Below are 70,594 nucleotides of genomic sequence, written 5' to 3'. Positions count from 1 at the left end.
TCTCTTCAGGTATTGTAGCTTTCAGTGCTAATTATTGTGTGTTTGAATTCATCCATAACTGATACAATCTTCAAAGCTTAAACGTCTTGCTTTAACGCTTCCAGACTTTTATTTCTTTTTTCCTTTGAACTCCTACAAGGGAGCCTCTGGGACCCCACAGCTCTTGCTTTATGTTTACTTTTAATCAGCTTGCTTTTCTCCCCCAAAACAAAGACAAACAATACTGCAATGGTTTCTCCTTGGAAATTTCTCCATATTGAGAAGAAGAGAGAGGGAAAGCATGACTTATTAAAGGCTGAATTTCCTGATGTCTTTCCTCCTTTTTATCTGGTTCACTGCGAGAAAAACAACTCAATTTAGCCAAGAAACTGAAGGGGGCCCATACAATTCGGCAGTGGTCCGGCCAGCCAACTGCCTGGGGAACCGTGGCAAGCGAGTACGGTGAAAATAAGGTGGTGGCGCGTCACATCCCACCTGATGCCGCAGGATCACCAGGTAGGGAGACCGGTTCTTGTGGCAGAACGCCACGCAGCATCGCGGCAAGGGCAGCCCAGGTCCTGGCGTGGTGACACCCCAGTCGCTGGTGCTGTGGAACACCTCTGGTTGATGCTGGGAGCTTGGTTTGTGCTGCTCCAACACAGAGACGGCTGTGTGGGCTGAGGCGCTGGTTAGAGAGAAGGAAAAAGTCTGTAGTGCCTGTGGGTGCCATTCCCAGCTGGCAGCACCTAGGGTAGCACTGAGTGTCCTGGGGTTATTCCAGGAGTTGGATTTGTTGGCCAAAAGCCCAAACCCTGTCCCCGTGGAGGCCCCAGACACGAGGACCTGGCTGTGTAGGTGCCTCATTTTGCTGGGGAGCATAAGGAGTGCCTGGTGCACGCACCCTGGCTGCCTGGAGTGCACTCCCCGTGTCCCCCCCCTGCAGCTCAGGGGTGCAAAACCTCATTACTTTGCAGCCCTGGTGGGCTCCAGAAGGACAGGGCGCTCGTGGGCACGGACAAAAAGCAACGCAAGGAGATGTTGGAGGCATCGTGCTGGCTGTCCGGGCAGGGGTGGTTCACGCCATGGTGTCTGCCGGCAGGGCTCAGGAACCCCGGCACAGCCTGGACTGGCCGGGACATGACCTGCACCAGGAGGGTGATGCAGGGCCTCTTCGCTCTCCTCCTTCCTGAAAAGCCAAGCGGAAAGTTTGGGGTCATTTTTCTGGTTTTCTCATATTTGCTCCCTGCCGGAGCGGATTTATCCCTGTGCCTTGCAGAGCTACGTCCGACAGGGACATGTTTTGCCTTTGTAGTACATGAGATCGCTATAAATTATTAGCTTCTTTGTGTCACCCGGGGCCCGACACAGCCCATAAAACTTTCTGGCCGTGTTATTGCGCTTGAACGTGGCACCACGCTGCTGGCGGTGAGCTGGCCCAGACCCAACAGAAGGGGTTGCCAGCTCCAAGGATGTATTTTTCTCCAATGCAACACCCCCACCCTCGTTCCTAAAATCGCCCACAGACTACAGGAGTTCATGGAGCCTCAGAGGGAGCAGCTCTGTCCTCGCTGTCACTCGTGTCTCAGGACAACCACCGCTTGCTCCAGCTCTGCAGGTACCATGGCCACCCCTCCACTGCGAACTGGGGGGGCAAAGCACCCCACAGCATGTGTTTGCGAGGCTTGCAATATTATTATTACTATTATTTATTTATTTACTTATTATTTAACACTGAGCATAGAACCAGTGAGGTTAAAAACCAGCGGTCTCAAGGTGAGATTGCAGCATGTTCAATATATCATCCGTAAGTGATGTGCATGGGAGGGCAGAGTGGGAAGTGAAGGGGATCTCACGAGAGCCGCAAAAACTGGACTTTTAATTTAAAACTATCCTTCACTGACTCAAGCACCGCTCCTGTGAGTCCATTTTTTATTTCCCCCTGTGCAGCAGTAATCAGGAGGTAACAAGGGAGAAGGGGAAACGGATTGTCTCGCAGCTCTATCTGGCCGATTTCAGTGCTGTAAATTATAGATATATATGGCACAAAGGAGTGCTGGGATATTAATTTCTGTGGTTGAAAATCACAGACCCTCTACTTTAATTTACTGCTAAATAATAAATGACTTTGTAAGATACTCAGCAAAGATAAAGACGCCCCGGTAAATCAAACATCTCATAAGCACTTATGGATAAGTCTATCTTGTATGTGTACTTAAGTGGTTTATATTGTTCTCACAAAGCAGAAATAAGCAGGCGTTTAACTGATGCTATCTGCCAAAATAAAGGATGAACCCGTGAATCAAATGGTTTCCTGAAAAGCCTCATTTGCATTTGCAGAATTAAATGAAAAGTAGTGTTTTAGGGATTCTGAAACATTTAGATATAAGCTCAAAATGCGACTCACAGCAGGCAACAGATGCAGTCAGTGGGGCCGTCACGGACAGCAGCAGGTGGGTTTACATAGGGCTGATAGAGGGTTTATCCACGGCTCAGCGGGAGGAGGAATGGAGTGTACGGATAAGTCTGGAAGAGACCAGGGTTTGGAGTGTCCCTCCTCACCCCTCACCCTGCAGCTGCAAAACCATCCTGAGCACATCCATTCCCACAGCACTCCACTGTACAAACCGAAGTGAGACAAGGGAGGCACTGGGAACCCAGCGCGGATCTGCAATGGAGAGCCAGACCCCTGGCTGTTTCTGCCTCAGTTTCCCTCTTGGCATGCAGAAGAGGCCATCCGCCTCCCCGGGCTGCCATGCAGCTCTGTCTCCTGGCTCAAAACATGTTTTTCTCTCCTCCCTGGGTCTGTTTGTGCCAGGCAGCAGCGGCAGAGCCGCTAATTGCATCTGCAGGAAAGACAGGAGCTCTCGGGTGGCCCTAAGTGAGATGGATGTTGGGCTCTCGGAGCACAGCCCCAGGGATCCAGGAAGGCGACGTCCCCGGCGTGCCAGGCTCCAGCTATTTGCAAAGGCAAGCTAGAGTCAAACTGAGGCAATTAGAGCCTGAAGTGAAAATAAGATATGGATGTGGCTGATTTTGACATTTATACCGCGCATTTGTTATGCAAATCGGCCAAACTCTATAGGAAGGCAGCAGAAGGAGATTGCAAAGGGCACCAACTCATCCGAGGCGCCCGCGTTGGAAGCACGTCTCCCGTGTGGCTGCAGCCGTGTAAAACAGCTCGTCGGGGTGGTGGGGAGGCAGCCGGGGGCACGGGGGGGCTCTGCCAGCTGCGGCGGTGCCTGGCTGGGGATGGGGGATGTTTAGGGCTGTGGGTTTTGCAGAGCAAGAAGGTGTCGGCGCTGGTCCTCAGCAGGCAAGACGGAGGAATTTCCTTGGGGGAATTTCAGTGACGGGAGCTCCGGGGGTGCCTCCAGCTGGCTGTTTGCTGCCGTGACTGGACCTCGCTCACAAGGGTGCAGGGAGCTCCTGCGTGGGCAAACACCAAGTGCTCTGGAGTATTTCAAAGACATTTCAGAGCGTGGCTACCTGAGCAGAGCCTAAAAGAACGGCCACGGCCTTTTCAGGGATGCCATTTACCACTCGCCTCTGCACTGCCCAGCATTCCTCTGCTTAGCCAGGGGGAGCTGCCGTGGTTAGAGGTGGTTATTACCCGCAGTGTTTGCAGGCACGCCAAACGCCTCGCTGCCAGCCTGCAGAGCTGTCCCTGTCACACAGTCTTCATGGGAGGACCAGATGAACAACTGCTGGCGTTGAGTCCTGTCCTGCAGGCACGCGTACAGCCGAGCAACATCATCCCTGGGATCCAGCTGTGCTGGTGGAAGGAGTTAGCATCCTGCAGCAGCGTGTGGCAGGGACACTGCTACCCTTGCAGATGTGCTTGGGCAGGTTGGGGAGGACTCGCCATCCCACTTTGGGGTTTGTTTCAGCTCTGAGGATGCTGCTCTGCAGGCGTTGATTCATGCACGCAATGCTGAGCCAGCAGGCAGCAGAGGGGAGCTCGGGGCTGGGCACAGTCACTCTGTGCCCGAGAAGTTAGTCAAGCTCCACGACAAACTGCTTGGCAGCTTGATGCTGCTCCTGGAGGAGAAATGATACCTGGTACAGCTACCATGAGGGAAGCACAGCCATACGACACTGGATCTGGCAGAAATTTTGTCACAATGAGTTATTCTTCCAAAAAGCCCCCGGTAGGTGGGAGGCAGCAGCGTGGATGTGCTGCGATCAGCAGCACGCCTGGCCACCGCAGCACTCCTCATCGGGTCACCTGCTCTCAGATTTATCTTCTTTGGAGCAGAGGACACCAGCCCAGCTGGCTCTGTCTGAATTGTGCACACAAACTGCCCTGCTGGCAGGTTGATGGGTGAGAAACCTCCAGCTGGGGACAGTGACAACTGCCTGAGAGAGAAAAACCTCTTTCCGCAGCACAGCTGGATTTGGTCGAGGATGTTTCTCGACAAGCAAGTGGGTTTGAATAGCAATTCATCAGATACACGAACCTCTGCAACCTTCTCTGCGGCAGGGGATTGGGAACAGAGGAGATGCTGCTGGGAGTAATTCTAGAAACAACTAAGCTCTGTGGAGTAGAAAATTTTAGCTTTAACTTTCAGGTTAAGCCAGAGGTCCCCAAGCTTTCAGCTCCAAAGCGCTGCAGCCCCATGGCGGGGTGGATGTGCAGGCTTCGAGTGCCTTGGGCTCAGGCGTGCAGGTGACACGACCTGCCACGCGACCTGCCGTGACGCTCTCTGTCCAAGGGGGACACCTGGATTTTGATCCCTGCTGGCTGCACTTTCCAAGTGTGAGACGGAACAGGGTAGCCCCACTCCCAACCTGTGTCCGGGGCAGCAGGAACCGGAATGCATCGATGGTGCTGCTCGTGAGGGTAGATGAAGTCCCTCAGTGTGAGCAGCCCTAGGAGAAGCAGGAGTTTGTGTGTGGTAGGAGCAGGTTGGGAGCACGTACAGAGCGAGGTTTTCACATCAGGGACACCCAAAGTACAACTGATGCATGGGACAAGGGCTCAGCTTTGTGTTTTGCACTGTCTGGTACGTGCTTTTACCCATTTATCTCAATGCCTGGATGTATAAGAGACCAACTTTCTGGCAAAACTACCCACCAGCGCCCGGCAGAGCTGGGTACCAACCTCAGCGTTTCTGACCTTGCCAACAGGAGAACACAGAAGAGGCCAAAAGGGACTTTCCTCTCAGGACTTGCTGCACTGAAATGTTTCTCCCCTTTGCAGGTTGTCTGGAAAAGCTCTGGTGGCAGCAAACCCCCGAGTCTGCGCATTCTCCCCGTGTGTGTGCTGACCTGATGGATGAGCTGCAACCCTCAAGCTGACGGCGCCTCCCACCCGAAAGAGGTGGAAAAGAGGCTCCCAAAGAGATGGAAAGCCTCGACTCCCTGCGCTCGAGTGCCACGTGCCCCTCACCGCGGAGCTGACGTCCACTTGTCTCACGGGACATTCTGCAACGGGGGCGATGGAGCAGCCACGGCGGCCGATGACCCTGTCACCGGGGATCGCAGCACTGTGGTCTGCCCCGCTTCGCACCGCTGCAGCAGCGACTCCGAGAGCAGGAGGACCCAACCCCGGTGTGATCAGGCTCCCGAAGGTGTAGCTGTTCTGTCTTGCTACTGCTGTTGAGAGACAGGGCAGCTCCAATTTGCCCAGAGCTGCTCGGTTGTAACATGGCACCGCGGGGAAGGGCTGTACCGCTGAAACCACATTTGACAGTGGAAGCATTTTGCTGGAGCGCAGCATGAGAAAAACAAATTACTGTGGCATAAACGAGCAAATCCATCACCAGCAAGAAGAGGAGGAGAGAATTGGTTTAAGGATCCACGTACGAAACTGTGACAGTAATCTTATAACGGCCCTTTAAATGTCAAGGGGGATGAGCACGGTTTAATAGCAACAGAAATGCTGCCAAGCTGGGTGACGTGTAACAATGCAGACGGATGGATAGATCTACCCATTATCTGCTCCCTGGAAAAAAAGAAGAGGGAGATAATTCAGGTTTATGCTTGATCTAGTGTGTAAATCTCAGAGAGGTAATGTTTTCTTTTATCAAAAAGGAAAAAAAAAAAAAAAAGAATGTTTGTTTTCAGAGCTGTCCCTGCCGTCAGCCAGGCGGCACAGGTTCAGCTGCTCAAATGAGATACATAACATTTAAAGCTGGCTGCAGCCCCGGCACTGTGACACCAAGGCAAAATGAAAGCCCAGGGTGTGCAGCAGCTGATCGGTTGGTGCTGGGCGGCTGCACGGGCCCGCGGCTCCTTCCAGCAGCGCCGTGACGAAAAGGAGAGAGCCAAGAGGCTGTGTGAGGGGAGGGGGACACGGCAAAGGTGTGCAGCAGGTCACGCCGCTTGCAGCATCGGTCGTGAAATGCTTTTCCTTCCAGGCTCTGCACACACCTGCCCCCGTGCCTCCCTCTGGGCTGCCCAGGAGGGAAGGGGGTGTCTGTCTGGAGCGGGGTGACCAGCTGCTCCCTGCACCTCCCTGCCAGGCTGGTGTTAAACAAGGTTGTGAGGGTCCCGGAGCCCCTCTGAGGCAGCTGGAAAAGCCCATCTCTCGTGAGGGTGCCTGGGGTGCCTGTGCAGCCTGGGTGGCTCCTCCGGCCCTGCGAGGAGCCTCGTGTGGCCACTGCACAAGAGGTCCCAGGGTCCAGCCTCGGGCAGACTGGCTGCAGGGCTCTTCCACCATGCTCTGAGTGCCTTCTCGCACTATTAAAGGATTTCATAAGAAAAAGAAAACCAAGCACTGGGCGTTACCACATCCAACATTAAACTAGCAACACATGAAAATCTGGGCTATGCTGGGAAAGAGGTGAATATCCCTCAGCTTGTGAGCACTGGTTGAGGGGCAGAAGGAAGAGGCTTTGTACCCTGAAAAACACAGGAGCAGGTTTTGCGAAGTGAGCCCCTCAGATCTGTGGGTGTTTATGTTTTCATTCATCCCCTCGTATCACAATTCTGTGTGCAAAATGGGGATCGTGACCTTCTGCTTTCACGGGGACTGGAAAGACATTCCTCGGTATTTGTAAAACACTCCACAGGTATATTCACAAGCACCAGAAGAAAAATCACAAGGAAACGAGCAGTTTAGTATTCAGAGCAGGTTCCGAGCAGCACGAAGGCGGCACGGCACGGGCTGTACACCGACTAATGGAAAACCGGAGCATTGAGTTACCGGCTCGGCCGGCGGCGCTGGTCTGCCCTCGCACGGCACAGGGCCCGGCTGGCGGGACAAGGAGTTGTCACCGTGTCATTCAAGCCCCTTGCTTGAAGGTGCCAGCACCGAGAGGCCACGCTAAGGTCTTACGGGCAACCTGAAAGCGAGCGTTTGCTGACCCCGCGGCGCTGGGCTTTACAAACGGCTCTTCCCAGCCAGGTTTTACGTGTCCGTTTTAGATCTGTTCGTGTATTTTCTAAAAGGTCTGCTAAAATGTGCTGTCACAGAAATAAAACTAAGCACTTATTCATTTTTCATGAGGCACCAGGGAGAAAGCCGTTGCGTTGTGTGTTGTAGTGTTTTTCTCCCGTTGGGCTGTTTACATCAAAATGCCTCAGAGGGAAATTTGTGATTAAATTACACGGGTGCGAGACCTTTATTCGTGCTGAAAAGCCTCTCCTGCTCAGCCAGGAGTGGAGCTGTCAGAGCCACCGAAAGCGAAGCGCCATTCAATGGAAACTGGAGGCCTCGACCACCAAAAATTTAGAAAATTAGATCTAAATCCTGATTGTCTCCCTAGTAACGCCTGTGCAGCTTCAGCTCCGGCCAAGAGCTGCCCCTGAATCCTCCGTGTGCGGGGATTTCGCCTTTTGGGGGACTCTAAAACCAAACCCAGCACCCCGGGACGGCTCCCCGAGCTGGACGGGGTCACGTTTGCTGTCTGCCTCGGGACGTCGCTGGCCCTTTAAGGCACTGCTTGGAGGCCCGCGGGAGGCCGGAAGTGCTCCGCGAGGCGCTCTGGCCTTCGTTTCGTCTCGGTGGGCTTCCGGTCTTTCTGCTTCCGGTTGTGCGGGGCCTCGTGGCGGGCGGTCGAGCCGGGGGGCAGGACTGGGGGAGCTGGGGTGCACTGGGGGGCACTGGGGGGTGCGCTGGGGGCTGAGGGGCAGGGGGTGGGGGTGGGAGAGCGAGGGGGTGTATTGGGGGCTGAAGGGCAGCAGGATATGGGGTGTAGTGGGGGCTTGGGGGGCGGGGTGGGGGCTGGCGGGCGGGGTGCGATGTGGGGGGTCAATATGGGGGGGCAGCGGGGGCTGGGGGACGCTGTGGGATGGGAGGGGCGACGTGGGGGCTGGGGGGCCATGTGGGATGTAGGGGGCAATATGGGGGGGCAGCGGGGGCTGGGGGACGGTGTGGGGTATGAGGGGCAATGTGGGGGCTGGGGGCGGTGTGGGATGTGGGGGGCAGCGGGGGCTGGGGGCGGTGTGGGATGTGGGGGGCAGTGCGGGCTGGGGGACGGGGGGGAAAAGTGGGGGGCAGCGGGGACTGGGGGACGGCAGGGGCAATGTGAGGGTGCAGTGGAGGCTGGGGGAAACAGGGTGGGGGGGGCTGGAGCGCTGGGAGAGGTGCAAGGGGGGCTTGAGGCGCAGTGGGGATGTGGGGAGGGCCTGGGGAGCAGAATATGGGGGAGCCGGTAGGAGAGCTGGGGTGCTGTGCAGGGGACAAACCCGCCTTAGGGTTCCTCCATGGGGGAGGCGTTGGAGCCCGCTCCGGGGGTGCGGGGCTGTGGGGTGGGCAGTGCTGGGGGGCGGTGGGGGGTAGGGGGGAGAGCTGAGTTGGGCGCAAGAGGGGGAGGGGGCTGAGTGGGCAGGGCAGGGCTCTCGGTGCGAACAGCGGCACCGGGGACCGGGACTGTCGGTTTTTCCTTGTGGATTTTCGCAGAGCTCAGTGCGTCGCAGGATTTCCAGCCGGGGCTCAGCCCCAGAGGAGCCCCCCGCCACCAACGGTGACCACGGGTGGTGCCGTTGGCACCCGGCGCCTGCCTTCGTGAGGTGAGTGAGAATCGGGCGAGCCCCGTGTGTCCCCCGTGGGGAGGGGGCAGGAGGGGGCTGTGGGGGCTGCGGCGAGCGCAGGGCTGGCGAAGGGCTGCTGGGCGGCGGGGCCGGCGGGCCCAGCCTCGTACCAGCCAGCCTCACCCGCGCCCCAGAGCAAGTCCCCGGCGAGCCCCTGCAGGGGCTCATCCTGTGCAGTAGCAGGTGTGAGCATCCATGCAGCGTTTTGATGGTCATGTATGATACTGCATACAGCACGTGCCCCCCTCTAAGCCAGGGAAAACCAGCTTCTAGACCAGTTTGTGTCATATATACTGAATCTTCTTTTGAGAATCATCAAGCAAAATTAAAACTGGTACCGCCCTTCCTTTGCAGGAGAGTTTTGCAGAACTTAGATATGTTGCACCTAAATCTTTTCACTTGATTTATCACTGGTACTTTCTGAATTCCGAGAGTTTGTTCCCCATGTAGCAGGGAATACTAATAAGGTGGTTTCTTTACTTGAGTAAATTGTAAGGCTGAGTAGGAAGTTGTGTACTTTGCTCTCTTGTGATTTTTTTTTTTTACTGCTTGGTTTTTCTCCTACAGCTGGGGTCACAGCTCAGCAAGCACATGCTTTCACAAGCGCGGGGAAGGGCTGTGCTGTGAACGTGGCGCCAAAGCAATCCTGGCTTCTGACAAAAAGTCTTTGCCAAAATAAAAAAAAAAAAAGGCGCTTTTCCTGCTGGTTGTTGGTGTCGGTTGGGTGATGTGGGTCACAGCGAGGTCACCCCAGATGGCTGCTCCTGTACAACTGAGGAGCTGTCAGACGGTGGGAGGAAGAAGGTGCTCCTTAAACCAGCCTTGCCGTCAGACTGTGTTTTGCACGTGGCTTGCAGCTGGTCTGCGAGTGATTGGCGTGCTCCCTCAGTGCAGTTTGGGATAAAATGAATTGATATTTCATTGCTGCTGAAATGGGAGACCCTCCCTGCCCCCAGCCCCAGCAAGTGCTCACCTTGATCTGGCACTGGGCTTTGTTGGGCCCATCTGTGAGCAGATTGAACGCAATAAAGCAGCAAAAACAAAGTGAGGAGAGAAAAATAAGTAACTTTCTGGCACGTTAATGAAGTTCTGGGAAAGCTAACCCTATCACAGGTCGGGAGGGAGAGGAAGGTGCTCTGTAGTTTGAGGGAAGGGAAAAACAACTCTTCTGCCTCCCGTTCCTCCCCCCTGCAGTGGCTTTGTTTTGCAGGGGAGCTCTGCTGCGCTGTGGAGCCCGCAGTGTGCACGCTGGCCGTGCAGAGGCTGCCAGGGGCTGTATTTCCGAGCAGATCTTAAAAACAGGGGCGCTGCACGGAGGGAGCTGGGAGGGTGTGATTGATGTGTCTGTCTCGGGAGCTCTCATAACGCCGGTGCTGTGTCGGATATCATGCCGTTGTAACCAGATGCGTGAACTGTCCTGGCTAATTTTAGTGGGGTGTTAATTTGGGAGCCTGGTGGTTTAACAAGCTCGCTGTTAATTCTTTGTTCTGCTTGTTCATCAGGTGGTGAATTTTTTCCCACCGTATCTTTTACCCAGCTGATTCTGCCCAGGGTAGCCGCCACGGTAGGAGTTCTGGTTTTGAAGAAACATCGCTCATGCTGTGCCTCCTCAGCAGAAATGAAGCAGCATCTCTGGCTCTGGGCCTTCTAGTGCCAGACCCGAGTGCTGCGTCCCTGTGGCACAACACTGATCCAGTTGGAGCTCCCTTTGCCGGCTCCGATACGCTCGGAGCAGCCTGGGAGGTTAACGCTGTGCCAGCTGGCTTTCTGCTGCCCGCACGCCTGACCTGCTGCGGTCAGCACTGCCCGACGTGCTCTGGGCTCTGTGCTACGGCTGTTGCGGCCGAAGTGCAGCCGCGTTCCCGTGCCTGGTGGGATCAGGCGAGTGCTTGGGTTGAGCTGGCAGCGTTGTTTCACTGCGACACCACAGGCTTGAGAGTAGCTTCACCCCCGCTGGAAAGGAGGTGGTGCCAAAACTGGTGATAGGCACTGGGGTGCTCTTGGAAGTTTTTATGGTAGAAATGCTGTTGGGAAGGATTTTAAGGAGAGCTCGGTGTGGGATTCTGCTTTTCTTAGATGCTTCAGTTGATGCTGATCCAGAGAAGATGTGGTCCCTAGCTGGAGCTGGATTTCTGGCTAACACCCCGAGCGGGTGGTGTCTCTGGCACCAAGCAAAGCTGCTCGAAGCTGCTCATTCACCAGATGCAAAGTCACATGCGTTGAATTTGCAAGCAATTCTCCCTTTGTGCTTCGTCTCCTGATGTTGAACTGACCTGGGTGGAGCTGTCTTGACAGTCTCAGGCTGTAGTTAGAAGACATTTCACTTGTGTACTGCTGCAGACTGGCATCTTTGGTCAGTTTATTATCTGAACAAGCCTTTCCCTTTCCTTTCACTAACATCACTAACGTTCCCTGGGTTACAAACTGGTATTTTTGGCCACACGGTCTGTCAGAATAAAGCAGATGGAGCCCTAGATAGGGTGATTGCAAATATCCTGATCGTAATAGCACCTGGAAAATGAGCTGTGCTTAACCTCGAAATCCAAAATTTCTAAATTTTGCTGTATTTAAAACTTGTCAGTTTTCTAATAAAGGAAGGAAAAGTTGGATTTAAGTCAGAAAAGTATTTTCTAAGCTTGAAGAATTTCAATTTTAAAACCAGTTATTTGTCTGACCGAGGATTTTGCTGTCAGATGACTTTTAAACAATAAAGCATTTTCTCATTTTAGTTAACATGTACCATAACTGTTTGCAGGAGGGGCCTGGATCACGAGCTGTTTGCGAGACCCTTGTGGGGTCTGATGCCTGGCGCACACGCCTGTGCCCAGCTTTCCCTGCAGCGTGCTTGCCCTGACTGAACGTCCTGGTCGTTTCTTTTCCAGGTGGCTGGACCAGAAGATGGTTCTGCAGGATGGTGAGAGTGCTGCCCTTGCAGTCTGGTTATACCTGTGTGGTCTTTTTAGGTTATAGAAAGTAGTTTTGCCTAACTAGGTGGTAAAAGTGAATAAAAATCTGGTTCTCAAAGTTGACTTTCCTCCTTTTTTCATATTTAATACTTGCTATTGTGCGTGAACAACGTAGAAAGATTTTTAACACACTGCAAGTGTGTGTACAGGCAAGCGGGCATATAAAACTGCTGCACTGACACTTGTGCCCAGGGCAGTCACACACTCTGGAGGTGTGTAGTGTGCTTTGGATGCGCTTTGGGGATCTGTAGGGGTAATTCAGTCCTGGATTCAGCAATGCTGAAGGATTTGAGAGCGTCTCCTCAGTGTGTGCCGAGCTCCCATCTCCACTAGAGGGTGTGGGGCTCCACAGAATGGTTTGCTTTCCCTGAAACTGGAAAACCGGGAGACTTCCTTTAATCGGATGATGTGTGGGCAGCGAGGCCGTGGTGGGATTACGGTCCCGTTGAAGATCCTGGCTCTGCGCGTTGGCAACGGCCCAGGTTGCTTGTGCGTTACACAACCATCAGCTGGGCTCACCGTGTGCTCCATGTGATGGTGCTCGGCCCCAGCCGTGTGTGCGTGTGCCCGGGGGAGGCTGCTCTGCTGCAGGCTTGGTAGGTAGTGCCCGCCTCTGATGTGGGTAGCTGGAAGAGGTTGCTTGGAGGGTTAACTTGCACGTGCTAAGTTCCCTTTCCTTCCATCTGGGTAGTAAAATCACAGAATCACAGACTGGTAGGGGTTGGAAGGGACCTCTGGAGATGATCTAGTCCAACCCCCCTGCCAGAGCAAGATCACCTAGAGCAGGTTGCACAGGACAGACAGCATCCAGGCAGGTTTTGAATGTCTCCAGGGATGGAGACCACAACCTCTCTGGGCAGCCTGTTCCAATGCTCTGTCACCCTCAGAGAAGTTTCTCCTCGTGTTTAGATGGAACCTCATAGGTTCAAGTTTGTGCCCATTACCTCTTGTCCTGTTCACTGGGCACCAATAGTAACTTTTCACTTGTACTGCAAAGAGCCTGGCTCCTAGATTTCCTTTCATAGGTAGATGGAATTCCCACTCGATCTCCAATGCTCCCAAGCCAAGCCTGAGGGCAATGTGCTGTGAAATGCTGAGAACCCGTGCAGCGTCCTGGGTTGTGCGTGTTCCCTGTCCTTAGTGCTCATAGGCAGTGCTGCAGAACCTGCTCAGCTCGTGGTGGCCACGCTGGCTCCTTGGCCAGGTACAGGATTTCTTCCTCACTAAATTTTGGCTCCTAAGCATTCACGTTAGGGATGAATTCCTGAGCAGACCTGAACCCAGCACTGCTGGCTTTGCCCCTGCGCTCACAGTGCTTGAGGAGTCCCCAAAGCAGAGATGGACATCTCCATGAGTACGTGATTGCTGTGGCTTGAGATGTGGAGGAGCGTATGCTCCGCTCTGCCTGCTGGTACCGGGGGGGGTCTGTGGACATTTTGGAGCTCAATCTTTACATCTGAGAGGGGAGCATCCTTGGCTGAAGGATGGTGTCTGCCGGTGGCTGCTCCTACGACAGCCGGCTGGGTGTAGGCTGCCTGAGAGCAACGGGGAATCAGCCGAAATGGGGTGGTGCTCGCGGGGCGGAGGAGTGCGAGTGTTGAGGGTGGGGAGGTGAGGGGGTGCCTGCGGGAAGGGCAGTCCTCCAAGGGCTTCTCTGCCTTTGCTTTGTTTTCAAGGAAATTTTACATCTTTTTGACCTCGAGGCTTCTGCAAAAGTAACGTCAATGTTCTCTTTGAAGGTTTTCATCCAGAAATGGGTCAGCAAGGAGCTGGTCACCATTCGCCTTTAAAAAAAATGGGCTTTTCCCCAGCGTCTCCTGGGGGATGCTGTGTCTTGGTACGGTCATATGCACATGACTGCCAAGCGTGGTCCCCAGCCCGGCCTGGCACCTCTCCCGGGGTCTTGCTGTGAAAAGAGCCTGGCAGCTGAAGTCATTAGTTGCTCTAGAAGCACTGCCACGGTAAAAGCCTCTTTGGGCTGGCAGGTACAGGCGGGACACAGCCTCCGCTGACTCGGTGTGCTGAGGTCTCTGCTTAACCAACATGCAAAGTGGATTAGAGATTGTAAACAGCCTTCGTGTGAGGAAAGCACAACCGACGACCTGGGAGAAGCGGGTCACCTGGATATTTGGGGCTGTGTAACTTGCAAATCATGCTTAAGGATCTTACTTGTTTATCAGCTGGAGTGACTCAAACTGCATTGTAAAAGTGGCTTGTGCCTGTCTGGAGCAGGGTGATGTCCTGTCCCTCCTCACCTGCTCCGGAGCCTCTCCTGGCCCTGGGAAGTCATGTGCACACGGGTTTGCTTATCAGATGCCCATTTGGTTTTCCTACAGCTTGAAGCTGCTGTGAGCCTCTTAAATAGCAACTGAGAATTTATTGCCAAGACAGTGTAGGCAAACACCCTAGCCAGTCAGTGTTGGAATTGCATGGATATGTTTTGAAGCCTGTGCTGTTTTACTAGTTTTCCCCACTAATTGGGCAAAATTAATCCCCGCCATGGTTAGCTCCAGGCTTTCCCAGAAGGGAAATGGATTTAAACCCTGTGGTGAACAAGGTACTTCTTCCCCAACTCCCTCGCTGCTCTCTCTTGCCTGTGAGAAGGTGGGCGATGTCAAACAGCTTATCTTTTCCGAGCAGTTCACACATCCCCAGCAGGTTGGTGCTGGGCAACACATGGGTGGCTGCGAGTCCGGCATGAGCCGCAGAGGGACCCAGGAGAGGTGCTGAGGTGGGGATGGTGGGTGTCCTCCGTGAGCTGCACCCAAACACGGTCTGGCCCCTGAAGCAGTGCTTTGCCCCAGCTCTCCAAGCACACACCACTTGTTTTTCTTCCCAGCTGTGAAGGAGGTTGGGCGCAAAGTGCTTTGGCCACCACTGTGGCTCCGTGTTTTTGCACACGCGACCTGACCGCCAAAGCATGAGTAATTGTTTGGAGGAGCCTCATCTGCCATTTGCACCTTGCATGCTGCGATAAGGTCGAGCCATGTGCTTGTTTGTGCCGTTTGCAAGCCGTTCCTTCCTGCGCGGGCAAGAATAGCTCATGTCACGAGTACACGAGTCTCCAGAGCAATGAGTTATCTGCTTGGACGCGCTCCCTGTGCTGATGGCGAGCCGAGAGGAAGCGTGCTTTGTTGGAGCAAGGCCTCTGCTTTCTGGAGGGAACGTTGCTCTTTGGCAGGTCACAGACCTGGTGGCCCTCCAAGCGCTGTTTTGCCCTGCCCTGGGGCAGTGCGGTGCCTTCCCTCCCCACACAGCAGAGCCCCGTGTGGCCCCTGGGGCTCTGCAGCTTCTGATCCATCTCTGGCTCTGTCAGCCTGCTTGAAAACAGCTCCACGGATGGGAGCAGCTCTGATCCTTTGCACGGGTGGGTGGGCTGCCCTGCTGCACCATCCGACCTGTTCTTCCAGCCCCAGGCAGCTCAACTCCCCTCTGCTCTTCCTTAACGCTTTTGGGTCCCTGTTTCTCTGCTCATTTCACCCTGTGCCCTAACACAGTTCTTTGGGTCCCTGTTTCTCAGCACATGGGGATTTCTCTGCTCATTTCACCCTGTGCCCTAACACGGTTCCTCCAGCCGCTCTGGGGACATGGGGACAGGAGCTGCCTCAGCAGCCCGGCACTGCGGGAAGGGAGCTGTAGCGCTGACCGTGCCCAGCTCTGCCTGGCTCTTCCTACTCCTCGTAGGGAGCTGACGGCACTCACTCGCCTGGCAGAAAAGCATTTTATTGCTGCGGGGTTAAGGAGCTCGGCTGGCCCACAGAAGGTCCCGGTGGGCGCTGGGTGAGCCGGACCTCTGCCTTTTGGCAGCATCAAGGCCTTACGTCAGCTCTGCGGGTCGGGGAGCTACAGCCTCGCTGGCTCTGCTTGTCCTAGCCTGCTGCCCATGCACAGCTTTCTCAGTTCCTCCATTTCTGACTGGTGAGGTCATGCTCTGAGTGTCCCGTGGCTTTCTGGAAAAAGTTCTGCCCGTTGTGTTTTTGTGGGGAGATTGGGATCCATCCTGCAGTGTAAACCCAGGGCACCGAGCGCAGACACTGCTTGCAATCTTCTCTCCTGCTTCTAACCATAGAAATGGGGTTTTTAATGACTTCTCAGTAGTTGTTCTTACTGCAGGGGAAAATCCTGCTGGACTCAAGGACCTGGAGATCTCAGTGCTGAAGGTAAGGTCAGCCCCGAACTCTGCCAGCCAGCCGGCAGCATCTGGTCCCTGCTGAAGCTGCCCAGCAGCACTGCCCAGGACAGCAGGCAGCTCTGCAGTGACAGCAGCCAGATCTTCATTGCAAAACCAGGTATATGCACACCGAATGCAGGACGGCAGTCAAAGCACTTGGGTTTCCTATCTGACATGCAGCTGATTCCTTTTCCCTGGCAGGAAAGTGCCCCAGCCCATGGCAGGGGTGTGATAACCATCGCCATATGCGAGGGTCAGTCATGCACAGCAGCACCCCCGGGGAATGACTTGGCTTTTCAGCCCAAACTTCAGGTCAGGACTCTTGGACCAGGACACAAATTATCTGTAATAACTTTACTTCTTCTGTAAGAGGAAATAAATAAACAAATAAATGCCTCTCCACTGGAGAGCTCTGCTTGCAGGTGCAGTACAAGCAGTCAGTGCCCTTTCCGCGGTGCTTGCAGACACCGGTGATAACGGACAGTGCCACACACGGCTCTGCCACCTGCCAACACAGCCTGATAAGGAGGTTTGTGTTCGATAAAGTCTGTATAACCTGCTGGGCTAGAGCAGCCACGTTCATCTTCTTTTCAGACTAATCAGGATCTGCTAAATGGAAAAAGAGGAAAATCAGACTCAGAGAAGGCGGTGTGGGCTGTCAGGCTTCTTGCAGCAAAACTGAGTGCAAGGCCAATGGCTTTTGCTTGGCTGGACTGGGAGCTGCAGGTCCTCTGTGCTTTCCAAATGGCACGATTGGGAAAGTCTTCAGAACCAGAGACCCAGCTTGTATTAGAGGGCGAACCATTTCCTCCTTGTAGCCAGCACCAGGTACGGAGGACAAGCCAGAGCCAGCCTCCTCCCTGATCTTCCACGTCAAATTAGTCCTCCAGGCTGAATAATTATTCTTTCTTCCAGGCAGGGTTTAAGGGGGTTGTTTTTGCTGATGGGATGAGGGTTCGCCTCCTAAATAATGAGTCCCAGTCACAGAGCCCCAGTCTGCCTGTCTCCTGTGTAACCTCAGGCTGAAAGATGCTGCCGGGGTACAGAAAGCTTGGGCTGTGTTTCTTCTTACAGTCCTTGATCCCAAATTCAGTGATCTAGAATAACAGCTGCTTCCTTTTTCCTTAAAGTTTCTGGAAAAAAAAAAAAAAAAAAAACAAACCACCAAACACAAACCCTCTGAATTTGTCTGGATTTGGTTTTTTTGCTGTTGGAATGTCCTGTGGAATAGAAAATGTGGCGCTGGCCAAGAGGTCACAAAAGCTGTGTGAAAGTAAGACCCGCAGCAAGGCACCCTGCTCTGCTGGGCTCCCTTGATTTTGCTGGAATCTGTTTTGTGCTGGTTTGTTTGGTTTTAACTGGTCTGTGCACAATATTCTGGATTTAAAATATGTGCCCCATTCCCTAAGCGAGGGCAGCCCCTTGGGATTGAGGGGAAAAAGGACCTGCTGCTTCCTGCAGCCAGCTGCAGCAGAGAGGGGTGCAGAGTGTGAAACCCTGCAGGCGCCCAGGAATACAGGCTGGATGGAAGCGCCCTTCCCCTGGCCACAGGAGGGAATTAAATCTCCCTCATCTAACGCTGAGCATTTTTCCTCCTAGGCAGAAAGCAAAAGAGCAGTCAGTGCCTTCGGCCACCATGGGAGCTCGACTTACTCCCATTTTGTGAATGGGAAAAGCAAGGGGTGTGTGGACCAGCCGGTGGGTCCCTTTTGTGTAGACACAGAGCAACCGGCAGCTCTTTCTGATGCTCTTCCCTCCTGGAGCTGCGGGCAGGAGGCCCGAGGCAGGGTGAGGGGAGGCAGCTCCATGACAGGTGCCAGCTCTGGGGGTGGGGGGGGCAGTGGGACCACCAGTGCCCTGAGCCCTCCTGTGAGATTCTCCATCCAAGGGCGTTGTTGCCAACTCTGCGACCTGGCTGAACGGGCACTGGTGTCACTTAACCCGAGGGCTGCGGGGAGCCAGGGGCGCAGCCCAGCTGTCTGGAGGAGGCTGGCACGCCGCGCCGACAGGAGAGGGGGAGAGGAACGCGAGGCTTGTGGAGCTGTGCAGGGGTGGTGTTTTCTCTGCACCACCGGTCCCTCCTCATCCCTCTCCATGCACAGCCTTTGCTGTCTTGCAAGGCAGGGCAGAGGGAAAGGACCGCCAGGGCCATGGTGGATGGTGCCATGCTGCCTGCCCAGCAGCTGCATCCTGGTGTGCTCATCCAAGCCCAGGAGCGATGATGGAAGGTAGGTCACTGACTGACTTGTCCTCCGGTGCCAGATCCTGGTACAAAGCCAGCTGCAGAGCAGCAGCCAGGGTCGTAACCCAGCCAAGCAAATCCTTCATCAGCTGAGCATGAAATGGATATTTATGTGTGCAAGTCGAAAATAACGAGGAAGGAGGCAGAGGTGTTTGCATATGCACCCATGTTTTACCTCAGCTGCAGACAGGCCAAATCCTGGGCACTGGGGCCGGTCTGGGAGGAAAGCCAGACCCCAAGTGAGGGGAGCAGGTCCCGTGCGGGCAGGGGAGATGCCCTGGCTGCAGCAAATAAATGGAGGCTGGGGGTGGGAAGGCCAAGGTGGGACGAAGCGGTGAGCAATGGGGAAACCTGCTTTGACCTCCAAAGCACGTCCCAGCAAGTGCCATGCTGTGGAGGTGGCTTCTCCCCTTGCACTACGCCCTCAGCCTCTGTAGCCGCATTGCTGCTCTGCCGGGTCAGTCCTCAAGAGCTGGCCAGGAACCAGCACCAGGCAGCCACATGCTGGGAGCCCAGCTGTGCTCTGAGGCCACCTTCTGCTCGCCCCTCCTCTGCTCCTGGTTTCTGCTTAGGCTGGAAAACCTTTGAGGTCTGTGCCTGGGAGGCCGGGCCTTGAGCTGGGACAGGAACTGGTTAATGCTGTCAGCGTGTTATGCAAAGCGTTGAAGTTTGCATTGTGGGAAGAGGAAATGTCTGTACTTTAGCTCTGATTTGTACAGGAATTGAGAGCATGGAGATTTGGGGCTGTGGCCGCTTCTGGTGGGTAAACAGCCGGAGAGCTGCCTGGTTTCCACCTTTCCTCCCTCTCCGCCACCCACTGAAGAGGTTCCAGCAGCTCTCTTGAAGTGTGACATCTGGGAATAGTGCTAGCGACCATCAGTCGGGCTCAGATCCTTCCACAGCCTTTAGTGAGGGTTCACCTCTGCTAAGAGGCTGCTTTTAGCTGCTCCCTTGAGAGCCATTTTTAGGTCTGGCTGTAGCATTGGTCTTCCTTCAGTAGCAGATAAAGTCCTGCGTTTACTGCTGGAGGGAGAGCACAGGCTGCAGGGAGGTCATGTCCAGGACAAGGTTGGGCTGGGTACAGCCTGAGCATCACTTGGGCCTTTAGTTCCCACCCGTGCCAGGATTGCATGGCACGAGTTGATTTCACTGTCCTGTGATGATGAAGGGAGGGGGCAATAAAAGAAAGCTTAAAAATATATACATTTTTAAGCTGTAGCTAAGAAATCTGCCATGGCTCCAAGTTGGACCTTCCAGACAGAGGTGTGCAGGCTTAATTTGACAGCTATTGCTTAAATATTTTAAAAGCTGCCTGGAATAAACTGAATGCTTCCGAGTACTGACCTAAATTCCACTTGCTGTAAATTTCATTAGAAAGTGGATTTGTGTGCCTGCCAGGAGCAGGCCACTTTGCAGCTTCATTGATCTGCCCAAACCATGTGCTGTGCAAGTGCCTTCCTCAGCAGATTTTTAAAGAGCTCACTGCTGCATGCTACTATCCCAAAATGTGGCTTGTTTCCTTGCTTTTCTCGTCTCTTCCTCTCTTTTTCTTTTTTTTTTTTTCTTCCTTCCTTGTGCACATGCATCATTTGTTTACTCATCACGTTGCATCATTAGCTGCAGGGAGTCAGCCCACCGGCTGTGTGGGCAAGGATATAGCAGCCAGGAAGGAGAATGTCACTCTCCTTCAGCTCGCTTGATGTGCTTTGCTCTCAAATCTCCATCCTGCACTGTGGAGGCCAAAGAGTTTTACAACCCCAGGGCCTGCCTGCAGCTCTCCGCTCTCCAGTGAGGTCATCTGTGGTTCTGACACCTTCTCGAAGAAGCTTCCTTCCCTTCTGCTGTCCCCAAAGCGCTGTCTGTCCCCGCGCAACTTTGGATCTTGTGGAGAGGTGTGATGGTAGCCCAGATGGCACATCATACTGAGTCTTACTAGGGAAAGAAGCCTGGGGAGATGTGGTACTGCCAGACCTGTGGATGCACAAGCAACATGCGTCTCCCCAGGCCTGAACAGGGTCATGCAGCTGATGCTGAATTCCCTTGCCATGGTATGTTTGCAGCCCACCTGCCCAGGGTTAAGGCAGCGCAGGGGGGCTCCGTGCAGCCACCACAGGGACACAGGGCCTGTGTGAAACTACAGCTGCTCCCGTGTTGTCAGACACGGAGCAATTGCCTGGTTGGGCTGAATTAATGGGCGAGGGGAAAGGTGATGTGACCCTGTGGCCCTGAAGTTGGGTACCCAGCCTTGTCTTCCCCATGGGAACCCCATTCTGGGGCTGTCCCTCTCCCCCGGCACTCCTACCTTTGTCTCTGCATGAAGCTGAGGGTCTTGTGAGGACCTCCAGCCTGGGGACAGGCCACGTAAGAGCACAAAACAGCAGGCAGGGGTGGGTTTGGATGCAGGAGTGCACGCTCATGTTGAAGGTGTGTTTAAGGGAACTGGCTGCACCTCAAAGAAGTGGTCTCCAAAGGGTGAGATTACAAAACGTGGGTTTCCCTCAGCTGCCTCCAGCGACAGAACCTGTGCAGCTGGGAGCATGGGAGGGGCTGAAAAATACCCCAAACAGAACAGACGGGGTGGCTGGTGTCAGGGGTGGAGGTCAGAGAGAAATATCCCCCTCTTCTAACCGTTAGCTGAGTGTCTTGCTTGTGGCTGAACATCGGGAAGTTATGTCTGGGGGGGCCTCTGGTGCTCCTCTTGTTGTATGGGTGATGAAAGTGGGAAGAAATCCCTGCGTTGGAGCCGTGGAACACAGGGCTATCCTGCCTCCTGACGAGGTCTGCCACGGTGGGGGCTTTCTTGGGCTGAGTTTTGGCAAGATATTGGCAAGGCTGGTCCAAAGCAGCAGCAGCTTTTCTGCTGCCTCTCCCTCCCCTTTGGCTGCCAGCACAGGTGATGCCTGTGATGTGCAGTGAACCTGGCTGTCCTCTCCGCTGGCAGAGGTGCTGCTTCACCTCCCCTGGATGATGGTGATTTATTTTCCGAAGTTAAGCCTCTGGCCGGAACAAATTGGTTACAGCCGGGCCTAGCCTTATGGGCTGTCTTGGGGACAGGGCCTTGCTGGCTGCCAGTATCCAGACAAGGGCTAACTTTATTTCCCATAAATCCGAAATGCTCTGCCAGTTTCCCAGCTTCTCAGCATCTCTGCTGGAGTCGCCTGTTATTTATTTGCCTGAGGTCTAAGGAGATGTGCAGCAGGTTTTGCTGAGGCAATGGCCCAAGCCCTGTTCCCTCATGCCACCAGTACCCTGAGCTTTTCCTTACTCTGGCCACTGATGCAGGGTTTCTCTCCAGATGGCTTCATCTGTCCCCAAGCCTTGACTGTCCCCAGCTGCAGAAAAGGCAGGGAGGAAGGAGAACTGGTGGCAGGAGGTCTCCTGGCTCTCTCTTGCTTTGGTTTTGGGCAGCATGGGTGGTTCAGCCCCTTTGAAGGGAGGCAAACAGCGCCTGGGAAAGGCAAGCTCTGCAAGCTCACCCGTCTGTGCCTGGCAGAGAGGTGCTGGGGACGGCACTGGCCCAGCTGGGACCAGGTACTGGGCTGACACTGGGAGCTTCCCCGCTTCGCTCCCCTGCCTGGCGCGGTGATGCTGCCCAGCAGCCCAGAGGCTGGGCTTTGTGGCTGGAGCAAATGCAGCTGCACTTGTTAGAGCCAAGGAAAGGGGTGGTCAGGGTGTAGCTGCCAGAGGAATCTGGGTTTAAGTGCTGGGACCGTCACCAAAACAGCAGTTTCTCTCTGCAACCCATGAGGGGGTTAAGTGAAAAACGAAATTTCTCTCTATCTCCTTCCTTGTGCTTTCTCATCTCCGCCAACGGAGCTGAAGATGGGGGAGGATTTTTTTTCTATATTTAGGTTTGCAGAAATTGCTATAACTAATCGGCTTTAGGATACTGGGCTCTCTTTTATTTTATCTTTTCCTGTCACTAAGACCTTGTCATGTGGCTGTGGGCTGTGGCTCGCTCGCTCTCTCTGTTTGCTGGGCTCAGATTTTTTCATGCAGTCAATTAATAACCCATAAAAATAACACTTCCAGCTGTTCCCCTTGCAGCTGCTGGGCTGGAGTCTAATTACCCGGCCTTGGATCCCAAATCCTGCTTTGCATGTTAAAGTACCAGGGAATAGGAACAGGGAGAGGAGATAGCAACGCAAAAAAAAAGGAATGGGGTTTGGGGTGCTATTTTTAGCTTTTTCAAGCCAAATGTAAAAAGACCCTTAGGCTGCTTGTGTCCTGCCGAATCTGATCATATGCACAATATTGTTCCCATGGCACAGCGCAGCAGCCAGGATGGGTTGGGGTTTATTTTTGGCAGTTAGCTTGCCTGCATTTAAAACCTCCTTCTGGGTTAGTTTGAGCAGTGCTGCGTTGATGTGGCTTACATCCATGTGCTAATGGGTTTTTTTTGCAATCACCTGTAGTTCTCTGTGTGTTGCTGAATGTGCCAGTGCTGGATGTGCCCACGGCAGTGGTGGGGAGGGAAGGCACACAGTTGCTCACCCAGTATGGAGCTTGCATCTCACAGAGTGGTGGTAAAGGGGTGCCCAGCCCCCCTCAAAAAGTCCTCTCCTACAGACTGAGATAAAACATTAATTTAACTGGAGGTCTGGTGGATATGCAATGATCTCCTACCCATGTCATCCTGTCTGTCTTTCACCTCTTCTGCTTCCTGAGCTGGGTGTCACCTTTGGGTGAACCTGCCGGGCAGATTAGTCCTCTGCTTCTCTGGAGCTTGGGGGGGGTCTTCTCTCTGCTTGGCTGGTGGTGCCTTTACTCCCACCACGGCCATATTCATCTGACCTCTTGCTACCTCCTGGGTGCTCAAGACCCCTCTCCTTCCTTGCTCCCCATAGAATTTGTGCAGTAAAGGCCTGGGAAGGCCCAGATGCACGCGGGGTGTTGGGGATGGGCCATTAAGGAAGCATTGGGCTTGTTTCCAGTCTCTGCCCAGGGAGTTGTACTGGGGCATATCAGTTCTTTTCATCATTGGGCACTTGTTTAATTCAGACTCTGGCCAGTTATGACCAACAGCAAATCAAACGGAACAGCTGTTCATTAGCTAATTTGAAATACGTGGTGGTCACACATTAGTTTGTAGCTACCAGCTTGAAACCACGACTGCAAATAGGTTTCCTGTGCTGGAAATCATCCCCTTCATTAAAACATGTTATTTTGAGACTGCTATTTGGAAGCTGCCCTCAGAAAAAAAAACCCTCCTACACATCCCACTTGCACAGGGGTTGCAGAGCCAGTGCTTGACTCAAAAGGCAATCCCACCTCTTACTTCTCTGCTCAGGCTCCCCCTGCCCCCTGCTGATGGCTACAAGAGCCAGGAGGTGTTAAATACATCGCCTCTCATCCCTAGAGAGATGGGGCCAAACTCTCGGTGGGTATCCCTTCAGTGGACCTCTGCTACCAGTTCACTTTTCCAGGGATAGAGGATGCTATCAATCTCTGTTCAATCTTGCCTAGCAAAGAGACTGCAAACGTGTCTTTCCATCACGCGGTACATTAGCCAAATTAATTCCAGGGCAGAGAGACAGCCAATGGTGCTCAGGGCTGAGACAGATTAATGCTGTAGCCATGTCAAAATCAGCAGAGCTGCTGCTTGCAGCGTGCCAGCTCCCTGGATGCAGCCAGCCTTCTGCTCAGCAATGCCCTCCACCTCGCACTTTCCAGGAGCATTGAACGCGCTGGAACCAGTGACACAGACAATTCAATTGGAAGCAACATCTGCCTCTAAATTGCGCTCCCCATTCAGGCTGCCGCTGCTGCAAGTGGGTGACCTTTTTTAATGCGTCTTGCTTGCTTTCTTTAATCTCCCAAACACAGGCACGCCTGTGGAGCACAGGAAGGTTCCTCCCCCGTGACAAGGAAAAAGAAATTAGCAAGCAGATCGAGCGTGTACAGCAAATAATGAGATTGCCTTGGATACAGGGCTGGAATTCATGCAAAGAATTCTGCTGATCAGTGAAGATAAGCAGGGCCCGCAAATGGCGTCATGAGACTCATGTTTCTCAAACGTTTTCTAAGAGATCCTCAGATGAAGGCTGCCAGCACAGGCCCGGTCCACAGACAGGGTGATTTAAAAAATAAACCCTGAAATAACTATACTGGTAGTTATTTTGGTGTGCAAGTGCCTCATAATGATATGCCTCATTTTCCTTCAGGCACGGGAATAAACTATACAGATCCACGCATGGTGATGCTGGGAGAGCAGCAGCCACAAAGAAGGCTTGTCCTGACGGAGCTCCAGTGAAAGGACGCAGTGTTTGCCCACAGGGTGCAGACCCAGTACTGGTGGAGTCAGTGCATACTGTAAAAGGGGCTGGATTTGTGGAATGTTTTTAATAATAAGACATTGTTTCTTATTACTCTGCTGGTATTAAAAAAAAAAAAAAATCAACATTTTACAGGCAAACAGGGACAAAGTCTATACCTGCTGAGCGACCCAACAGTTCGATTCATTCAAAGCTTGTTGAAGTAGATAAGCGCATTTGTACTGTCAGACTCATTAATAAGAGGGATAGTAAACAGCCTTTGTTTTTATTTTTATAGGAAATTTACTCCACCTTGCATGGGCTGCGCCTCTTGGCTGAGATGGATGTTTTTCCCAGGACTGAAGTGTTGTTAATGAACTGATCAGATCCAGGCAGTCCTTTAACTCACTTAGAGAGACAACAGGTAACAGGCTGTTCGAGGGGTGTTTCCAAAGGCAGTTAGAAAAGCTGGGCATTCCCAACAGCCCAGTAAACCCTTCCTTGCTTACAGCTCCAGCTCCCTGTACATCTTCAGCAACAATAAAATACCCAGGCAAATAAGTTATCATCCAAGTGGTTTTCCCTTTTTACTGGAAAAAACATCGTGGGGGTAAATTCCCTTTGACATTTTGCCTCCCTTGTGCCACCTCCTGATGTCTCAGGGATAAAATAATCCTGTGGGAGCCCCAAAGGGTGTCTCCCCCTCCTCAAACTCCCCCAAGACGACTGTGCTATCAACCTGTTGGGTGTTAGAAATATCCAACATGGGTATTGGAACAAGGGTTGGATTTGATGCTTCATCCAGAACGTACACTCCGCTACCTCCCCAGGCTTTAATTATTTCTGTACGAGCAGCCCCCCCTGCACCACCTGCTCACTTTTGCTTTAGCTCTGCACTGCTTGCGAGCGGACACGCTGAATTCGGCGCAGGAAGCCCCGTATGGTTACGGGCTTTGCAATGAGAGGATGTGAATTGGGGCTGGGATGATTTCCACGTGCTTATCCCGATTCATGTATTTTATGAATCAGGACTTAGTCCTACTTGCTAATGTTCATCTCTGTAACCTTTGCTGTGTCAATGGTGCCTGTGCTCTGATGTCAGCTGCTGAGTCCAAGCGCTGGCAGCTGGTGTCTCTGGCCAGCTCCCAGCCTACAATTCCATTTCCCTATCAGTCACTTGAGAAGAAAGGAAAAAACATGTTTCTGACTGTTTGTTGCATCAAAACACAAAGGGTTGCAGTCTACAAGGTCATTTAAGGCTTTTCTACACTGTGACACATGGGAAAGTTCAGATAAATTAAACAGTGGTATGAAGTTAATACACCTTCACTTACACTGCACTAAACCGCAGTAAATTAAGGCCAGTTTAATCCTGAATAAAAATCTCAGCACAGGAGTTTAATGCCTTCTAGGTTTGGTACATTGACATCACCTCTCTGAACACAGGCCAGTCGGAAGATATATTCCCCTGTTCCCAGTCTTGTCAATGGTGGAAAACTACCGCAGAGCTGGAAGACAGCGTTGTTTGGGAATGAGGAGAACACCCTGGCAGGGAAGAGCTCTGGTCTGCTTTCTCCTACTGACTTGTTGCCTGACTTTTCCTATAGTGTTTTGTGAGCCTCAATATTTATGTCTGCATCCCGGCATTATTAGTATCTTCCCTGCCATTACAAAGGGTTTTAAGATCCCCAAGATACGTGGAGAAATTTCTCCTCCTGTGTAGTGTTTTCCCAGGGAGCTTACCAAAAATACATAGAGTTGTCACAGAGGAGCACATTCAGGTATGTGTCTGGAGGCCTGAACTCGGGTGTCACAGTTACTTTAGTTTTAAGAGTGAAGGAGTGAAGCAATTCACACCGTCTCATATCCAGCTCCACTAGATACTGGCTCCCTAGACTGACAAGGGAAAGAAAAAATTGTGACACCTAGTTAAGGACCTATAATTCATTTAATAAGAACTTTGTGTAAACCAGAATCGCATGGCCCCAGGGCACAGCTCTGTCCCATTAGCTGTTTGTCAGTTATCCTGCTTACTTTAGCTGGAAATGTTATCATTTGGGATATTTTTCATGGTTTTAAAGGTTTAGGAAGCAGGCATTTATTTCAATGTAGCCAGTGGTACACAAAAAATTGCACCGACTCAGACAGGACTGATTTATTATGGAACAGCTCTTGAAGAGCTTCAGTATATCTGAACTCAAAATCTCACCCCTCTTTCACATACTTTAAATAAACGTGCAGCTTAGCAGCAAGACCCCAAATGAATGCATGTTCTCTCTTGTTGAGAACTCCTAACAATCTCCTCTCTTCAGCACAGAAGCTGTGAAGATGAGACCTGCTGGACTGGGAGAAGCCAGGACCACTTCACTTTTATTCACTCTCTGAGATGCAAACAAAAGAAACCAGAGCAAGTCCCTGCCTGCTGAAATTCCAGGGGCTGGCACCAAATTACAGCAAGGTCCGGAGGCGTTTTGAATCTTTTCTTGTATACATCAGCCCTGCCCTGCTCCCAGGCATTTGTACTTTACGTTAGTTATTATTAATCATAAAGGATTGACTACCAATAGTGCTCACTAATTTCCATGGCAATATTGCCTGAAACAAGGTAAATGACCGGGCTTCAGGTTGTGTAACCGAAGTTTGTGACGTGAAGGAATGCAACCCAGGAAAAGCCTTCAGCGGGTGGGTAGTGACCCATCTTGCATAACCTCCCTAAGGCTCAACTTCATCTCTAGCAAGCTGCATTCCTAATTTTCCGAAAATATCGAGTGGTTTGCACCTTCAGCCTGTGTCCTCTGGGCTTCAGTCTTCAGCATGCCTCACAGCTTTCCCTAAACATTTCACCCACCCATTTATTCATTTATGCCGCTTCTGTGATGCACTGCTGGAGCTTCCACAAGAGAAGATGTAACAGGAATATAAATAATGATAGAAAAATTTTTAAACACGTTACTTCCTTCTCTATCTTCTTAAGATTATTGTCTCTGCAGAAAACAGGCGAGACACCTACCACGATTGATCTAGACATTAAATCATGGACTTCCACTTTAACGCTTTCACTCTATTAATAAACTCCAAGTACATTTAAAAGTCCAAATAAAGCTTACACGGCCATTTGGTTAAGCAGAATAATGGCAGTCAGGAAGAATTAAAACGTTTCCCAGAATCTAAAGAGAGAAATGTTACGCACAAAGAGGAATCTGAGTGGGCGTAAATTCCTCGCCCTGCTATGCTCGTAGGATTATATCTTAGCCTTTCAGAGCAGGAAAAGGATGTTACAGGCATAATGTCAGGGAATAGCAATCAGATAATTAAATCTAATTACAGAGTTACTAGATTAACTAGCTAACTTCAGCTACAAGAAGGCAACTGGCCAAGTGCCACAACAGAAACCAGATACCGGGAAAAAATTCCTCAACAGATTAAAAACAACTTCTTGTATCGACTAGTTTCAAATCAGACAATACTATTCTTGAGTAACTTATTCAAAAGACACATGGTTTGTGTAAGAAAGAACTGTAGCTGAACCACTCATTAACAGTAACCACAAATTCAGCCTTCCTAGAGAAAGGATTGCACCAAAAGGACAGGATAATGACTCTAAATTTTAGTAGAAGGGTTTATTTTCTGAAGGTGTAAGCCAGTTAATAAAACATGTTCTGGGTAAACAAATTGCCTTAATAGAGTCATTGAAGGGAATAGAAGCATGGGCACCTAATTTTCAAGTCTTTATTTTGACAGTTTCTGATATACTGGTACTGTACTAAACATCATTGTATTTCCTGCTTTTAGTACATCATCGTTAAGCCATGCTGGACATGGACTAAGGCAGAACTCTTTCAAACATCCCAAACTGCAAAGCACCCCAGGCTGGGTGACTGCTGGCCACAGACAGAGACAGAGAGGCAGAAAGATGCGGTGACTGAGGCAGGTCCCTGTGCCCTGCGCTCCCACGGTGGGTGCAGAGCTCCTGCTGGACAGGGCAGAGCCAGGCACCTGCAGAGCTCCCTGTGGGTACAGGTGCCAGTGCCCCTGTCCCTGGGCCAGGCTCAGCATCTCCTCAGGCAGTCAGCCTAAACGGGGTGACTGCTTACTGCTAATGAAATGATACGGTACTTGGTCTCAGGAGATACCATCTGTGATCCTATGCTGCAGCTCTTTGCCCTTTCAGGAGAGATAAACTACAACCCAGACAGGTCTTTGGAGCAGTTTCTTTCCCGTAGTTGCTCCCCCAGCCTGGCACCATCACCCTGAAGCACCCAGTGACACAACCGCAGCTGCCCCATGCTGTGGCCGTTACCCTGGGCCCTCACACCCCTCCATTGGGCTTGGTGTCCAGGCTCAGCATTGCTACCTAACCTCGCGCCCTGCTGCCCGTCGGATTTGGCATCTACTCAGAGCCCCTGAGGAGCCACAGGCCCAGATGGAGCTTTGGCCTCGGCTCCGGGACGGACGTGTCTGCCAACACCCTGCGCTGAGGGGAGTGCTGAGGGGTTTAGGGCCAAAGTGACCCTCAGGGAGGCCGAGGGAAGGGGAGGTGCCCGCAGAGGGGTGCCACATCCCGCTCCCCGTGCCCTCCCGCCCTCGGGGGCCTCGTGTATTTGTGTGTGTGTGTGTGTGTGTGTGTGTGTGTGTGTGTGTGAGACAGAGAGATAGCGACCGCCTGCACGGGTGTGTCTGACCGTCAGACTCCGCGATGGCGACCCTGCCCTCACGCCGCCGCTGGCACCCCGCGCCCCACACTGCGCATGCCCACCCCCCCACCCCCCCGGGGAGCCGACCGGCGGCAGTGCGCAGGCGCAAGAGCAGCGCGGGGAGAAGTCGCCCTCAGCCCTCCCCCGCCTCCCCGCTGAGCGGCTGCGCATGCGCAGCCCCTGGCCGCGGGCCAAGCCCCGCCCCCCGCCCTGTCACTAGTGACAACAGGCGGCGGCGGCGGCCGCCCGGCGCCCCTCCCCCGCCGGAACCGGCGGCGGCGCTGCCCCGCGCCGGCATGAGGCCAGAGCCCGGGCGGCCGTCGTGACGGGAGCGGTAAGGGTCGCCGCGCCGGTGCCTGTCCCCTGCGTTCCCCTCCCCGCGCCCCGCCGATCGGTTGTGTCCGTGTATGTCCCCCCCCCGCCGCCCCCGTCCTCCCCTCAGCCCCACCGCCGCCGTTGCTGTTCCCCCGCGGCAACTTTCCCGCCGTCCACCCCCTGCCCGCTCTCCGCCGCCTCCCCTCAGCGTTAGCACCGCGGCGCGGTGAGCCCCGGGGAGCGGACGGCGCTCCCCGTGTGGTGGTCGGAGAGGGGCTGGAGGGGGGGGGGGGGGGTAACGGCCCTCGGGCGGGTCACGGCGGCACGGTGGCCGTTGGGCTGTCGGCGGGCGGGCGGGCCGGGCCGGCTCCCCTCGGGGGCGGCGCGGGGCTGTCACAGGTGTCCGCCGGGTCCCGTCCTCCCTGCGCTGGCCCGGCCTGGAGGGGACACGGCGAGGCGGGGGCAGCGCGGTGGGTCCAGGCGAGCCGTGGAAAGAAACGTTGAGTTTCTTTGTTGTGTAACTCTTGTTGTCCGGGGATTAGCGAGGGTTTGCGGGGTTTTTTGCTGATTCAGGTGTTTGGGTTTTTTTGGTTTGTTTTTTCTTAAAAAAAAATGCAGGGTAGTCATGGGTAAATTCCTCTCCCTGAGTAGGATGTCGGGTGAACTTTCTTGGGACTCTTAGTGGCTGCTTTTGGTGTCCGAGAAGCTGCCGTGCCCATCTGCCGTGCTCCGTGGCTGGAGTTGGTAACGCTTTCCAGAAGCGCTGTAGATAACGTGAGAGCGCATTAAAAATATAAAAGTAGAACTAACTTCCTGTAATAAACCCACTTCTCGCTAAAATGAGCCTGGCTCGCAGCCTGGGCTTTCATCTGCAAGTGGTACTGCCAGTATTTTTCAATAAACGTAATTGCATTCAAGAGAGTTTGGGTCAGACACTTTGCTGGGGAAAGCAGACACAAAGCCGTTGGAATAAGTCCTGTCCGTTTTGCTAGTGAATTTTTTCTGGACGTGTATTGAAATGTTTGTAGCTTCACTTAAGTTTTTCTCCCCAGCTATCTCTTAAGTTTCTTTTTCAGGAGAATTAATTTGATTTGGAAATTATGAAGGAATGTCTCATATCAGTGTGCTGTAGTGATCCCTTTTTTCCCCTTTCTTTCTGAAAACAAGGGTTTAAGGGTTTTCAACACTTGGTATATTTTTTAACCTCCTTTTTTGTGTTTTTTTTTGTGGGGTTTTTTTTTTTTTTAAACCAGTCCCTATTCAGAGTGACCTCTAAGCAAGGCAGCCCACTTACCGTGCTGGGGGACTGGGCAATGCTTTTTACGCCTTTAGCTGGTATGTGTCAATGTTTGGTTCTCGGCAGCAGCACAGGAAGTCTCACCATCCTGATGAAGAGTCATAAAGTGTGTTGAAGATTTGTTACTAAAACTGGACTGAAAATGTGCTAATTCTGTGTCATGTTTGGAAGAAATGACAAGTCATTTCTGACAAAAATATACATAGCTTTTCAGGGCCCCATTGTGTCTTCAAAAAAAAAAAAAGATTTGTCAAGGAATTGTGAAGGATTTCCTGTAGAATTGCTAGCATGGTATCACGCACAGAATAATTGTAAGAGAAGATTGAAAATGGCTTCCTACATCTGACAGATGGTTTTAAAAATTTCTTTTTCAGGTTGTGAGTTGATCTTACTAACTGCAGCTATGGTGCAGAAGTATCAATCCCCTGTACGGGTGTATAAACACCCTTTTGAGTTAATTATGGCTGTAAGTATTAATTTTTGCTGTAATTTTCTTCCTTGGCAGTTCCTTGTATTGCAAAGTGCTTACTGGGCTCCGTTTGATAAGTGTGGTAGAACATACAAATCTGAAACGATATACAAAATATGAGCTATGTGTTTTGATGGTTTCTTCTCTACCCAGAGTATTTTTTTACATAATGTGTTCTCTTTTTCTCCCAAAGTTTAAATACAGTTCATAGATTCATTTCAAAGTTATAGCAAAAGTAGTCTCAAAGTGTACTTCCCAGTTGATTCCTGGGGGCAATCTATTCTAGCATGGGGGAAAGTGTCAAACATGTTGATTAAGATTGTTATGGTTGTGTCTTCATCAGTATTGAGCTTACAGGACTAGAGAGCAGAGAGAAAGCCAGGAAAGCAAGGATAAGCCTGAATGAAAGAGGAGAAAGCGTTCTGAGCACTGGTAATACTTTGGTGGCTGAGGAGATTGCTGGGGAGGCCAGAGAGATGAACAAAGAGCCTCTTGGGTGTGTGGTTGCTAATTTGCGTGCTAATGTTACAAATACTAACCAAAAAAAAAAAATCCTAATTAGGTTGCCTGTTCTTTCTTGCTCTCCCCCTCTCCCTCCCTTTTTTCTTTTAGAAAACAGAAAAGAAGTAGGTATTTGACGTTTTTAAGTATATTCAGCCAAAACCACAGCTGCGTGGCTCTCGTGAGTTACAAAGAGCAGTTGAGGAGAGCAGTCAGGTCAGCTTCTACCTGATAAAAACAGTTATAACTAAATAATAATCTAAATAGTAATTGTTTTGTTTCACTTGCTGAAAATACTATGTTTAATAGCTTCAGGGGAGAGTCTTAATAGTGTTCATAGTGTAAATATTTAGATAGATCACATGGTTTGGAGTGCAGAGTTCCTTAGAGAAGTCATCCTTCGCAGTCACAGGGCAAAAAAGGATTAGAGCACTCTACAGGGAATACTTCAGTTTCTTTTTATCTTACTTCTAAAGCTGCCTCCAGTATTACACATGCAGGTCTTGCTCTTGCAAACACTTCAAGGCAGCGAGTGGTTATTTTCATGGGTGGTGAAGAATTTGACTGTGATATGTTTAAGGTCTTTTAGGACCTTACTACACTCTTGACAGCTAGGCTGCAGTTGGCTTCTAATTTAAATTTGATTGTGTGTGTAACTTTAACCTTCAGTGAAGTCTGCTGGTTCTTGTTCTTCCATCAGTCAACCAAAATGAGTTTCCTCAACAAAATTCTCTGGCAGCTTGCTGAACTGATCAGTCTTTACCTTGCTGTTGAGTTGAAGGCAAAAATTCTTTTAAGTTATTTCCTCAAGGATATTTTGAGTCAAAATGCTGACATCAGGATTTTTCACAGTGCTTTATTTGGTGTAATTAGAAACACTTCTGGCTATTAATATAAACGTTGAGCTCTCAAACTGCTCTGTATCTTGGGCATAACATTTGAGGAATAATCTTTAACAAATAGTAAGTCTTTTCTTACATGAAAGCTTTTCTCCTTTGGAAAGAAAGAGACTATACTACGTACGCAGCTAGGATGAAACAATAGTTGAAAAATTAAAACAGTGAACTAAGAGGAGAAGAATGTTTATAAAAAGAAAGAGTCTGCTGAACAGGGTGCTTTTTGGGCCCAGAAGTTTAGGTTAGTGATAATACATGTGATTTCTTTTGTCTGTCAGGGCAGGGAGTTATCACTTGGAACTTGTTCAGAATGTGATCACTGGATGAACATCCTTTTCCTGCTGCGTTCCTTCTGTTACTGGTTTTTAAAACTTGCAAAAGCGCTGGTGGTGATCTATCAAAACTGTTCATGCGTTTTCTGAAGTATGTAGAGGACTGCCTCCATGAGCCAAATTCTTTAAAGCATATAAATAGCGTAGGCTAGTTTGATGCTTTTTGTTACGGTTTTCACTTGGTTGAATAGTGATTGCGTAAGTTGATGAAGTATTTCTGGAAGGAATATTCGTGTCAAATTTTGTGCTTGCTGAAGTGGAAGTACTATGTTGCATATTCTCAAAAAAAAGTGCTATAATGTTATTTTAACAGTGCCAGCAGCTCTGCTGAAATGAGGAATACGTCCTGGTATATACCAAGCTTGAATTTAAAGCACACGACAAGTGACTTTAACAAAACGTGTTTTGAGTTTTCTCTGTTCCTGTCTTTTATTTGCACCCTTTGAGAGAATGTATCCTCAAATAGAGGTTTAAACCCACAGACCAAAGATGCTCAGCTGTCAGTAAAAAGTCTCTCGAAGAAACCTTTGGTCAATGTGGCAGCAGTGTTCTTTATGCCGAGTTGTTTAACAAAAATAGCTGTTTCTAGCCTGGGTCTTGTTGTGTGGGATCTCATCTTTGTCTTAAGGTGCTGAGTACTTCTAAAAATTTTATCTGGAAAATCATCCTCGCTTCCCTGAGAGTTTCACAGAACTGAAGAGGTAATTCATTCTATAGAGTGGTAATGAAGATCACCAGTGTTAGCGAAGCCCATGTGGACTGTAAAGATTTCCTGGATGAATCGTGTTCCAATTACAAATTGTAACTCATTAAGTCAAACTAATATTTAGCTTTCAGATGGAGAAATCAGCGTAAAATTCTTCTTTTCTACAAGCAACCAAGTGAATGGCACTTGCAGAATGGGTCATTTACACTACAAACTTCCTATTTGCCCACTTTTCCTTTCCTGGGTTTCAAAGAGGTACTTGAGGGAGAACGAAGTACAATCAGCATTCCATTCATGCTGCTCTAGTGTGTTTTGAGAGAACTTTGTTCTCTCTGTGAAGGGTGAGTGCAGCTATATTAAGACAAAAAACTGGATTTAATTCCGCTTTGATCTAAACCAAGATTGACAAGTGTTTTGCAGACAATCATGTTATAAAGACTTTTAAAATAGATGCAGTGAAAATTCTTTTTCTAAGTTGAATTGATGTTGAAAATAAGTTTCTCTCTTATGCTCCTCCACTGAAATCTAAAAATCGTCTGTTGAGCCCTAAAGTGTCTCTACGACAATATACTTCAAGGCACAACTCTTATCTCTCATCTGTGAGAGAATTGGTGAAGTACTGTTGTTGGTAGAGTTGGGAGATCCGTTGCTGCATGCTTCTTGCCTGCCTTCATCATTAAAGGCAAACTGCGTAAAATCTGATGTAAGCTCCTTCCCTTGGAAGTGGTGAATTGAGTGATTCCAGAAATTATCCAAGTTGCTTTAAAAACAGTAAGAACTGGATGCGAATCTTTTAATGAAACTTTAATGAACTTGAAAAGATTCTAGAGTCATAGGCTAGCAATGATCATGTTTTAATCTGATATGCCTAACACAGGCAATATGCTTTCACCAAATGGTTACCGATGCCGACATGATGACTTTTGGCTGCTCTGTGGCATACTGAGCATAAGCAACTTCTTGAAAACTCTTATGCGTGTCTGTGTATATATATTAAAAAAAACCCAGACCAACGACTTGCGCAGCTGTTCATCAGACTGAATAGAATCTTGCCTTGTTTTTTCCTCCTGTTCACGTTGAGGTTTACGTAATGCTGGAAGCAGCTGAAATGTGAAAAATGACTGTTTACTTAGACTCACTTGTCAAGTTACCAAGGTTAAATGAATTGGAGAAAAACTGAGAAGCTGCTTTTATAAAATTTTTAAAGATTAGAGGTTCAATTTTTTATATTAGCTTAAAGAGGTTTACATTTAAAGTAATGTAGGGACTTTGCTGAATAAGTAGTTCTTAATGTTAAAAGTCAGTTAAGAACTTGAATCTTTCTTAGCACACATGAGGCTAAAACTAACTTTAGAGAGTCACAGCTCATTTTCAGTCTGACATGCATTAGATAATTCCCCTTGAGTTTAATTTCCAAAGTATAAATAATGAATAATCAGCTACTGTGGCATTCCAAGGGTGGAATTTATGCAAATGGAAAATAAGTAAGATTTTTGAAAACAAACAAACAAACCAACAAACCACACATTGAATTGAACCATTGATGAGAGGGTTGGGTTTTTTTTAGTTTCCCGAAGCTCTGTGAAATATGCATTGCTCTTCAGCCCATTTAGAAAATGTCCTATTTACAGCCACAAACTACTTAGTTTCAGAAATAAATATGAATAGTAACGACTGAACACAGCAAGTGTACTCTAAACCTGTCCTGTTACATTTAGTCAAATTAAGAACTTGTGACTTTGTGAAAGCTAAGAATTTCAAATCTGTCTGTGACAGCAGACAGACTTTCAAAGGTATTTTGCAGTCTTTTGAATACCTGAAATAGTATTTCCACTTTGTTAAAGTTTCTGGTGTTTGTCAGCTTCCACTGGTGCCAAATAACGCAGAGAAGTCTGTAGGTAAACTAATCATTAATGTCAGGAGCTTGTAGTTGTGGAAATAACACATTTTTATTTTAAAATCGGAATTGCAATTATTCTTGCACTGCCTTGAGGCTGAAAACTACTTCCTTCCAAACTACATATCCTCATCAAAATCCTTTAAAAAAAAAAAAGGGGGGGGCTCATGTTTTTCCTTTGCTCATTGTTGATAGAATATCTAAAGTATCTAAAGCATGAATCTTTCTGAAGTGTAACGTGTAGTGCCTCTTTGCCTGTATTGTAAATTTAATTGTTCAAATTTGCTGCTTTTGGACAACAGGCTGACTGGGTTTTTTTTGTTTTATAGATCTGAAAAAAAGTAATGTTTAAGATAAATCTCTGTGAGTTAAAGTATCCCTAAATTACAGGAAAGTAATAAGATTGTAGGTGGCATAAATACGCTTCAATGATAGAGTAGATTAGAAAAAATCTGTTTTCTTCAGATTGACAAACCAAAGCATAATCCCTTGATCTAGATTGTAGTGACTTTCCTGATCAGGCAGTACATTCTTTTCATTTTAAAGGTTATTACTTTAAAATGTCGTATATAAAAAAAAAAATCTGTATCAAGTTGTGCCACACCTGCTCAGACACCCCTACAGGTTTTATTCCTTCTAGTCTAATTTTCTTTTTCTTGGAAAAAAGCACATTCCACGCATCATGTGAACAGCGGCTGAGAGGCTGATGAGAAAAAGGAAGCCGTCCTCCAAGTGCTTGTGAAAGCTTTAAATGTATAGAGAAGTAGTTTATTCCCCTGCTGCGGTGCACCTTCTTGAGGGTTTGTCTTGGATACTTAAAGCCTGGGGAAGGGAGAAGCTGTGTCTCTGCTCCTGAAACTGCTCAGTGGTTTTCCCTTTGGTTGTGAGACTCCCAGACTCACCTACTTTGCTTCCTGCCTTTGTTGAAAATTCAGGTTTATTTACTGTTGGAAATGTGTTGGTAAAACTGCAGTGGACTGGTGCCTGGTCTGGATTTTCTTATTTTATACTAAGTGTCTGCAGTTTAACTGTTGTTTTATGTTGTTGTTGATGGTCTCTTGTGTTATCACATGCTGTAAGAACAAATGAATTTTTGGCCACTTGTTTGGAATGAGCCATGAGTAACAAATGGAAGAGTTAAGTTGAGTATGAGGGAAAAGTACTGACCTAGCAGGCCGCTTACTGTGCGATTTATGTGTTGTTTTATGGCCTGCTTAGCTATTTCCATGGCTAGCTGTTTCCTGTTTTTTTGTGGGCAAACACATGACATGACTGTAGCTGACAGCTGCAGTTCTCTTATTCACCAAATGCTTTTAGTCAGGTTTTTTAACAAGTCTTTTACACTTTAAAAGGTAAAACACCACTACTGTCAAACTCTGAAAGGTGTCAATAGAAGAAAAATAGGTATCGAAACAGTCCTTGTTACTGTGTTCTGAAAGCACTCCCAGCTTTTCACCCTTTGCAAGTGTTTCAGCTCTGAGAGTGGTGTGAAATGCTGCTCTAGGATCTGTTACCAGCCAAGTGACGTGGCCTTTGAGTTTAAAATCTTATACACATGGGAACCCGGCAGAAAGGAAGTGGTTAACACATTCTGCAGAGTCCTAGATGCTCATGATACTACAGTTACGATCTGGAAAAAGTATAACTTCATGCTCGTAATTTAACATGTGGTTAACCATTAAGGAGCATGTGTAAAAGCCTTCAAAACCCTGTGGGAAAGAGATATAGTGTATTTTTTTTGTTGTTGTTAATTTAAAAAATGTGTCCAATGAGAAGCCAGAGGTTGCTTAGAGATCAGAGACGTCAGCTGCAGATGCAGAATGAGGTGTTTCTGTATGGTATGGCCGGTTATGTGCAGCTCCAGCTTGAGCAATCTACGCTTCCTCTTCCTGTGGAGCTGTTACTGCTGTCTTACAGCAGAATATCTGAGCTGCTGTGCTTTTAGGAAACAGGCACACCATGAAAGAGGGAGCAGAAGGAGAGCCTAAGGGATTGGAGGCAACCCCTGAGGACTTTCCAAGAAGCACATTCAGTCAAGAGTCCAGATTTTGGAACACAGAATTGAGGGGTATTCATTGATTTTTCGTAACCAAGATCGGTTTTGCGTTGCACTTAGTTTGAATTCAGTATGTTTCTGGAAGGAGGGCAGCAATGTGATCTTAAAACTGTTGCGTTCTGAAGATAGAATGAATCTTCTGAGAATTTGCAAGGAAATCTGTTAATTAGCTCAAGTTAAAATTAATTACGGGTTAGTCTTAAATGAGCTATTTTCTTTTCTCCCAAGTGAATTTGTCTTCCAGTTTTTCATGTAATTTAAAATTACTGTGTATATATTCTAAATTAAGTAGGCTGTTAAACTGAGTTATTAACACTTTTTATCTCATTTTTGTGATGTAGTTTAAGACAGGTCAGGTTAGCAGCTCAGGTAAAATGTTAAGTAATGTCTGTTACAGGTAATTTAATAATTGGCTTTCTCGCAGCCAATTCACATGCAGCTGATTTCGGCTGTAATCAGTCAGTGATGTCTGAGGTGGGTCATGCCAAGAACTCGTGGCATGGTGGCAACATGGCCGGAAAGCCTGCGTTGGAAGGACTGCCTGGCATTATCTGGGCTCCACTGCAGCACGGGACAGTGTGGCCAAAAGAGTACAAGCAAGCAATGAGCCATCAAAATTTGAGATCGGGTCTCAAGGTCTTGGCTTTTCTTTGCATTGCTTTTACTCGAGTAATGCTAATTTCAGCCCAGTCCACAGAGGTTTTCAGCATGGGGTTCATGGGCTCTTTCTTCTAAGGGTCAGAAACCAAATATGTGGTTTCCCATTATAGCTAAGTTGGTGTACCAGCTCGCTCTTGCTGCTTTCTTGCAAAGACACGTTCATCAGCAAGCAAGTTGAGGGAGACAGGCTGGTCAAAAGCTGTCTTGGAAAAAAGGAAAGTAAGCACCTTGTCAGCCCAACTTCCTCACCAGGCTCGTTTGAGGCTGATGAGCACCTCTGTGGGAGCAGGAGCTTGTCCCCTCCTGCGCTGTTGGCGAGCTGATGGCAGCTGGCCACAAGAAAGAAAGAGCAAGTCAGCAGGGCGTTTGTCAGTACATGTTGCACTGCAGGAGCCCTTGATTCCGTAGGGCAATAATTGGGGATCTGCAGTTTGAAAAATGCCAAAGCCCGTCGTTGTAACAGGAAAGGAGGGCACCGCTAGAAACTTGATTCAGCAGTCTTCAGGCCTGGTATCGTTTAGCAGTGCCAAGTATTTGCAAATTGTGCTAAATGGCTCGGAGTTCTGGATTCTGTGAGTTGCTTTGGCATAGAGGGGAATCTGCCCCTACCTTAGAAAAACAAAAATTAAAAAATAAAAATAAAATGATATTTTGTATGATCTAATGGGGTAGCATGCGAGCTGACCGGTTGGTTTTCTTGCTTTGTATTCGTATACGAAACCAGATTAGACTGTTTTCTGTCTTGAGTTCCTCTTGGGTTTTACTTTATTATTAGATTTGGGGACTATATATCAGTAGATTTGAAAATAAAATTATCGCAAGGCTGTTGGAATTGAGCAGCTTTAACTCTGTTGACAGCAGAGGGATCATGGGAGGGAGCAAAGAGAAGCTACCCTTTTGTATTAAAAATGAATTTTTACTTAAAATGTTTTAATTCTTAATTATATACATATAGGTTCTCTTAAACTAGCATTTCAAGACTTTGTCATGGTCAGGTTTATGAAGTTAAATATGTCAGTCTGTAGGGTTATGTACAGGTGGGATTACTTGTTGGATAATTACAACTGTTTTCATTCTGACATTATTTATATTCTCAAAACTTGAGTATAGATGCTTTATGGAATATATGCAGATCAATCTGTGTAACAATTGAACACTACATTGCAAACCTCTTAGCATCTCTGTGACTGATAACTTTCTGCCGTGCCTGCTGCTGTAATATTATATCATATTGCTTTGATAATAATCTCATTTTGTGAAAATGAGTATTTCGCTGGTGATGGTCAGGACGGCGATGTGTCATTTATGTTTGTTTATGCCACAACAGAAGGGGAACAGTTGGTTTCCTGATGAGAGCACTTCCTTTCTCGAGTGCTTTGTGCCTCTTCATTTAGCGTGAAATCCGAAATGCCATAGACATTAAGTCCAGTTCGGGAACATCAGTCAGCGGAATCCTTTCCAGAGGACGTTTTTCTGGCTATTTCATTCAGTGTGTAAATTATACTACTTAATTTGCAAAACTCTCTCTTTGCTGTGCAATTCATTGGCCTGTGGATAAATTCTTCATTACTGAATTCATGGCTCTATGAAATTACTTCTTTCTGTTGAAGTGTTTCATGGTCTGCATGGTGCAGCCACTGATGTTGTAATGAACAGGATTTAAAGCAATTTCACTTGAACTTTTGTTCTGTGTTGTCTAAACCAATTCTTGCTTTTGTTTGCCTTTCTTTGCTGTAAAGGAGGGCAAAGAACAAAGAACTGATTGTCCATGATCTAGGATTTTAATTTCTTTTTAGAAAATAATCAAAGGAGTCATGACTGTTCTTTTTAAATTGGCTTATCTTTTGAAGCTAGGTGGTATCTTTCTGTTTGTATTTTATTGGGGAGCAGATTCCGGGGTGCAGGAGTTGTACCGCCTTAACACGCCAGTGATGCATCTAGCAGTGGTATTACCTGGTTATTGATATCATGATGGTGTATTTGGATGTGGGAAAAAGGATTGTGTTCTGTCTCTTAACGAGAACCACAGTGCTGAATTGCACCATAAGGCCTATCTGGCTAGCGTGCTATGTGTCTGGCAGTGGCCAAGGGCAGTATCTGCCTCTAGGGAAGAGGATAAGAATGAGGTAAACATATGGTAACACTCTCTGGGGATACTCTTTCATTTTATAGCGATGTGTCTTGACAGCCCTTCTGGTCCAGAATGTGCCCGATGTCTATAATAGCACTGCATGTGACTTCTTCCTTGTGCCTGCCCAGTTCCTTTCTGGAGCCAAGTGAACTCTATCGTGACACCCTCCAGCAGGAGTCTGTGCTTCATGACACTCTCTGTCAAGAGATGTATCCTTTATCTGGAGCCTTGCTCCTGCGTGCTCAGCTTCACACCACCTGCTCCTTGTGTTGGAAGAGGCAGTAAAACCCTACTCGCATTCCTCGTGCAGTTTGCCCTCTGAGATCTGTAAGATATCTCCCACCGTTTTTAAATTGATCTTTTTGATGCTGATGAATCATAAAGTTTAATAGTTTATGATTCCATATGAGGAACCACTGTTGTTCTGTACTGTTGGTCTTCCACTGTCGATTTCTAACCTTTTTGAGGTATCAGATGAATCAGACCTGTATGTAAGGTTAAGGGTTTTTTTTTAAATGTTACATTTAACTTCCTAGCTTAAGAGGTAAATTGTCTGCAGGCCCCAGACCCTTTCGTGTTGCATTTTGATGACATTCCATTGACATTAGTGAATGGTCAAGATTTAACTGATGTACTTAACAAATTTTAATTGGTTTGCTTAATAGAGTACAGCTGGTCCAAAAGCCAAACGGAGACCTTTACGGTTGAGCCATGCTACTTATCTTGAATTATACCCTTTTGGCAAAGCTTTCTCTGCTATACTGATTATACTCTGGTATCACTCTTGCAGTGCTTAGAGGCCAAGTGCCTCTGGGCCAAAGGAAAACCTGGTGGGTGCAGTCTGAGACAATGAAGTCAAACCTGTTTCACTGAACCCTCATGAGGGGGGGGTTGATCTGGATGGAGATCAGAAGACTTTGTTCTTTGTGGTTGTACAAGTCTTTAACCTTTCAGACAATGGTTTAATAAGGAATTTTGAGCCTATACTGTAGCAATGCTGTAGTCATCCTTTCCTCTCCCACTCAAATTGTATTGTGTCTGCACAGTAATAATTTTATTTAAGATACCCTAACATATTCCAGATGTTAAATGTGTTTTAACTGACCTGCTTATTGAAAGTGCCTGTGATTCTAAGACCCAAAAAAAGTGACAAATACCAGTTGTAGGACTCATAATAAGTGAGACTTAAGCATGGAATAATAGAGCAGTAAGGAATATTTGCTGTTCCAAAAATAGATCCTCAGTGGACACAGTAGGATCGCAGCTGAATTTTAAAGTAAAACTGACTGCAGAGGAACCAGATACGCAATTTTGTTAACTGGAAAAGAATGGAGAAGCCAAGTACCAAATTCTGCTTTCAGTGTGGCAGTGTGCTGTGCGCTTGAGGTGCCTATTAGAGTGCAGAACGTAGTTGTCATTGTTCAGCTGCTGTAAGACAAGTAATGGTTATTTACAAGCAATGCTAAGACAAGCTTAATGGTTTACAGTCGTTTTGATATGTGTATCTTAAAAATGTCAGAGAAAGATACGTTCCTGTGTTGTGTGAAGGTTTATGTATTGCCATTGTTGCAGAGAAATAGGAAGTGCTTGAGAATAGCTCACATTCCCCAGCAGTCACATGTCTGCAAGCATTTAAGCTTTCACTGGCCTGTTGCCAGCCTTCACTGTGATTCTCTTTTGGAGGTCAGCCTCTTCTCCATAGTACTTTAACCTTGAGGCAAAACAGTCGTGTCCTGTGCAATTGGGGTCAGAAGCCAAGTTTCCTATCCTAGAAACTACTGAAGTTGACTCTAATTGCAGGGCACATTCTGTCAAACAAAGTGCGCTCAGAGCTATGTGGCTTCTGGGCCAGAACTGGTTTCCATCTGTCTGCTTGGAACATGTGCAGAGCAAACACTCATTTCTCTCTGTAGAATAGTTTTGCACATGCATTTAATACAAACTAGTTAAAGTGAAATTGCAAGTCAGTCTGATACTGCTGTTGCCCCCAGTAAGTCAGCTAAAGGTCGGTGTACACTGAAGAGCAATTTATAGCAGCATGGCTATAAAGTCTGTTCTTGATGTTCCACCTTCAACCTAGACCAGAACAGTGTCAGTTGCTTTTCTTCTAACCAGCAATTTGATATTCTTCTGTCTTGCAGTCAGAAGCCAACCTAACCTGAGTGATCAGGCTTTCCCAGCTTACTCCAAAGGAGAGGAAGATTAAAATGATTTTATTTACATTCAGCATGTTTGGGTTTTCTGTCCTTAATCTTTTTTTTTTTTTTCCCCCTGAGGAAGGAGTGGTACTTGCCCAACTTCTGTATTCTAGCATCTCATTTTAGAGATTCATATCTCAGGATTGCGCAGAGGCTGCAGTTGAAGTTAGCCTTGCTCACTCTTTAGTGGAGTGGCGCTATGCCTTGGGCTCTTTTGGGCTCTCTTGAAGGGAGGAAAAGAATTAATGATCCTCTTGTGAGTGTCTGGGAGGCAAGCAGGTGTAAGTTTGACACTGCCTATCCACTTTCTCCTCAAATCCCACCCTGGTCATTCATTTGCTCTCTGAGGATGGGCATTCAGGCTCCCATACAAGAGTAAAGTATTACACAATTCCAGCTGTGCAGATTTATTTAAGCAAACCACAAATGACTTGTATCTGTTTTAAAGAAACCACTGTTCCAATTAAAGTACCATTGAGGCATGCCTGTGGTTATTAAAGATCATCTTTTACAGATAAAAGATGAAATGTTAGCCCTTGTCTTCAGGTCAGATTCTTTATCCCCAAACTGTTACACCTGCTGAATCAATATACCTTTTACCACCAGAAGTTTAAATAAAGTTGGATTAAATCATTGAAGAGCTTACTTTTTACCTGGAAGAAGATTGTGTCTCTGCATGTAGCAAAATGGTTCTTAGGTGGTTAAGAGCCAGTCACCTTCAAGTTTTATTACATGCAGCTGTATGCAACAATCAGGCCACTATAATTTTGCTGGTAAAGCTTCTCTATGGGACCACTTTTCTGAAATAAAAATGGCCCAGCTATTGAATCGTATCCGTGCAGGAAGGGTACGCTGTGGGGGATAAAGCAGTGATCTGTGTAGAAGGAGCCTATGTGGGTGGCTTGACTGGTCACATCCCTCGTGACAATAGAGGTTTCTGTGTCCACCTAATTCTTCCGGTGCAGGAAAGCGGCGGCTCTTTGCTCAGTCTAGTAAGTTGGTTACCACAGTTGTATAACTGAACAGTGAATTACCAGTAAAATTCCACTTCTCTGAAAGATTGCTTCATAGCCTGTTTGGAATCTCCTGCTTTATTTATAAGGTCTAAATTACTTTAATAAAATATTAAAATATTAAAGTAACTTTATTCATGCTTGAAAACACTGGACACTGAAGTTGAAATTAACTGTAGCCTACACATTCATGCTCTAATACAGAGGGAGTTTTCTTCAGACCTTCCTGTTCCATAATAACTCCTGCTTTTTGCCTTTTCTTCTATCCCCTACCTTGCTTTTGGTTTTGGGCAGTCTAAAGCAAATATGCTATGCTTTTTGTAGTATAACTCCAATTTGTCAAGAGTGCTTTATGAATATATATTAACAAGTATTTCCTTGGATAAGCTTAGAGTTTTACTGATACTTAGTTGTAGGTGCTATCTAAATGGAGCATCTTTTCAAGAAGCTGTCTGTGAAATCCTTTTGATTTCTGGTTTGTATGCTAGTAGAATGAGCACTTTCTTGGTACACACATACCTCACAGAGAATATAAACTAAAACTCAGAAATGTGTGTAAACTTTTTAAATTATGCCAAGGAAAAAGGATTTTTTTTTTTCTGAAATTGTAACTATCTTCTTGAGGTTGGGTTTGGTGTATTCAGTGACTTTTAATAGCAGTAGAAGGTAATTAGTTCTAAATACTGTTAATGAAAGGGATACTAATATGCGTAATCCTGACTAGTCAATGCATACTTAGCATTAATTTCTCCAAAACATTCTCTGCAGCAGCTATCTGGAGGTGTACTTGTTGCAAAGTGTCCTGTGATTGACAGCTAAGATAACATCCCAAAGTGCACGTAGTTTGGGGGGATGTTTTGTGCAGTAAGGCTATTTTGATTTCAGTAGGACTCTTGATGCTATCTGTGGGTGATGGCCTCAAAGGGAAGAAGCTTAAGCACAAGCAAGACAAACTGAGTTTCAAGATGGGTACCAAAGTTTTAGAATATGGTGCAGATGCTGTGATGAGATTGCTGGAAGATCTGTCCAGATTCAGTGACTGCTTTGACAAATGACCTGGATGACACCATGAACAGTCTGCTTGCTAAGTTTTCAGGCGGTGCCATAGCGTGTTTGTGAGTGCATTACACCTCACGGGGACTCAAAGCTAGTTTACAAGAACTAGCCTTCAGGGTAACTATTAGGGCTGTTTAAAATGCCAAGCTATGCATTTGAGCTATATTTGTAATGTACTTAAAGCCAATAGCGATCAACACCGTAACCATGGAAATGCTGCCTGAAGTGAAGAGATGAACAGAAATGCCAGCGTTGGTGTGTTAGTGCTATTACGTTCAATTGAAAGGGCTTTGTAGCCGTGTTAACACATGGAAGGTCCTGTTGTCAGAAGCCCAGGGTGGTGTGTGATGTGTTGTATAAGCAGCACTCTAACTGCAAGCTATGGAGAGTACAGGTTCACTTAAAATACCATTTCAGCGATATTTCATGGGTTTTGTGATTGGCAGTGTGTATAAGCTATTGTTATGCCTGAAAATTGACATGAAGTTGTTCCTTTTATGCTGCAGAAGACTTCAAAGAGATTAAATAGGTGCGAAGTAGCCTGGCCTGTGTCTACAGAGCTGTGTGGACAAGCCTGGATGCTTCCTCTTCCTTGTATTAGCGCTTTGTTCCTTGTCGAAAGCCACGGAGTCCCTGTTCTGAAAGGTTGCTTTGCTTCCCCTGTGTGCATCCTGTACACATTTTGGGTGACTGGTGGTAAAGTGCTGTTTGGAGTGACGGTGATGCAGAAGCAAACAAAAAATTGCCTCTAAATTTTTATGGTCTCGGCTAGAGTAACTTATATGACCTAAAGCACAAGAATATCTTCTGTGCTGTTTCCTGACTCCATGGAGATTTTAATTTATTGAATCAAAGCTCTTCATACAACGTTACAAAGTAGCTATTGAATTTGAGTTTAGTCTGTGTACTGGGTTATTTTGTAATGGTTGTGGGCAATGTCCTCATTGCTTTCAGAGGCTTTCTGTTCCAGGAATTTGTAGAATGGATGTGAAGGTCAGAAGTGCTCTCACAGTGTTTCTAGGATTTGAGCAGCAAATTGCTCTGCCTGCTTTGTATGTGGCAGGCCTTGTTAACCTGTTTGGTGGAACAAATAGGTATTGTTTATTCTGTGGTGACATCCACAAGATTACTTTAATGGGCTTTCATTAGCTCTGCTCATACCATCTAGGAGTAGGGCATATTGGAAATGTGCAAGAAATGTAACTGGATACTTACTTAACTTCAAAGTACTGGGGGTTTCTAATACAGCTAAATATAAAAATGGGCAAAACAGCCTTGCTTTCTTCTTCATACAAAGTATTGAAGCCAAAGGCATTATATAGTTAAGCTAAGGGATGAATTTAAATGTATTGGAATAAATCTCATCTTCCCTTCCTCTTTCTCTGTGAACGTTTGCAAACTGTAAGTGGGTCATTCATAGCAGCGTAGGGTCTGAAATCCTTTTCAGTGAGACTTGGTTAAATCAAGAGAACCCCTTTAAACAAGTAGGAGCATCAAAAGAAGACAAGGAAGGGCAGGGATTATGCTCTCCTTATACCTAATAAAAACTTGTCTGCCATGCAGAGCTCCTGAATGACAGAGGAGCTGTCAGGGGCAAGAATTTAATGGCTTTGGTGAATGCCAGGGAAAGAAATGTTTTCTTGTCCACCTCTGCTTGTAGTTGGTTTCATTTCCCTCAACTCCTGGTTTCCTGGAGAATTTATCAGGAATTTCATTTCCATTCCACAAAAGGAGAGGTGAGCTGAGAAGGCTCAATTTACTGGCTTGACTGGCTTTCAAATGCCTTTCTAGAGACAAGGATGCTGTAAACAGCAAGTCATCTTGGCGCTTCATACTCTGACAAGATCAAGTGAAGCCCTGGTGATGTTAAGGAAATGGTTTCTGTAATGACCTTCAAGTGTTTGTAGGGTTGTACGGCTCCTTGGAGCCTAGGTTGTTCGAAGCACAGGGAATCCTTTAAGACCTGGGCAGGATCCAGTAAAGTGTGTTTGGTCATGACTGATTCAGTGTATTGGTCTCTCTTGAAATCTGTTGGGCCCTTGATCTTCTGAATATAGGAGATAGACCTGGGCTATAAATTTGAGCACCACTTCAGTGCAATATCATAAATATGGCGTTACAGGAGTATGAATATCATGCTGAATAAGTTCTTGAACCACTGACAACTTGTCTTCCCAGATGCTGTACCTGAAAGCTCTGTTCACTGCATTGGAGAACATCCGTGATTGTTTTTCAAGCTTGTGTCTCTCAGTGTTTGAGAAATTAATTAGCCCTTAATTAGAGTTCATGAACAGAATCTGTGCAGAGTAGATTCTTGTTAGTACTTGTCTCATAATTTGTATGATGTGTATTTGTGTGGTCTATATTTAAAAAAAAAAATAATTAGAACTTCAAAAACTAAAAAGCCATTGTAGTTCAAGGATTTGCATAATTATATGAAATTTAACAGCCCTCTTTATGAAAATTTTAGACTAACTCCATCATTATGAAACTTAAAGCTGGCATCTATTCCTGCAAAGTAGAAGCAGTTGGGCCATTTTGGGCAATTACTTGGGAATGCTTTGCTTTGATAGATGCTATGTGAGCAGTGCAGGCACTGCTTGTTCCCAGTGCTGGAAGCTTACACTCTTAATACACTGCGATCATTTAATTGGAAAGTCCTGGGTCAATAGCACTCTTTACACTTGTAAGCAAGAACTTTCTAGCCTCTAAAATAAAGCAGAATGCTTGTCTCATTGATACTGACTTGTCCTATTGATTTTTCTTTGTAACTTACAGACGGGTTATTTATTTTATGTTGGATATACTTAATAGTCATCATTAATACTTAAGAGGCCAAATTTCGTCTTGTACCAGGGAACAGAAGGTGAAGAGAGTATATCCTTTTGCTGAGTGACTTGTGCCACAACAGGGTAAAATGCTTTTGGACTGTCACAGAGGGAGAATAGAAGAGGGACGGAGTGAAATAAGATCAGGGTGCAGTTGCCAGTGTAGTAAAGTGTGATGGTGAGAAAGGAGAGTTGTGCAATTTTTTGCCTGTAGTATAGGGTAAGGGGCTACTCAGTTTGCCAGGTGAATGTCAGTCAGTTCTCATTAACAGATTCACCGGAATACATCCCAGCACACGATGCAGCTGTCCCCTCAGAGCCATCTGCACGGCTGTCAAATTGAATGTTCTGCCAGTTCTCTGCTATTCACACCCTCAAGTACAGCTCGGTTTGTAAAGGCTGGATTTTCCTCTCTTCAGTGCAATTCTACTCTTCATAGAATTGAAGAGTGTTTCCTTTTTGAAAATTAATGTATTAAAATGTGGGGTATTGGGATTTTTTTTAACAAAACAAGATGGAACACAGAGCCTTCCTTCTTAATGGATGCTTGCTGCCTGCTTAATTTGTCTTGATTCTTAAAATCTTTGAAGTAGCTCTCGTACAGGTGGGAGATTATAATTTTTAATTCAGACAAAGGGCTTCCACACAAGGTATTTCCTGATGTACTTTCTAATTGCTTAAATCCAGTTCAGTGATGAGTTGTTATGCAAACATTTCATTGGTCTTGCTGTGATAGCCAGCAGGTTAACCCTTGTGAATCTTGCAGTAAGTTGTAGTGTCCTCTACACTGTTAAGAAAAGTAGTAGGGAAGGTCTTTTGCATCTAATACCTGCTTTTACAAATAGCAATTGTGCAGTGGGCCGTCATCCTAGTATTTTGAAAATCTGACTAGTCATACCTTGATGGCATAGACTGGGCCAAGATTTACAGACAAGTCAAAAGTAAGGTTGGGTAAACTACCTCATATTTGTCAAGGACCAGAAATGCACATACAGAAAATTTTGGGAGTTTCAGATTATATAAAGCCATTCATTCATAGGTCTGAATCTGCCTTTTCCATGCTGGGTGGGTTGTCTGTGGTCCCCTTAAGCCTCATTTGTAATCTTGTGTAACTAAAGCCACCTTGGTCTCTTCCAGAGAGTTCTTAGTACTGAGTCACTGCCAAGCAGCCTTTGTTTCCCAGCAATAAGAAAACTTCTCTCTTTGTAAATGAGAACACTTAATGAAGTGAAAACACAGTGGAGAAAAAACCACTTAAGCCTGCTTTGAACACGGGCTGCTGTGGAGAGCCATGCTGATGGGGGAAGTCAACTGCAAAAAAGCAAAGTTTAACTGTGCTGCTTGCATGGTAGCAGGGGTCTGGCTTGTGGCAGTGAAGCTTTAGAGGACTGTTCATCCTTCCAGAACTGGCTTCACAGAGATGTTCCTTTCCAAAGAGCTCACTACCTGTATATTAAAGATGTTTTTTTTTTTTTCCCAAGCTGCAGTCCAGTTCACATTTCCCCCTTTCTGGTGGCTGGGAATATGCTACCTTACAAAAAACCCCTATTTCTAGAGCTTTTTAAAGTATATCCGCTCTAACCATCTGCTTTCTTCCACACACACCCCCGAACTGATTACTAACATGTGAACTAGCATCCGTGAGAGAGACTGGCACTGAGATACGCACTTCTTTGTAGAAGTATAATGATTTTTAAACATATGTATGTATTAGAGACTATGAACAGCAGTATATAAGGGATGAGAAGGTGTTTGCTGATTTGTGGGAGTTAATCCAGAATTGTTTTTCCAAATGCGACTGCCAAGAATCTGAAAAGTCTTGGTTCCCATGAGTCAATATTCTTCTTATTGATCTACAGTGCTCTAATGCAGGGAAAGGAAGGAGATAGTGATGTGCAGGAATGATCAAGCTGCTGGAGTGCAGCCTGTCAAGCTAAGGGCACCATCGTGCTTGAGTGACCTTTCTTGTTTCTTGTGTGTTTATGAATAATTCAGAAATTCCACATACTCAAAGTGGATAGAAGAGCATGGTGAGTGGTGTTATGCACCTGCAGATTAGTACCCAGACCCGGTCAGGTATTGCAGGCAGAAATTAAAGTTTGTGGCACACACGAAGTGCAGTGGACTAGAATAGATTGCCAGGATGAGTCTCTGCATGTGTTCTCTTGAGGTGCCCTTGGAGAATCTTGTGCTACTCCTAGAAGGTTACTGTTCTAGCAATTTTGAACAGGAAACATCGAAAAGAAAAAAAACATCTTAACAGCTTGTTCATGCAATTGAGCTCTTAAGAAAACGCTCGATATGCTTCATTTTCTGAATGGTGACTAAAATTCCCACTTATTTCACCAGGTTAGAAGTTCTGTTTGGAGGATTCGGTTGCTATAAGAACAGCAGCACAATGGAAGGTCGTTTGCAAGTTTTGTCAGATCTGTTTTCTTCCTTTAAGTATAGAAGTTAGTTTTGAATCATCTAATGGAAATACTGAACAATCCCTATCCTTTAAGGCAGGAGCCTGGGAATATATTAATCTGGCCAGAGAGGCTGAGTAATTTATTTGCATAAATGACTGACTTTCCGCAGTGAGGACTGAGCACATGCCTATAACCAAGGTATTTTATTAGCCCTAAGCATGGTTTAAGAAGCAAAAAGCCAAAACAGAGTCTTTGGTCCTCCTGGAAATTGCGTTGGGATTATACCTAAATGCTATTCTAAAGGTGGTATTTTGAAAGGATCCTGTTATTGCTGATATTAGAATCCCAAAATCTAAGGGCAGTGGCAGCAAGTATAATTCCCTTGGGTATGAAAAATGACTGCAATGGGTTTAAAATAGTCTTACTTTTGAATTGCTTTCATGTCTTTAAATGCAGCTGAAATACTAGCAAAGATAAAAGTAAAATAAATCCTGTTATTTTGACTCTACTCTGAAAATGAGTTGCTAAGGGAAGCAGTTGGAAAAGCAGCTTTAATACAGCGCTATTTTGGTGGAAATTATGCTTGTCAATGTTCTTACTGTTAACATGCATTAAGAAAGTTAAGGGTTTATATAATGAGCCCGTTAAATGTGAAGTCAAGCTGTCTCACCATACTGTGTTGTTCTTGATGCACAATGCCAGCTTCTCATGTATGGGAATACACAAATGTTCCAGAGGCTGGTGGGAAAATGTAAAAGTACATTATTAGGGAAAAATAGAATTGCAGACCTAAAATCAGTTTTTTGAAAGCTCTGTGCGTAGCTGTCTCTTAGCCAAAGAGGTGTTGTGACTTTTCACGTCAAGCCCAGCACCAGTTTCACAGAGGCTTTGAGGATGAGCACGCCTGCGCTTTTTACTTGTTACATATCAGAATCTCCACACACTGTATTTTTTTTAATGTGACAGAAGGAAATGGTAAAATTAAGTAACACCCTTCCAACAGGCTTCTTAGATGCATTTAGTCCTACAGCAACAGCATTTCATTCTTGCATTGAGTCCATTAGGGTCACTGCAGCTGCTTTGCTTTTGAGGAGCTAATTATCTTTTGTGATTGTATCTCTAGTGCAATTGAAATTCTGAGAGAAAGGTGTGTAATATCTAATGATTTCATTAGTAAAGAGAGACCTATCAAACAGAAGAATGTGTGGCATCTTGTAATATACTCTGCTTTATCAGACTAGTAAAGGAATGTTGGATAATGCAGTTCAGTTGTTTCCTGTCTGCAAAGCTGGACTTGAGACAAAATTTCTGGTTCAAAACACCTCAATAACACAAAAAAATCCATTAGATTCTGTTAGTACAAAAGAAGCAGTGTTTGGTCTTTCTTTAATCTTCTGCTCTCTTAATAGCTCCAGTCTTGGTGAAGCATGTGCTGCTTTGACTCGTGTGTCTCTTACTGTGTGGTGCCACAAATGGCAGGTTTTCTTCCTCTGCTGCGTTGGTCCACGGTGAGGTGAGATCTGTGTGTCCTATAGTCTTCAGCAGCTTTTTCCTGCCTACTCTGCAGCGTGAAAGAGAACTATTTGCCACATGTGGAAGAGACAGCTATGCTTAAATGAGATTGAATATTTTTATGTGGCTACGGTTTACTATAATCACTTTTTCTTCAAACGAGGCTGTGCTAAGAGATGATGCATTACAGGAACATATTGGCAATGGTACATAAAGAAATAAAACCAGCCTAATTTAAGAGCCCACTAAAATTGACTGCGAACAGTTTTCAATATGCTGTGTGCGTGTTCTTCAGGGAGAAAGAATCCTGTGTCGCTGTTAATCTCTTTGAAACCTTCAAGTACTCTGTTGCTGTAAGCATTGAGCTTTCCAACTTTTGGCAGATAATTATTTTGTTCTCTTCCAAATTGAACACATTCAATTCAGTCTTCCCATTCAGAACAATAAATTCTTCTTGGGCACTTCTTTGCTCGCAGTTCAATAAACACTTATGAGCAGGTAATGTTGTAATTTGCAAGTGTTCACAGGGCAAATGTGAGGACTAAGGTGAGAAATGCATCAATATGTGCAATGAAGGAGACTTGCAAAGGCTTGGCATAGAGGAGGCTGTTCAGATGGAGAAAATTCATTGTGCTCCAAAAGTAAAAATACTTTGAAAATAAAAAAATGTTACGTATCTACTTCCCCATCTCTCCTGTCTATAGAATAATTGTTGTAACATAAGGTCCTTGAATAAAATAAAAGTATTAAATGAAGCAATCTGAAAACCAGAAGTACCTCTCCATTCTGCTGCTTCTGGAAATATTTTCTTTTTCTAACTTGGGTCACTTAACTACAGGCAATATAGCTAAAATAGGGATTAATTTAGAAAGAATGGTGAGACTTCTTCAGGGAGAGGGCTGAAGTATTCTTGAACGACTGTAAAATGTATAGCTTTCTGTCCAGAACAAGAGCCTCATAAAAGAAATAAGACACTTCTTATACCGTATTAATAGGACCCATCCTCCCTTTCTCTTGGAGCTGTGAAAGGTTTTTCCCACTGCTTGCTATTGTGTTACAACACTGCTGCTCTGTCACTTGTATTGTGCACACATCTCTGAACCCAGAAATTATTTCTATTCTTAATTTAAGCAAAACCAGCTGTGCATAGATGAAAAGGCTGAAAAAAGGAGCATGTGTACTCACTCACTGGTGTGAGCACATTACAGAGGAGCTTTGTGAGCTCAGGACAGTCGTGCTGCAAAAATGACTTTAAAACATGCACAAGGGGAAAAAAGCTGACACTGTGCACCACTGTCACCATAGTAACATTGTGTTCAAACTGTGTTTGCACGCTGGTAACAAACTAAGTATTTTAATTCTAATAAAGGGAGAATTAAGAGAGCTTTTGTCTTCCAGTGCCACCGTTGCGTACTTTCTGCAGCTGCTGGTGGTTTTCTTCCACACCCTCTCCCTGTTGGTGCTGTTCCTGTGCTGCAACCCCGGTGTATTCAGAGCAGTTAAAATCGTCTGAAAGGGCAGAGTGGATATTTTAGCTCTTTTAAAGAATTGTTTCATGTTCTGCTCTCAGATTTACTTTGTTACTGGAGTTTTCTTCTGCATCGGGACACCTTGCAAATCCTAGCTTTTCACCAAAGCCAACTAGATTCTGATAACAGCAGAAATGAAGAATTCAGAATGTGGAGAGAAGGCTAAAGGATTAGTTACTTTACTGCTATCCCATGAGGAAAAAAAAAAGCTTAAGAGAAGTGGAGGTACAGTGCTGACTGTGAAAGAAAAGGAAAAAAACCCCAGCCTAGCAGTTGTATTGTATTCTCTAGCCACAGTGGTTCTAAAACTAAAATTCAATGAGTTTACTAATGGCGATAACTCTCATTTTCCTCTTACCTGTTCTACTGATCCCAGATTCTTAACTGTCCTTTTATAGTGTGTCTGATTTAATGCCATCTCTGGGTGTGTCAAGTATTTGAGATCTATATTCTTTAACTGTCATCCAAGCTATTGCTAGCTCTGCATTATTGCAAAAAGTTTAAATTTTCGGAAGTGTGAAATGGCTTCATTGCATTGGAAAGGCTTGCTGTGTGTTGTTGGACATAACTGTAAGCTGACAAACTGTGTAGTGAAATTGTTATGAACACTCTGTGCACAGGGAGCTCGAGAGCTCTATTAGCTTAAGAAATAGGTTTTGAAATGTTTTTATTAGACCTTTGGGAGCTGTATGGAAAACCCTCTAGACAGCTTGGTGAAACACTGATAATTAGCATGTGGGGTTTTTTAAACCAACATGTAATTGTTTTGTCTTGTGGTGTTTTAGAACTAGAGGGTCTGATTTTCCTATTATTGCTGAGAAGAGAGTTGTCATTGTACATAACGAACAATTTATTTTTTGGAGGGAGTGGAGCGATGGAATGGTTTGTGTGTTTTAAAAATTGTTTTACCTGGAAAAGGCTATATTAGGGAAATATTAATAAATGGATTGTTTGGAATGCGCTGTGACTTTTTTCAGCTGTAATGTGGGCTCCAGGAAGGCTCAATCCCTTCTATGAAAGGTACGAAGGGCATCGTGCCTCCAGACGCTGGCGATGTCAACAAAGGAACCTTACGCACACCCTCAGGAATTAATTTTGATGGTAGCTTGTTTTCTTCTCTTTCCATCTTTATAGGCGTATGAAAGGAGGTTTCCAACATGTCCTCTGATCCCTATGTTTGTGGCGAGTGACACTGTGAACGAATACAAGAGCGAGGATGAAGCTATCCACGTGATTGAGCGGCGCTGTAAGCTGGATATAGATGCACCACGGCTATTGAAAAAGGTGGTTAGGTTTGAAGTGCCTGTTTATACTTTTGGGTATCCTTTCACATTCATAGTGTATCTTAACGGAATCTGTGTCATCTTCCTCAGATTGCGGGAGTGGATTATGTCTACTTTATCCAGAAGAATTCTTTGAACAGACGAGAAAGGACTTTGCATATAGAAGCCTACAACGAAACCTTCTCTAATAGAGTCATCATTAACGAGCACTGCTGTTACACAGTGAGTAACAGGCTCTTGGTGGTGCTACAGATGGAGTTAAGTCAGTGTTTAGATTTCAGGACTCATAAACAGAAGTTGGGTTGTTCTTGGCTTTTGCCTTGCAAGAAAAAATAACCAGCACACCACCATGAGTGATAACTGTTGTTAGTGTTAAATGTAACACACTTGCTTGAAGGGGTAAAACAAGTTTGGCACCCTCTTGCCTGAGCACCTTCGTAGAGAGCAGAATGCAACTTAATTTGCTGTGTTTGACAGCTCTGTTCAGGCAAATCTGTGGTCTGTAATAGCAGTGTGGGACTCGGTGAGGCTGATGATACCCTGACAGAAATGCTAAAGGGAAGTTCAACAGAGATTGTTTGACTTCTGCTCAGCTCAGACAAATGTTCATCGAGTCAGCTATATTTTAACCTAATTCTTTCCATCGTTCTTGGTCTTCAGTGCAGATGATTGCTGGTACAAAGGAGCCTGGTGGCATGTTTACTGCTATGCTCCGGTCGTGTGTTTTCTCTGAATGGCTTAGCCAGTACTCGTAGGCTCATACAGCACGCTCGTATAGCAGTAAAACTTCAAATCGATGTTGAAGGTCAAATCAAAGCCAGCAAATGTGACAGATTTGTTTGTATTGTAGTCTTCTTTTTATGTGCAGATGATAACACTTGCTGTTGTGTACACAACCATGGTTAAAAGGTCACTGGATGTCAGACCCACTTGACACTATCTGGGGGTTTTGTTGTTATTTCTGCAATTATTTCCAAGGCACATTTAAAAATACTTTTCCGTCTGCATTTTTTTTCTGTGAAAGCCCTGTTTAAACAGGGAAAATACTGTACAGAAAAGTGCATGTGATAAATATGTACAAAACACAATACTTCTACTTGCCCTTGCTCTACTCAGTCAAGAAATCGGTAGGTAAATACAGAAACCAGAATTTTAATTCAAGAAGAAATTGGTTTTAAGTTCATTCTTAAAGTTATTTTATAATTGAATTTATGAAAGGACAGGAAGATTCTTAAATGTTATGATTTGTACTTGTTTAGGCTGCACAAGCTATTCTTGTACTCCCCATTCCCTAATGCAGAAGAAACAAATGAAGAGAAATGTTTTTTTTCTGTAGCTGTCTCATTACAAGGTGTTGATATTGTTCCCAGTCAATTTTGGTGTGTTCTGAGGGGGAGGGGATCCTTAAGGCATGAGGACAGTTGCATGCTCAAAAATTTAGCCTTCTGTGATATTTGTGTAACGACAAATCCAGAGCCCAGCCTGGAAATTCCTTAGACAAGTCTTTTTTTAGCTGAAGAGAGTTTAGAAAACGGCTTTCCTTCAGAATATCGTCATCAATCACGGAATCATTTAGGTTGGAAAAGACCTTTAAGATCAAGTCCAACCAGAAGTAGTAACACCTCTGTTTCGGGATCATCTCTCGGCAAACGGAGATACAAGTGAAGAAGAAAGCTGGGAGTGCTCTAAGATAGCTTATTCAGCTGTCAACCGAGTGAGAAGCTTACACTTCTTTCTGTAGCATTATCATAGGAGAACAAAATAAAATAGTTTCAGTCTACAAAATACTAAGGTACTTTGTAGGTCAACAAGAGAACAATCTATTGCTGTATGTCTGCTGCAAACATGTCTAGACTACAGTGCCACGAAATGCTTATGCTGTGCTTGCTGCAGTCCTCTGGCTCGCTGGCCTTGGTCTAGTCTGACCTGCAGCAGCAGCAAGTTCGCTGTGGAGTACTTTACCCCGTTCCACAGATATGCTACAGTCACAGCCCCTATCTAGAGTGAGATGGTGTTAGTTGTATAAATGTGCTAGTCCTTTGGCTCTTGGCTGGTGCACTAGTATTTCTCTGCCCTCACCTTTCGTGTTAAAAAGATGCACTGTGCTGGCCGTGGGACTGTAGGAGAGCTGTTCAGCTCTTTATTCTTTAGAGTTACCTTTTCCAAACTGTGTTTTGCACATGAAGCAAAAAGGCTGCAGATTCCAGGCGAATGTTTTTGATTACGTGAACCTGCAAAACAAGAAGCACTCATTTCAAATATTGTGAGGAAAGAAATACTAAATGGGTAACTAAGCTGTATGACCTCCTTTTAACTAATAGGTTCATCCTGACAATGAAGACTGGACCTGTTTTGAACAGTCAGCAAGTCTGGACATAAAATCTTTTTTTGGTTTTGAAAGCACAGTGGAGAAGATTGCCATGAAGCAGTACACCAGCAATATTAAAAAGGTGAGCTTGCAGTCATGAAGGAGGTGCCTGGCTCCCTGTTACTGAAAGACAACGTGGCTGCTAACAGCTGAGTGACAGGCTGGGCTCTGTGCTCTAGCCTGGGGCAGCACGTGTGTGTAGGTCTGTGTTTTCAACTGGAATCTTTAGACAGGTCTGGCCATTTAATGGGTTTTCAGCCCGATTCTTTCTGTGTGTAAATGGGTGGTTTTAGTAGCTGAAGTAAATTTTCTTTTTTGAAGGGAAAAGAGATAATAGAATACTACCTGAAGCAGCTGGAGGAAGAAGGGATAACTTTTGTTCCTCGTTGGACTCCTCCTGTTGCATGTAAATTGGAGAGCAGTGCATCCCACGCAAGACGACCAGTTTCACCCGCTATTAATATACCAGATTCTGCCACAAAGGAGGGATTGAACAATAAGGAGATCCTCAACTCCTCAAGCAGCCCCTCGGAGCCCACAGCAGGAACGCCGGACGGTATGGTGGTCTGACTTGTTTTAGTGGGATTCTTTGTATTGTAGAGGCTCTCAGCACTGTGCTGCTTCTCATGAGCAGCTGAAAATCTTCACATTAGCATTGTACGTTACCAAACAAAGAGCCAAAGTGCAGACTTGCAAAGCAGTAACATGTGGGACAGCTTGGATAGCTGTTACAGGCTGATCTTTTTAGCAAAAGGAGATCAGATATGAGTGGAAAAACTCTTCGCTTTGCTGTTCTCTAGGTTGCAAATGAATGGTCTACTACTTGCCCTGAAATTCAGAGATGAGTATAGCTATAGCAATAATGGGGAGGAAAGGGCTGAAGCTTCCCTGGACACAGTGCTCTGTTTTATCTTCCTTCTCCTGCTAATAAGGGAATTGGGGAAAATTCTTGCACTGGGAGCTTTAGATCAAAGCTTCTGTAAGTATTTCCAGAAGCAGCAAGCCCTGTGGTGCTGTGGATTGACAAATCTGAATATACTGGCAAAATGCTTTTATAAATATCTGGCTTTACTACTTAGTTGCAGGAGGAGAATTAATTATCTTGGTTTACCATGAAGATGACTGTGTATGTAGCCTTGCTCGTCTTTTCACTGATTCAAAGAAACTTTATTCAGTCCTGACTGCACAGAACACAGAGCAGACGCTTCTCTGCTTCAGATACCAGCATATAACATACTTGCTACTTTGACTAGGGTCAGTTCAGGGCCACTGTGATCACATGTACCTCTCCTTTTAGACAAGCTGGATGCAGACTACATCAAGCGGTATCTGGGTGACTTGACACCGATGCAGGAAAGCTGCCTCATTCGACTGAGACAGTGGCTCCAGGAGACGCACAAAGGCAAAGTAAGTTACTGTTGGTCTCTTGTGGCTCTGTCTTGGAACGTGTGGTACGCAAGGTGGACCTGATGAGACATCACGCCACGCCTTCTGTGGCTAGCTGTTCCTGTTAAGTGGCCCTCCCTGATCAAAACCTGAACTAAGTCTATACAGTGGCAACAGAAGTTGATTGTGACTGTCCAGCTGCCTTTGCCAGCGAAGGTGCGTAGATGATTAGAGTGACTGCCTCAATGTCAGTGAACCGGCACAGGGAAATAACATCAGGTTTATAGGTCTGCCTGGTTCTACAGTAACCTTATTTTTACATTTGTTTGTTTTGGCCAAACATCATATTCTCGAATCTGTGTCCCTAAGTGCAGTACTGAAAGGGAAGCAATGTGGCCAGTTAAACCACTGATAGCAAGACTGGGGGTTTTCCAGTGGCTTGATTTGCATGTAAGTCTCTGCTTCCTTTTACTTAGCAATGAAATACGGTCTGTGCTTCATCCCGAGATTCATTTGAATTGGACTGACTCGGTGTGGTCATACCGGTGTAAATGGTTACATTGGAGTTCATGAAAGTTTTATATCCCTTAGGTGAGGGCAGCTGCAGTACCTGACAGGGCGCTTGTTTTTGTTGCAAACAAGACTGATTTGCTTGAGTAACTTCCAGTGTTACGTACCATCCTCTTGCATTGGTGCAGGGCTGCACATTTTTCAGCTTCTGTTGGTTTTTTTTGTTCTTGTTTCAAACTTCAAATACAAAATGGGGTTGGTTTTGTTTTATTTTGGTTTTTTCTTTAATAGATCCCAAAGGATGAGCACATTTTAAGATTCCTGCGTGCCCGGGACTTCAACATTGATAAAGCAAGAGAGATCCTTTGCCAGTCGCTGACATGGCGTAAGCAGCACCAGGTAGACTATATTCTAGATACCTGGAACCCTCCTCAAGTACTCCAAGATTACTATGCAGGAGGCTGGCATCACCATGACAAAGGTATGCTCTATAGGGTGGATATTAAACAGCCTTTTTATGTCCTGAATTAAAGGTGGTAGTTGTCCCTCTGTTAACTAGAGGTGACTGGAAAGATGGTTAGAACTTCTTGGTTATTAGCTACTAAATGCATTTAAATGGATGTTGTCAGCTCCAAGGTCCTAATCTTTCTGGCTAATACCAACTTACTTAACCCTCTAAAGAGCTCTGCTCTGCCATAGCTTAAAAAAAAAAAAGTTATTAATTGCAGTTCCATAGTGCTCAGAGATGCTTAGAGGGGTGTTATGCAAACACTGAATATTCTCTTCCAGTGATTAAAAGATGTTTGTAAATAACTGTATCTTTCTAATCAGCTTGTTTCTGATGTTGTGTAAGTCTGCTGATGGCATAAATGAATACTTATTTGGCATTGCAATCAGCTTAATGATGAGAAGTGGGATGTTGCAAAAAAAAAACCCCCATCAAATAGAGCAGGTTTATTTAGGAAGGGAAGAAGCTTTGGCTGAATTCCCTTTGTATGGTGAGCCACTGCCAGGTCTTTGGAACACGGATGACTCTGCCTGACACAGTCCCCTGTCCCTCTGCTTGCTTTATCTTGCACTGATCTTGTTGCTAATACATACATAGAAATGAAACGTTTTGGAATTTGTTGCTTGAGGCAAGCTGGGGTCTTTAGATAAGGAAATAACCTCTTAGTGTGAGCTATCTGTGTTCTGATTTAGTCTTTTCCCTGCTAGACACAATTGTTTCTGCTAGCTCTTCCTGTTACAAGAAGTCTATGAACAGGACAGGATGCTGTCAGCAGCAGTGGCCAGGAGTCAGGGAGCACACAGCAGAAGTTTAATCACTGTAAAGCTGAAGAGCTTGGGTGGCTCTCCCCTGCTGCTTTGGCTTTGAGAGGCCTCATACTGAGAAAATGGAAAATGAGAATATGCTTGTAAAGATGGTAGGGAAGAAGACCTGTGAATTAGTTCTCCCTTTCTGTCAGTTCCTTGTCCTTTGCAAAGACTTCCTCTGTCAACAGCACATAACTGGGTCCTGCCAGTGAGTAGGAAGGTACAGAATGCATCAAAGGGTTGTTTAATGTTTTTCTGAGAAGTTCTTCAGTCTTGTGGTGAACTTCATGCTCCACTCCCGCTCCAGTTCCTTTGATCTCTTTTGAAGAGCACCCACAAGTAAAGCATGGGTTTGTCAATAATGGAAACCGAATTTCAAAATGGAGCAATTCTCTATAATTTAAAATTTTGCAGTGGTGGGTTCTTTTTCTAAACCCTCTTATCCAGTATCGCTCCTTTCCTCCTACGTATGGTAACTGTGCCAAACTTCAGCTAGCTGAATTCTTTATAGCTTTTAGTGCTCAAGCAAAGGCAGCACTGGTTATAGAGCCTGTTGGCTAGAATGAGCTCTTAGTGCAAAGGAATAAAAGTTATTATTTTGGCTTGCAATTAGCACAGTTTTCTATACATGTGAGTGGCTTTTATTTTGACAGGAATGCTTCAATCAAATAGTTTTTTAAATCTCAAAGCTCTAATGGAATATAAAATACACAGTGATAATAGAGCACTGTCAGCTGAGACTTTGCTTCCTCTGCCGTTTGGGTGGACCAGGGTTAGTAAGCTATTAGTTCAGTCTTGGATGTATTGCATCTGTGAGGGAGGGAGACCTGCTAGGAAGCTTAATTGCACTTTTTGTTCAGTGTTTCAAAAGCTAAACAGTCCGTTCTGAGATAAGTGTGTGCTGATGTTGAAATAACATTTTGTTTTAGACCACCTGATAAAATAGAAAATGCTGTGAACTTTCGTGGGGGTAGTGTCTTTGCCAAATAAATAACTTGCCTTGACTCTGCAGTTTTGGTTGTTTGTGTATTTTTAATAGCATATCTTTACAGTTTCTTTCCTTGTGTCCCAAAGGACTTAATGATAGTGTGATACCTCTCTTTGCAGTTGTTGGAAGGAAGTGGAGCTAAACAGACAACAGGACATCAGGGAGATTTTTATATAGACAGCTCTTTTTTGTTGTTTTGTTTATTTTGTGTCCTAGCATATTCATTTTTATAAGTTGGTTATTTATCTTGTGTCTAGAATAGATGGAGCAAAGATTGATAAGTGTATCACAGCTTTAGGAGGAGGATGGAAGCTGTTTTGGACAACTAACTCCTGTTATGAAGAGCCAGAAATGCAAGCTTTGCTTCTCAAATTCAGCTAATGCAGTTGTTAAGCCTTTGTATCCTAGACAGTAGCAGGATGCCCCAGTATGCAGCAAGATGACTGTGAAAAGGCGAGGCTTTGAGTGCAGAGGGTCCATCTGAAGCTGATCTCCGGAGCAGAGTCCGCTCTCCCCAGGCGTAGCCTGCAGAAGTGAGGCTGTGTGCCAGTTCCGCATCATATGTAATGACATAGCTGAAAGGTGTGACTTCAGCAAATACTGCAGAAAGCAAGTCTCTGGGTTAACACCTTATTTCATTAATTCCCAGAACTCAGTGTAGCTGCCAAAAATGTTGCTGTAAGCTCTCTAGAGCCGTATTGCGTCATGTGTGATAGAAGGCTTACAGCCGTCACTGCAGCTCTTGGGTTACATTAATGGACTGAAGTTTTTCCTGTATCTTAGCTGTCCTGGAACCTAATTATAGTCCTGTGCCTTTAATTGTGTATACCAAGATCTTGTGTACTGATGTACTTGGAGTCCTTTGAACTTTTCCTTGCAGATAGGGGAGCTGTTTCTGCATCGAGACATCCCTGTTAAACTTTTACAGTTCACTTACAGGCAGTCTATCGCTGTACCTGCACAGGGTAGAGTTTATATTGCCGTCTGCTCCAGGTTCTTCCTCTTCCAGCTGTACAACAAAGTTTGAACTGACAGTGGCTTGTTTCCATGTGGATTTTTATCATAAAACTAGCTCACTCAAATTGTCTGTTGCGGTAAAAATAAGGATTATGTTGATATATTGGTTCTCGTTATTCAGATGGTCGCCCGCTGTATGTGCTGAGATTGGGACAGATGGATACCAAAGGCTTGGTGCGAGCTCTTGGGGAAGAGGCCTTGCTTCGATACGTAAGTATTTTTGGAGCCAGCAAGTTGCTAACCATGTGATATTTTCATTTAGAAATTTCCTTCTCTGTCAGAACATTCATCACACTGGATATTTTGATGTACTCTCTGGCTGTCTGGTTTTTGGTTTGAATACATCTGAAAGCTCCTGGTAGCTGATTTTCTGCATTCTTTCCAACTGCAAACTGATGGCGGAAAGGCGTAGTTCTTGGCAGCTCCTATAGTTACTGGTTAGCATTTTCACAGATTCTTCTGCAGTTTGTGCAGTGCTTCAAATCTCTGCATTTGTACAGAAAAGAAAATGCCATGCTCAGATTCTGTCAAGCCTCTATTTCAGGGATAAGAATAACTTATTTTTAAAGAACAAGTACTTGCCTCTAATTTTGCCTTCTCTAAAGGCATCGCTCAGACTGTGTTATTGTGGATCTGCTCGGTTTCCAAGTAGAAAGCTGGCAGAATTCCAGGTTTGCAATTTTTTTTGACTCGTAGTAATGACAGTCATGGCCATAGTAACCACTAGAAACAGAGGCTGGATTTTACTTTTTCTCTTCCAGTGGTCTTTCCGGCCACGTACTAAGTTTTGTTGGTTTGCCTTAGTTCTGTTTCAAGGTTACTTTCGTTGTCCTGAAAAGGGGCTTTAGTTTCTGACTAAATAGGAAATCAATGCTTAAGGGGGCAGAAGTGCAGGGACACTTCTTGTCTGTATCACTCTGGGGCCTCAGTTTTCCAGAGGATCTTGTTAACCTTTTACTGCTTTTATGGAAAGGCATGTTTATTTTTCAGTAAGATCAACCAATGTAGTGATTTGTAGTTCTTCTTTGGAAAAAAAAAAGCCATCCAAACAAACAAACTTGTGCTGGTTTGAGCTTGTAGTTTTACAACATTTGATACAAACATTTTTTTCGCTTGTACCTTCTACTGAGTTTAAGCCTGTCTTCTCTAAACAACATGTTTTCTTGTACAGGTTCTTTCAATAAATGAAGAAGGACTGAGGCGATGTGAGGAGAATACAAAAGTATTTGGCAGGCCAATAAGGTAAAATACAACCAGTGGATCTGCTCTTTGGGAATTACCTGGTTCATGGCGTGTGGGGGGGGACATCAGGCAATGTGGTGGTGCTGCGCGGAAGGAGGAGAGGGTAGGCTGCGTATCTAACATGCAGATAGAAGCACAGTTAACCGAGAGCCTCCCCGCTTACTGTTGGAGTGAATCAAGCCTGAGGGAAGAACAGCACCTGCTCCAGCCGTCGTGGTGTCATGCTCATGATGGTCCTACACAGGGGGTGTTAGGGCTTCTAGTCTCTTCTGCTGTTGGATGCCTGCAAAGCAATGCGGCCAAACTCCCATTTCTGTTTCTGGGGGGGGTTATAGGCAGATGTTGGTACAGGCTGCCAAAAAACTCAGGCTGTGATAACAATATCGTGGGTAACCTTTCCAGTAGTTTCAGGTGTTGTTTTCTTGTCACTTGTTCACCCGTAGTCCATACCTAGGCTCCTTACGCTCCGTTCTGGTTTGTGTTATCCATTTATTATATGCAGTTACTGAACCTTGATCCAAGGTAAGGTCATGAGGCTCCTGTGGAACCTGGTGTCTGGTTTTCCAAGAATGGCATGACTTCAGGTGAAGTTCAGTTGAAAATGGATTGCTGTCTCATCTTTAAGTCATTGTAGGGGTCACTTACGAAAGTGTTAACTGCAGATAGATTTAAGGGTGTGGAATGAATGCAGGACTGGCCCTGAAAAGAAACAGTGTTTCTTGGACTCTTTTCAATTTCTGACTCCTTCCCTTAATCTGTAAAGGTTCAGGGATGCGTGGTATGTCTGCTTATCTTCTCCCTGTTAAAGAACTTGCTGTCCTAGCTCTTGGTGGGAGGTCAAATCCAAGAGATGGGTTTCATATGTGTAACTGAAATTGTGCTGCCTCCTGGATCTTCATTTGTAGACGTAATCCTAAAGGACTGCATATTAAACATTTAAAGTGCAACAAAGAAGTGTTTGCTGTTCTGTGGAAGCCTTATGCATAATTTAATGGATGCTAGATGGTGCAGCACAGCTGTAAATCTTGAATTCATGCCCAGAGTGAGACCTGAACTTGGAAAGTAACTAAAGCATATGCTGATGCTCAGTATTTAGTATTAAGAACATATCTCTTCCTGTAGAAAAAGCTTCCCTCCCTGAGATCTGACAACAGAGCTACCTTTGCCATGTAATGGCACTGTTACTGTACTGTGTTAGTAGGAATCTGCACCATGAATGTTTAACATTCATGACAACATTCATCGCTTCATAGCAGCAGTGTGGCCACTTAATTGATTTCCCAGTAAAAGCAACGGTTTAACATTTGGGTTGGCTGTTGACAGCATCTTTTTTTGGCTTCATGTTAACCTTCTTCTGGAGTCTGAAGTGTCTGTGGGGCAATACACATGATGTGCAAAGTGATCATTGCACGTACTCTGTGACCGTGCTTGGCACGGTCGTAAGGCGTTCCTGTGCTGAGCACCTTAAACTTCAGTGCCTACAGGTAGCACAAAGCAAGGAGGTCAAATAGAAGAAACCAAAACACGCAGCGGGGTCCACACATTTCAGTACATTGGACACTTGCATAAGAAAGGAGGATTTTTATGCCATTGAGATTTTTCTTTTTATTTTTGTCTTTCTCAAATTCAGCTCTTGGACCTGTCTGGTGGATCTAGAAGGCTTGAACATGAGGCATTTATGGAGACCTGGCGTCAAAGCATTGCTAAGAATCATTGAGGTGGTCGAAGCTAATTACCCTGAGACTTTAGGTCGTCTTCTTATCCTAAGAGCACCTCGAGTATTCCCAGTTCTTTGGACACTGGTATGTTTGTAATTCAAGGTATTCCTCAGCGCTCTCGGTACACTGCTACACATTTGTAGTTTGTAAAAGCACTTTAGAGATCAGGCTTTATAAGCAGGAAACGTTACCATTTGGAAACATCTCTTTTATAGGATTCCTGGAGTAGATTCAAAAACCACTGCCTAAGAACTTGCTTGCCTAGTCAGTTAATTTGGCTTCTTTGTAGTGTGAACTTCGCATAACAAGGATGGTAACACTTAATGTGATCAAACTGATTCCTTCTAAATTGACTCAAGAAAAACGTGGAAGCCTGATCTATTCTGTTTTTCTTTATTTTTAGGTTAGTCCATTCATTGATGACAACACTAGAAAGAAATTCCTTATTTATGCTGGAAATGACTACCAGGGTCCTGGGGGACTGCTGGATTACATCGATAAAGAAATTATCCCTGATTTTCTTGGTGGAGAGTGCATGGTATGAATATAAACTAGTGGATATAGCAACTTATTGGTGTGGTTTTTGTTTTTCCCCTCTAAAGAAAGAAGCCTAGAAGCACAGAGTGATTCCTAATGTGGTTTGGAGGCAGGGGTTATGATGTAGGATTCCAGGCTTAGTGTTTTCTTCTGGATCCACTTTAAAAAAGAGAAGTGCTGCAATACTTCTATACAATGAGTATCAAGTAACGTATCGAAATAGCCAAGCACAATTGAAAGCTGTAGTCTCTGTTACCTGTCGAGTTCAAGCAGACATGGTAACACAGCACTGAGCAAGAGCTGTCACCATCAGCTGATCAGAAGAGCCTGTGTCACCTCAAAGACCCAGCTGGTGCCGTAAAGAGCCCAAGGAAATACGCGGCACATCTGCTAGCAGCGCTCAACAAACAGCCAGGTCTCCTAGCACAATGTGCACGTTGACCCCCAGCAGACCAACACCATGGCTTTACCGCAGCACGCTGATTTTACAGCCCCTTGTCACGAGCCTTGAGAGCTGTTTCCTGCCTAGACTACGGGTGTCAATTGAGTCTGTCATTTCAACATCTCAATGGTGCCGTAAGGTTTGTTTTCTCTGTAATGTTTCTGACAACGCAGGCTCACTGGTGTGACTGAGGTGTAGGAGCACAATTTTCTGGAGCCTCTGTCACAGTAACACTGAGATGATTGATTTTTTTCTGAACTCAGCTGTGTTAAAATACAATTTCAGGTTTGCTTTTTAAGCCCCTGTGCGCTTTCTAGATTAATTTCTGTAGCATTCTTGAAAATGCACCTAGGTCTGTTCAAGTACAGTCTCAAATTATAACAAAGTGCTATAGGACGTGTTGGAGTAGAGCATGTGTTTATCTTCAGTGGGCTGCTTTTTGCTGCAGCAGTAGCTTTCAGTGCAGAGAGTTTGTGCTATCTAATTGGGAGCTTGAGAAGCTGGCAAAATCCACTGCTTAAGTAAGCAAAAGTGAATGTTACCAGAAAGCAAACGGCTGCAATACTTTGTGTTGGTCACAGGCAGTGACAGAGTCTCTTTCTCTACTTCTGAGTATTTGAACAAAAATCACTTCTCAAAGATCCCTTCAATTCTCTGGTAATTCAGTTATCAAACACTTCGGCTGCCCCAAACACTTCTATGGAACCTTTCCTGATCAGATGCTTGTCTAACTTCAGTACCAGAGACTTTGTATAAAAGAAGATTGCTTAGGGAAGTTGGGTAATCGGTTCCAGTACCGAGCTGTCGAGATAGTTGTAACTTCAAAACCGTTACCTTCCTGACTGCAGTATCCATGTACCTGTTTGGAAACTTACTGTAACTCCCCACCATCCTTTGTCCTTCAATTTAGCTACCCCAGTTCTTTCAGGACTCTGTAGGCTATGGTTTTTTTTTTAGACTGAGTCGCTTTTGCCACTTTACTCAGCATTAAGTGGCTCACGTCTTTATTCAGTGTAGGGCAGTATGAGTGATAACTACAGCAGCTGCACAGTCATTGCTGGTGGTGGTGGCTGTTGTGTAAAAGAAGGTCTGTTCTTCTGGTGTCTAATTCTGCAAACTCATCTAGGCCAGGTCGTTGTACATCATACATGCATAAATTTATTTTACAAGCTATAAAATTACTTCAAACTGTGTTTGTGTATCATTCTTTAGAGTACTTGCTGAATGGGAGCTTCTGTTTCTGAAGCTAAGCAGGCAGAGAGCATGACAGGGTGTGGATGTAGAGAGGGGATACTTTTTCATGGCTGTTTATTCTTTTAGTGTGAAGTGCCAGAGGGTGGGCTGGTCCCCAAGTCCCTCTACCGGACAGCAGAAGAGTTGGAAAACGAAGACATAAAGCTTTGGACTGAAACAATCTACCAGTCTGCAAGTGTCTTCAAAGGAGCTCCACATGAGGTACGGTTGCAGCCTCCCCTTCTCTTCTTTCATCTTAACCCTCTCCTCTGGATTCTGTCTCTTGGACTGAAAATGGTTTAGAACTTGATTATTTCGTTGCCATGCTTCCACCTTGTTGTATAGGTCTGGTGCATAATGATGCTTTAGTAGCTGAAGTTTGTGACCATTCCTGGTGACATCATGTTGCCATGTAGTGAATATAACTGGTTTTTATTCTGATGGAAGCCGTATCCTTCTAAGCAAAGGCAATCAATATTCTCAGAAGCTAATTGAGACCTAAGTGTCATGTGTTAAAGCCACTCAGTCAGGAGAGAATTTGTATCTGTGATGCCTTTTTAATACTCAAAACTTAAGTTGAGCAACAAAAAGTTCTGTTCTTTGTCGTCTTTTCTGGTAGGAGTTTGTCTTTACTGAGCAGATTGCTTTTGTCTAATGTGACTTTTCTGTCTCAGGTTCTCATTCAGATTGTGGATGCCTCATCTGTGATCACATGGGATTTTGACGTGTGCAAGGGCGACATTGTTTTTAACATCTTTCATTCCAAAAGAGCCCCGCAGCCTCCAAAAAAGGACTCTCTGGGAGCTCACAGTATTACATCTCCTGGTGGGAACAACGTCCAGTTGATAGACAAAGTCTGGCAATTGGGGCGTGATTACAGTATGGTGGAGTCTCCCCTTATCTGCAAAGAAGGGGAGAGTGTGCAGGTGAGAATCCTCCTGTGGGAGCAGGTGGAGGCTGGCTCCAAAACTACATGTTCTAATTCCCAGTCATTAGTGACGACAGAGGTGGTTCAGCTCTGGACTGTCTGCTTGGCTGACGCTTCAGCCTACGGTCCTGGCGGCACGCTGCGGGGAACGGGGGTGGTCTGTACGTGGGCTCTGCTGTGAGGGGAGGTCGCATCAGTCCAACAGTGGCCGAGATTGATCAGCGAGGAATATAGGGAAGCCCCCTAGAAGGAAGGGTGCATCCAGAAAGTTGCAAGATGTGGTTTGTGCTGTAGTTTTGACCGTTATTTTCTGAAGTAAACAGTCTGTCTTTGAAGAATATGGTAGTGTCTTAGCTCAGCAATGAGAGAAGTCTGGGAATTAAGACTGAGCTTCTGTGTGTGTGTCCCTCTAACAGGCACCTTAAGGAGGAGCCTGTAGCCAGGGTTCCTGAAGTTTTCTTAATGGCATTTACAACCTATCCTTTAATTACCAAGTTTGATGTTACAGGCAGCGTGTTTACAGTCACACTCTGCCACTGCTGTTTCTTTTGACTTGAAATAAGAGTTGAGCAGCCTTTGACAAATGTTGCTCCTTAGGTCATCTGACTGGAGGTGTTAAACTGGAAATAGGAGCAGTGACCTCCTGAACGGCGCTTTCTGTGAGGCAGGAGCCTTGACTGCTCTCTTTAGTCTCAAAGAACGGCCGTTAATGAAAACAAATGGAAAAAACGGATATTGTTTTAAACGAGGACTTTGTCCTTTCAGTATATTTAAATCCTAACCCCTTGACATGTCCAAAAGCAGGAGGAACCACTGGCGTTCCACCATAACTTTTGTCGGCATGCTGTGTGGGAAGAGCTGACCGGCCCTGCCACTCGGCTGAGGAGCTGAAATACTGGCATTGAGGAGAAAATGATGAGCATGTAGGCAGTTTTTCTGAGCTTGGAAGAGAAATTTCAAGCCTGCAACTCTTTGTGTAACAAAGCTAACTTCTCCTTTTTGCTGTGGCTGCTTCCAGGGATCTCACGTGACGAGGTGGCCTGGCTTCTACATTCTCCAGTGGAAATTTCATAGCATGCCTGCCTGTGCTACAACCAACCTGCCTCGTGTGGATGATGTGTTAGCGTCTCTACAGGTCTCCTCTCACAAATGTAAAGTGATGTACTATACAGAAGTAATAGGATCTGAAGATTTCAGGTATGTCTGGCCAAGGTTCATGAAGGTCAGCTGATGTCAAACCTTTCTGATACTTAGATGCTCAAGCCAGTGTCAAGGTCACTTAAACACAAGTAAAATTGTGAGGACTTGTGTTTTCTTTGGCCTCAAAAAAAAAAAATTCAACCAGTACTGGTGCCCTGGGGCAGCTAACGTGTAAAAGGGGTTAATTAGTGATCTCATTGTCATTGTCACTGGTCCCTTTGCTCTGCTTTGAAAGCTGTGTGAGTTGTTGGGCTTGGCAGGTGGGTGCAGCTCAAAATGGGATTGAGTGGGTCCAGTTGCCTGCCAGCTGATACGCTTGACTGAAAGTAGTTCTCGGGCTTTGAACAGCATTTGGTTTTTGCAAGAAGGTGTTTGGTGTCTGCATTGCCTTGTGTGGTGAGGCAGAAAAGCTTTTGAGCACCTGCACCAAGACTCTTACTTGGCTTTTATTCAGTGTGCAAACACACACAATATAGATTCATGGCAGACATCAAAATCTTTGTATGTTCTGAAGCTTAGAACTGCTTTTGGGTTTTATTGCAGGGGATCTATGACCAGCCTTGAATCAAGCCACAGTGGATTCTCCCAGCTCAGTGCTGCCACCACCTCTTCTAGCCAGTCCCATTCCAGCTCCATGATTTCCAGGTAGTGCCACAACAGATGAAAAGCAAATGGATGAGATGGCTGGACCCTCGCCTGTGGCAGCTGACTGCAATACAGCATATTCAACTGGCAATGGCGCAAAAAAACCCCCACCCCACAAAAGCCTTTTTATAGATAGTAAAGTAGCTGTTTGAATTTTAAACTTAGTGGTTTTGGTTCTTTGTTAGATCCAACAGCTTGTCTCTTTAACCCTTTTTTCTAACTCAGCCATAAATATTGTTGCAAGTGTGCTTGCACAAATCCTGACTCTGAACACAAGGGCTCTCACTGAAAGGAAAAACAACCCGTGCATCAGTTAAGAATAGGTTTTTTTTAACTGTGTAAATGTTAAAAAGCAAAAAAAAAAAAGAGAAAAACCCTACCAAAAATGTTCTGTAGTGCATTAGAGATCAACTGCAAGTCTCCTGTCAGGACATTCCTCGCCATCTTAAGAAATCCCCTGTGATCTTCCAGTGCTGCAAACTGTTCTCCCATTGCCACTACCGTGATGTCCGAGACAAAGGAAAGCAGTTGCTGGATACTTGACTTTGTGAGTCCGTTTTTTTTCAAAGCATGCCCACAGAGCTGTGGCCAGGCTGTCAACACTAATACCTTTTGTACGAGCACATTTTTGGGGAATCTGAGCTCTGGGTCTTGATGGGTTAAAGCAATTCCTTCTTTCCTTGGATCTGCACTC

At 46.1% G+C, this 70,594-nt stretch overlaps 1 protein-coding gene and 1 non-coding gene across 2 annotated transcripts; both read left to right on the top strand.

The window, feature by feature from the left end:
- The first annotated feature begins 9,012 nt into the window (after nt 1-9,012).
- On the top strand, nt 9,013-9,191 carry LOC147414440 (small Cajal body-specific RNA 16). The gene has a single exon (XR_015183914.1).
- Nucleotides 9,192-31,273: 22,082 nt separating this feature from the next.
- Nucleotides 31,274-70,060, top strand: SEC14L1 (SEC14 like lipid binding 1). The gene is made up of 15 exons (XM_009950064.2): nt 31,274-31,360; nt 54,224-54,373; nt 54,463-54,594; nt 56,694-56,822; nt 57,062-57,296; nt 58,038-58,147; nt 58,928-59,117; nt 62,077-62,165; nt 63,127-63,197; nt 64,828-64,999; nt 65,319-65,453; nt 67,215-67,349; nt 67,802-68,053; nt 69,074-69,252; nt 69,799-70,060. The coding sequence occupies exons 1-15, from the start codon at nt 31,298-31,300 to the stop codon at nt 69,902-69,904; spliced, it is 2,148 nt and encodes a 715-aa protein (XP_009948366.1). The 5' UTR covers nt 31,274-31,297; the 3' UTR covers nt 69,905-70,060.
- The last annotated feature ends 534 nt before the right edge of the window (nt 70,061-70,594 follow it).

Source organism: Leptosomus discolor, chromosome 15 (assembly GCF_034619465.1).
Source record: "Leptosomus discolor isolate bLepDis1 chromosome 15, bLepDis1.hap2, whole genome shotgun sequence".
Classification (NCBI taxonomy): Eukaryota; Metazoa; Chordata; class Aves; order Leptosomiformes; family Leptosomidae; genus Leptosomus; species Leptosomus discolor.
Note: the sequence above shows the minus strand (reverse complement) of the source record. Positions and strands in the feature narration are given on the sequence as shown.

Excerpts from the sequence above, each read along its gene's own strand:
- SEC14L1 (XM_009950064.2), top strand. The coding sequence starts at position 31,298 with ATGGTGCAGAAGTATCAATCCCCTGTACGGGTGTATAAACACCCTTTT. Across the intron at positions 65,000-65,318 it reads TCCCAGTTCTTTGGACACTG|GTTAGTCCATTCATTGATGA; the intron begins GTATGTTTGTAA and ends CTTTATTTTTAG. Across the intron at positions 68,054-69,073 it reads AAGAAGGGGAGAGTGTGCAG|GGATCTCACGTGACGAGGTG; the intron begins GTGAGAATCCTC and ends GGCTGCTTCCAG.